The sequence below is a fragment of the Cryptomeria japonica genome, chromosome 11 (assembly GCF_030272615.1).
Source record: "Cryptomeria japonica chromosome 11, Sugi_1.0, whole genome shotgun sequence".
NCBI classification, from domain to species: domain Eukaryota; kingdom Viridiplantae; phylum Streptophyta; class Pinopsida; order Cupressales; family Cupressaceae; genus Cryptomeria; species Cryptomeria japonica.
The window spans coordinates 689,301,143-689,373,231 of NC_081415.1; the positions used below are offsets into that span (position 1 = coordinate 689,301,143).

Here is a 72,089-nt window from a genome sequence, read left to right on the forward strand (position 1 = left end):
GCCTTCACCTCCTTGATTCCCTTGATTAGCCACCAAATCCTTGGACTTTGAAGACTTGAGAAGCCCCATGTTCAACAACTTAGATTGTTCCAATATCAACATTTCTATGAAAGCATCAAATGAAGGCATAACATAGGAACTCCCCACTGTCAAACGATGAGTTTGGAAGCTAGACACAAATGCTGCATATTATGGTGCAAGCTTGCCCAACAAGTTGAATATCAACTGAGCATCCTTTTTGTCAATACCACAATCCTTAAGCTTTGCTCTTAGTTCATTTGCTTTGGTGACATAATCTTGGATTGTATCAAAACTCTTGGGATCCAAGTTGGTGAGCTCATTGTCAATCTTATAACCTCTGATTTCATCAACTTGACCACACAATTTCTGAAACATATCCCAAGCATCTTTGATTGTAGTACACTTTTCAATATGAAAGATGAGATCATCTAATACATACTTGCGCAAAGTTCCAAGAGCCATGCAATTCTTAGTGATCCATTCTAATTGAGCATTAGGATTAGCCTTAGGATTAGGTGGTGCTGCTATTGTTCCATCTATGTAATGCGTGAGACCTTTTTTCATTAATTTGCTCCATACTTTAATTTTCCATGATGCATAATTATGTGGAGTTAAAGGTGGAAATTTATGAGGACTCATTGCAACTAAAATGAAAGAGCACAAGGAAGGAGAGGCGCAATCACACAAGACACCCCCCCTATTATACAACATAAATGTCTAACAAACCAACAAGACAACTGTCTCCTCCCACCCACCCGGCAAGCGGTTGGAAACATATGGAAAATTATGCTCACATGCAATGCGCGATGACCCAGGAACCCCCCTCCCCCCCCCCCCAAAAAAAAAGTGATGATTCAGCACTTTATGCTTAGTGCATATACAATGGGCCATTGTAAAAAATGGCAAAGTGGGCTTCTGATTTCAATTTTACAATTGCCTCAATAAGGCCAAAAGAGACTCAAACTAATAATGCAAGAGATCTAAACTAAGATCCAAACAATTTACAAGTACCAAATAGGCCAAAGAAGACCAATATCTGAAAGTACAACTTCTACTCAAAATCTCTGAAATCTGATCATAGATTATGAAAGTAGACAAAAAAACATGCACTTTCAAAAAAATGGCACCTGAATAGGAATTCGTATGAGCTCAAACAAGGCCTTTGAAGTTGCAGAATTGAGGATTAGACAGGTAAAGCTAAGAGAATCCAAAAATTCCAAAAAACCTATGCACCAAAACCAGAAAATAACCACACCAATGTGAAGAGCACGAAAAATTAGCCCATATCATAAAAACATTGCACCCAAAAAGGAGCAAAATTGAGCAAGTTATGAGCCTTCAAAGTTGGACCAAAAAAGAAAATAGCTCAACAAAGAGGGGTCTGTGAATTTCCAAAAAATAAGTGACTGGGCGCTAACTGTGCAAAAAAAACAGGTGGCGCTGACTGGGCACTTCTGTTGGCGGTTGCCAAAAATCTGACAATCGGTGGCCGGAAAATTTTGACAGCGGCCGGGAAAGTTTTTGATGGCAGCCGGAAAAGTTTGATCGGAAGTCCACCGGAGGGCCAGTGGTGTTTGCTGGAGGGCCAGCGGGACGCACCAGCGGCAGGGTCGGGAGGTCCTGGCGGCGGTCTGGGTAGCAGCCAATGGGAGGCGCTGAGGCTAGGCGATGCGCAGGACTCGGTGGGCTGGGCGACATGAAGACTGCGCGGATGGCAAGAAGACTGCGGCAGGCGGTGAGCTGCGGTGGCGGGTGCAGGCAGAGGACAAACCCTGCACAGGCTGCGGCATTGGGAGGGAGGCATAGGTGGACATAGCCTGTACAAGCAATGGCACCGGGAGGGAGGCGTCGGAAGGTCGGTGGGCTACTGGTGGGCGATGCCTCCGGTGATAGGGGCTGCTGCCGAAGTGGTTGCGGGTGGTGGCACAAAAGGTATGGTGGTAACAGAGGGGGGTTTTGTGGACCCCCAAAAAAGTTTTGTTTTTTTTATTTATTTTTTTTGAAAAAAAAAATTCCCTTCGCCTTTTTCGTTTTTTTTTTATTTATTTTTTTTTTTTTTCAAAAAAACTTTTCAAAACTGGAAAAATTTTCATTTTTTTTTTTTTTTTAATAGATCCGAAAATTTTGTACCGTACCGCCCAAATTTGGCAAAAGATTCTTCCACCCCCAAAAGTCAATTTTTGCCAAAAATGGTCGAGTTTATACTCGATTTTTATTGAAACAGCCTCCTGGATGCAATGGTGAGGTCGAAAACACTCTAAGATGCCTCCAAAATATGCTTGTTCCTCAGATCCAAAAATAGAAGCCTTCCAAAATGTCTCCAAAAAACCAATCAATGAAGCCCCAATGGCTTTGATACCATGTAGGATTTTGCCAAGATCAAGGGCACAATGAAAAGCATAAAGAGAGAGACAATAGAATGACAAGAACAAACTGTATTCTCATCAATATGCAAAATGATCAACTGGATTAACCAATACAATGAATATAGGCTTGCTTATATAGGCAAGGCCATATGGATGTACGAGCACACAATCATGACATGTGGCTCAATGAGAAACAAGGGTAGGTAAGAAACTAGGGGTAGGTAGCAGAAATAATATAATATTCCACAAGAGGTGGATGACCCACCGAATGTGGAGTGTAACAACAAAACAAGACCACAAAAGGTGGAATTTATCCTACAAGCTTTATCCCTATGTGCACACTTCCCTAAGTGTCTCAAATCCAAACTACGAAGAGATGCATAATCCTAAGTTAACTTAAGTAAAGTATAATAATATTCATAATGAATATTTATTTACACCAACAATCTTTGTTATTGCTTTGTTTGTTATTTATTTTTGTACCCTGCCTCTCTATCCATCAATGGTATCAAAGTTGAAGGTTATTGAGTGAAGTATTTGAGAAATTTTTTCACGGAGTTAGAAGGGTTATTCACAATCAACAATGGCAACTCCAAGAAGAAGCTTGAAAAATCAAAAAAATTCATAATTCAATGGGAAGAATTATGATTATTGAGAAATCACAATGAAGGTATTGTTTTATTTACAAGATCTATAGGAGTTTGTAGAGAATGGCTACCCAGAACTAGCAGATACAACAAAATATAATGCATTAACTTAAACAAAGAAATATGTATTGAAGGATAATAGGAAGAAAGATTGAAAGATATCTTTTTTTTATTTTATAAGGGGTGCATGAGAGTATTTTTCCAAGAATTACAACAACAACAAAGTCCAAGCAAGTATGAGACATTCTTTAGATGACCTTTCAAGGACTGACAAAGGTGAAAACAAAAAAGTTAGAAATGCTAAGAAGAGATTTTAAAAAAATATACATGAAGGAGTGTGAATCAGTAGATTAATTTTTCAATCAAATTATTGGATTGGTAAACCAAATCAGATCACATGGTGAAACCCTTGAAGAGAGGAGAGTAGTTGAAAATATTTAGAGAAGTTTTCTTATAAGGTTTGAATCAATACTGGTGGCCATAGAAGAGACAAATAATCTCTCATAGTTTTTAGTGGATGAGCTTCATGCATTACTCATTTCTCATGAGCATAGGTTGAGCAGGTCAACAAACTCATCATTGAAGCATGCTTTCAAAATACAAGTTTCAATTGGTCATGGTAGAGTTACCATAAGATCAAATTTTAGAGGCAGAGGAATAAATTCATATAGAGATGGAAGAAGTAGCACGTTAAGCTTGAGTGGAAGAGGTAGTAGCCAAGACCTAAGTCGTAATCCAAGACAAAATCAACCACAAATCCAAAGGTATGACAAGTCTCAAATTCAATGTCATTATTGAAAGAAGTATGGGCATTACTTAAATAAATGTAGAATGAAACAATATGATTCTAAACAACAAAGTGTAAATTTCACCAAAGAAAATCAAAATCAAGACATCACGTTCATAACTTGTAATGTTGCACAAGAAAGTCAAAAAGATATTGTAGACACCCAAAATTGTCCAGTCTAATTAAATAAATATTTTATTTATTTAATTATCTAAGCTTAACTCTTTTATTAATTAAATAAATCCTTATTTATTTAATTAATTCATTTATCCTCTTCTAGCCTTATTTCTCATTTAAATAAATACATTTATTTATTTAAATTATCCTTTTCCTAAATTAAATAAATATCTTATTTATTTAATTGATTCCACTCCTATTAATTAAATAAATCTTTATTTATTTAATTAATTCATTAACCTTTTCTACCCATGACACATGTCATTCATCTCTTAATTCATACACTACCTACCCCTTTCATTATTTTATTATTTCTTTTACCTACCCTCTAATCATAGCCAACCTCCTTTTACACCTCTCAATCTTATCCCTCCATTTCTTATAGTGTCTTCTATATAAGGAGATGCTTCCTTTATTATCAAACCCTAATGACCTAATTACTTGATCAATTGACTACTTGGCATATGCGATCCTACTTGCAACCACATTTCGTTCTTTGTTGAGCTCTTGTGCATATAAAATCTGAGAGCAAATATATCAAGCAAGATCAATGGAGATAGGAAGAATGGAGATCCAAACCCTATTGGACATGTGATGGTATGATATTTGTGATTTCATTTGATTTGCATTGTCTTAGGTAATCTTCATATGTTATGGTGGATCTTTGTTCTTGTTAGGCTAGGGTTTTGTGGTTGAATTCATTTAGCCTTTCAATATTGTTATTATTGTTATCCATTTTCACCATATACATTTTGGCATGCCCCATGGGACATGGATTTTTCTTAGATCTGTGTTTTTTGCAGATTTTTCTAACCCTATATTGCTATTTTGTAAAACAATTTGGAGAATAACCTTGTGCAGCTAGGGTTTTGGACACAAAATCAAGATCTTGGAGAGATTTGATCATATCTCACAAACGGCTAGGAAATTTTGCACCAAATTTTTTTTGCAAGTTGAAAAAAGTATCAGGAGCTCTCAATCCAAAATTCAGAATTTTTGGAGCACATTTTCATTTTCTATGAATTTTTTATGATTTTTCATAAAAAATTAATTTTGAGAGAAAATGAGAGACTTTTTTGGATTTTCTTACATTTTTTGAAATCTCTCATAATTATACAAAATATTCTTTGTGATTTTCATTTTGATGCAAAATATTTCCCTAAAAATCGGATCTTTAAAAATTAGGATTTTTCCTTATTTTGATCAGATCTCACAAACGGCTTTGAATTTTGACATCAATTTTTTTGCACAGGTCAGGAAAAGTATTAGAAGAATTCAGTAAAAATTTCAGATTTTTTGGATCATTTTGTCAATTTATATGAATTGTTTATGAGTTTTCATAAAAAATTAATTTTGAGAGCAAATTAGCAAATTTTTTGGATTTTATTATATTTTTGGAAATATCTAATAATTGTGCATAGGATCTGTTCTTTGTGATTTTAAATTTGATGCAAAATCATTCCTCAAAAATCAAATCTTTGAAAATTAGGGTTTTGCATTATTTTACTCATATCTCACAAACTGCTTGGATTTGTTGCAAAAAAATTTTTATGTAGGTTTGGAAGACCATCAGAACTCTCCAGTAAAAATTTCAGATTTTTTTGGATCGATTTTGCATTTTATATGGATTTTTTATGATTTTTCATAAAAAATTAATTTTTGGAGCAAATTAGCAAATTTTTTGGATTTTCCTACATTTCTAGAAATCTCTTGAAATTTTACAGGTGGTTTTTTTTTATGATGAATCAGATCTTTGAATTGGTCAACAAAACGCATTGTTGAAGGCCCCTATTTCACAAAGTCTTTTGGATCTAAAATTTACCTAACTTGTGTGCTTGCAGGAAGGGGTGATCATTTGAAACAATCCAAACTACTAATAAATCTTTGTTGCAGGTCCTTGGCAAGGGTTTTTGGATTTTTATTGTGTTCCTTGTTTTCATAGACTAGCAAACACTTCAATTGGTGCACTAAAATTGAATCATTGTCTTTTGTGTCTTGAGCAATAGGCTCTTTTTGTTTAATCTTTAGAGGGTCTGTCTTCCCGTGTGGTCATTAGGACTACTAGTGAGAAGAGAACGACACAAGTGGTAGCGAGGAAAACCCACCTCTTCCGAACCACTATAAACAACTGTATTCATGGTGAAAACTATGGATAATGTGTGTTGATTAGTTCATACTGACACTATGTCTCCCCATAAACCTGTTTGATCAAATTTATTTGATCAGTTGTAGGGCATAACCCCTACCGGCTGGGAGCCTTCTGTATTTACAGAGCTGAAAGTGCCGCATGTATGGCCACATGAGCAGATGCCCTTACTAGCACCTTTTTGTTTTAGAAGCCAAAATCCTTCTAGTTGTTGAGGCAGGAGGTCGGACCTCTGGTAGCGGCCCACACACATATGGTTCTTAGTAGAGATACAAAGTTCACCACGGGGAATTTTTGTGGGGACTGATGCTTGGCTAACCTGAGAAGTTTGTGCCGAGGGTGGAGCCAGTGAGGTCAAGCATCTAAGTATCTGCTTTGAATAGCGTAGCCTCGAGGGTAAAACCTCATGTGGGATCAACAACTATTGTCTTGGCCAGCCATAAGAATTGTGCTTGACTTATTTTAAACATTCAAAACATTCAAGACCAAACAACAAAACATTGTGTCTTTTGTGTCTTCAAGTGTATGCAAAACATTTTTACATCAAACAACACACTTTTCTTGGAGTCATTTTGAGTCTAAACACTTGCAAACATTAAGTCCTCATCAACATTGTGTCCTCTTGTCATGAAAAACAGTCAAACATTCAGATTTGGTCACAACCAACAACTTCACAAATTGGAAAAATTTTACAGTCCAGCAAACAAGAGAAATTAGTTTCGGAATTCTTGAGCTTCCTAGGTTGTTTCTCCAGGTTTTCATCTAGCATTCAACTTTTCTTTGGGTCTCACAAAGTCCATCATTGCTTTACATCTTGCATTAAATTTACATTTGTCTAAACTTGAGTCAAAAGGTCACTTGCTTGTCCTCACTATACTTTGTCAACACACTACATACAACAACATTTTGCTAAGTGGTCCCTCATCAAGGTCCATCACCTTTGGGTCTCATTTGGTCTTACTTAGAGTCAAGGTCAACTGACCTCATCAAGAGAAACTATCCTCTTTTTGGAAGTCACACCTACTCTACTACATACATACTTGGTCTTACACTTTGGACATTGCAAGTACACCTCAGATTCATTTACATTCCATCCAACTCTTGGTCTTCCATACTTTTTCCATTTTTCATCTAGTCTCACACATCTCGATCAATACCTAGTTCATGGTTGAAACCCGTCTTCAAAAATCTAGGAGAGAAACTAAAGAGGCTCAAGAGTCCACAAACATGAGTTCTTATGAGTATGACAATGATATCTTTTTCAATTATGATCATACTACATTACCTGACATGGATGCCTATAGAAACATTCCAAATGTTGAGAACATGGACACTACAAACAACAATGATACACACAACGATGATATGGACAACTTTTTAGTACATTCAGTAGATGTGGAAGAATCCATTATGGATCCCCATTTCAATCGATTGGTTGAGGAAATAATGAGGAGGGATAGACAATACTTCTTACAAATGATGGCACAAAGTGGAGCCAAGATACCTCATGATTTTGACATGTCTCAAATAATGGAACATAGACCTTTGCAACAAACTCACCCCAACATGGATCAAAGGAGGCCTAATAGTGGAGGAAATAGAGGACCACATATGGTACCTGAATCACCATCATCTTTGTTTCAAAAACCAGAGGTCCCACATACACATGGTCAAGCATATGATACTCACCTTCGTAGACCATTATGGAAGTCTTATGTAGAGAAATATGCTCAATCACATACCAATGCTAAGGATCAACCACCAAAGCAATTGGATATTCAAAGGCATGCTCAAAATTTGGACACAAGGAAACCCCATGTCAAATTTGGGAGCAACACATTAGAACATGACATGCCTGTAGAGTATGGTATATAGGGACAAAATAGATATGGCATTCCTCAACATGAATCTATACCAAGTTGTCCATATACGCAGCATCACTATAGACCTCCTCCATATGAACATGTGTATGATCAATATCATCCATATATGCAACATGCTCCTCCTCCTATTGGTGCCTCAAGCATGGGGTATGGTCCAAGAAGTTGATCTCCACCTAAGAGCAATTTGGAGCAACAAATCAAGGACTTACAAAAGAAAATGGAGGACATAAATACACCGAAGCCAACATACACAATGAGAGACATATGTCCTTATCCATTTGACAAGAGCATTCCAATGCCTCCATTTCCTACACACTTTGTGATGCCCAAGTTTGATAAGTATAGAGGAAAAGGGGATCCTAAGGCACACATAAGATAGTTTTTCACAGCTTGCATTGAGGTAGCAGCAGAAGAGACATATTTGATGAGATTATTCCCACAAAGCCTAGGTGATCAAGCTATGGAATGGTTCTCCCAACTTCCACCTGGTATTAAGTCATGGGGTGACTTAGCAGAGGCATTTATTCAACATTTCTCCTACAACATAGAGACAGACATATCAATCACTACTTTGTGCAACACCAAGCAAAAAGAAGGAGAGTCTTTTGCATCATTTTTACAAAGATGGAGGAATCTAGCCAGCAGGTGCTCTTGTGAAATTCCACAAAAACAAATGGTAGAAATGTTCACCCAAAATGTTAACAAAGAGATTGTTTATGACTTAAGGAAATCTTGTTTGTCCACCTTCAAGGACATCATTGAAAAAGGCTTAGCGATAGAAAAGGTCCTAATTGAACAAGGAGTCATTAAGATATTCAAGGAAAACAAAGATGACTTTAAAGGAAAAGACAAGCCAATATTTTGGAATAAAAACAAGAACACAGTCAATGATGGTGTTGTTGATGCCAACATAGTGTGACCCAAATTCATTTTTTCCAGATCAAGCTCTACAAACAATCAGGTGAATACTCAAACAACTTCTAAATCATGAAGGAAGTACACTCCATTGGGAGAACCACTTGAGTCAGTTTTCAAAAAGCTAGTGGCAAACAAGGTAATCACTATTCCAGATTTTCCTCCATATGAACCAAAGGTTAAACCAAATTGGTGGAATGATGATGAATATTGTGAATTTCATAAGAGCAAGGGTCATAAGTCAGGAAATTGTCATCGATTGAAGAACATCATACAAGATCTCATTGATAGAGGTGACATTGAGATTGAGGGACACTCATCCAATCAAGAACATGAAATGTTTAAGGAACCATTCCCAAAGAATGACAAAGGAAAAGCTAAAGTCACAGATGATCAAACCAACTATACCAGAGCATCCTACAACTATGATTCAACTATCAATCACATCTCGATGGACAATTACATCTCTACCATTATCATCAAGGACAAAAACCCTATGAATTCTACACAAAGACCCAAGATTGTCTTAAAAGGAATTGGATCTTCTTCCGAACCTACCTCTAAATGTCATGTCACAACCCGTCGAGGTAAATTCACTTTGCAAGGTGCTCCAGCCAAAAACACTGCTTCCTCATCAACCAAACCTGAGTATGACCTTGTAAAACAGTTAGGGAAGACACCCGCGCTCATTTCAATCCTTGAGCTCTTACGCATATCCCCCGCACATAAAGCCATTCTTGACAAAATCTTGAGAGAAACTGTTGTTCCTACTGATTTGAACATGGACCAGTTTCAAGCCATGGTGGGATACCTTTCCATTCCACACTCCCTTACATTCACAGAAGCTGATGACGCCTCCATAAGTTAGCCACATAATGCACCATTACACATTGAAGCCTTCATACACAAACATAGAATCAAATGAGTCTTGATAGATGGAGGAGCAGGTCTAAACATTTGTACATTGAACACTATTAAACAATTGGGATATTCCGACAAAGCTGTGAATTCTACAAACAAAATTACTATCAAAGCATATGATGATGAAGAGCGTTCATCCAAGGGTACAGTCACCTTACCTCTCAGAGTTGGGCCAGTTACAAAGGATGTGGTTTGTCAAGTCCTAGACCTGGATCTCACATACAACATATTGCTAGGACGTCCTTGGATTCATGAGATGAGCGCAATACCATCTACATATCATCGATGTATCAAGTTTCCACACAATGGAGTTGAAGTGACCGTCAAAGCGGATCCAAATCCATTCATATATTGCAACAATCTGCAACCTTGGTTAGAAATAACAATCCCAGTCAATCAAGAAGCTATTCCTTCATCAGCATATGTGGATCCAGAATCCTTGAAAGCTTTTACATCAAAACAAGCAGAGATCAAAGAAAAGTTCAAGTTTAAAGACATGGGATGTGGTGAGTATATATTTCATGTTGATCAACTCTCATTGTCTCCTAAGACATTCAATCTATAGGAACAATCTATAAACAATTTGCAAGGAATTGGGTGTGAACCACCTAGTGTTGTGGCTACTAAGTCTAAATGCAAATCTCCTCTAGTGGTGCAAGCATCTCTTGATATCAATAGTCCTAAGAGTGGTTCCAAAGAAGAATCTATTGAGCATATTGCTAGCCCTCTTGAGAACTCACATAGCCTTACCATTTCATCCACTCATTCCATCTCCACTCCTCTCCCAAACTTGGATCAACAAGAATCACAAAAGCCCTTAGTCATTGGGGATCAAGAATCAAGCTTTGAAAAGAAAAATTTAAAAGTCAAAAATAAAGAAAAGTGCTTTAGTCCAAATCAAAATCAAAAGCTATTGGACTTTGCAAAAATCAAAGTCAAGGATAAAAATACTATGAAAGAAAAAGAACAAGAGTTGATCTCCCCTAATATCAAAATAACTGGGGGCAAAAGTTCTGAAATTTCAAGTCAAAAAGCATACTTGTTGATCCTAAGTCTCCATCATGTCATGATACTTTCACTTCTTTTCACAATCATAAGCCTTCATAACTCATCCACTTGTTCCACACATCCATCTCCTTCTGGTGATATGTCATGGACCTTTAATGGAGCTTCCTTGAAGGACTTTGTTATCAGGGATGCCCAAACTTCTTCAGGTGACACGCATATGGGCCTGTGTAGTCCACACACTAGTAATTCTATCTCAATTCCTTTATCAAGGAAGACAGTCACTCGAGCTACACATCATTTAGTCAAGAAACAATGTAGCTACAATCACAAAGTCAAACCTCACACATTTGAGGTAGGGGACTTAGTTCTCAGAGAAAACCCAAAAAATTAGCAAGACAGAGAGAAGAAGGGCAAGTTCGAACCAAATTGGCTTGGTCCTTACATCATCACAGCAGCATATGGATCTGGGGCATATCAGCTCTCAACTACAGAAGGTGAACCTTTGGAGGATCCTATCAACAACACGCACCTTTGCAGGTTTTACACATAGCTCTTTAGAGTATCCTGAAAAATTGTTACTTGGTGAAAACCTGGCAAACAGGCGCCTTGTGACACAAAAAACATTGAAAAATCGAAAAAAGTAAAGAGAAATAATTGCGTCCAATGGTGAAAACCACTTCGGTGGCACCCTGGACAAGTACTATGGTGAAAACTGGGTCACCAACGCCATGTGTAGAGACATTGCTCCTCCCTCCTTCAAGATTCACTTTCATCCTTTCACTTTGCACACACTCACGACCAATTCATCCATAATAAACTTACCCATTCCCATCATGGCTTGTTATTGATCTCCCTAAGATTGGTTAGCCATTCATAATAAACCTCCCTTTTCATCCCTTTCCATCCATAATAAATCAGATCCTATCTGTGGCTAAGGCAAATCCTACATCTAGTGATGGGTGTGGAATTGAGAACATCACATGTTTCAAGGAGTACAGTTTCTTCCAGCTTCCTTCAATCTATCCGTGCACAATCCACAATAAAGCAACATTTGCTTCACAAATCTGCAATAAAGTTTCATCTTCTCCGCAATAAGGTATCAATTTCATGGATTCAAACAGTTTCAGATGAGACACAGCAGCAACAATGGGCTTCAACAAATCAAATCTTTCAACAGACTCAGACAACATTATGGTTCAGTGCTATCTATCCATTTTGTGAAAGTAAACATTGTGACCACAATCAAATAAGACTTATACAAGTGAAAAGAGACACTAAATTTGAGGACTACAGTGGATGTTGGTGTCGAGTCTTGGTTTTCTTTTGATTTCATCTTTTTTGGTGACATGTCTTTTAGCTTTTCTGGGATGTCTCTGGCTAGAGATTCTATCTCCAAGATGTCTTTGACTAGAAAGGCGAGGATGGGGTATCGTCACCTATTTGTATTTTTTGTCTGTGGATTGTCTCTTAGTAATGCTATGACTTGTCTAAGGATATGAGGACACTGTGAGTCTAGTATGAACTGGGGCATTCCTTGTTTGTGACTGTCTTATCTCCATGCAAACGGGTACAAGGACTTTCTGGGTTGAACATATGCCTCGATTGTCATAACCTACTTGCCATAATAAAGCTCAATGATGATAACACACAAGAATCTCTTTCACTTTCATATCTTCTATCTTTCATCCCCATTTCTTGATTGACTTCCATCATCCTTCTCGAGTCCGTGTAGCCTGTTATCACATGACTGAGTATAATGACACACCAAAAATATTTGCATTTCATACATACATATAGATATCACAACTGCATCACATCCTACACACAACACCCGTTAGCATAATTTACATTTGCATTATCATATTCATTTTCATGTCATACATTCACATTTGCATCATGCATACATATATAAAACATAAAAGAACAAAAAAAAATATATTGCATGGCATCATATACATATTTGCATCCATATCATAAGCATCACATAGAAACATACATCATGAAACATCTCATCACATAGGTACACATGCATATAGCTGCCGCAAAGATGAATCATCTCATATATACATAATCATAAGTGTCATGATACAATGATGTCAAAATAATATGGCTACAATCACCCGCAGGTGTCTACATCATCATACAAAAATGGTACAATACTGATACATAGGGAGACCTCTACGGCTATGATGAACTCCCTCCCTCAGAGCCGGTTGGCCTCGACGAAGTCTGAGCCCTAGAAGGACCCGCCCCAAGATCATCTCTCCTGGCCCTTGTGTCCTCTGCAGCCACCCCTCGTGTCGCCCTATCCGGATAGAGGAACCCACTGATAACTCCTGCCAACACTGTTGGTAGTGCTAATCTTGTCCATGTCATGTTATCCCATGCCACATGTCCCAACCTCATCTCCAATGCCAAATCCTGGAACACTTGTCTAAGGGCATCCCTGTCTCCATCTCGATCGTACGAAATCAACTCCCCATCAATCGGTATCTGCATAATCCTGTATGCATCCTCCAGGGAGACTGTCATCTCACCCATCGGCAAATGAAAAGTACATGTCTCGGAGTGCCATCTCTCCTCTAGCGCAGTCAATAGTCCCATGTTCACCTGAAACTCAGGCACATATAGAACATGTCTCAGACCCATAGCCTCAATAGCAGCTCTGTCCTTGAAGGTCAGCTTAGGTCGCAATCTCTGAGTAGACGAGAATCTCTCTCATGACTCCAGCATCGGCAAATACTCCTGCAGTCAAGCAAATCAATCATGTCAGTCATCATGGCATTCCCTGTTCATCACAAAATGCTACTTTTTATCTACATGCAGATGGCTATCTATCCTTGTAGAAATCCCTGTTTATCACAAAGTACTACGTGTGTGGCACTCCCTGTTCATCACAAAGTGTTACTCACATTTGCACTCCCTGTTCATTACAAAGTGCTGCTCATATTTTAGTACTCCTTGTTCATCACAAAGTACTCTATCTTGGTACTCACTGTTCATGACAAAGTGCCTTGATCTATCCTAGTCTTCCCTAGAGGACCTGCTTGAGTGTATCCTCTCAACAACTTATCCAATCGACAACGTTTGTTCATCACAGAACTGCCGATTTGACCTAGAAGACACAAATTCACGTTTTTGGACACAAACGCGTTTTCCTGACATAAATGCGCATTTATTACATTACCTAGTATGCATTAATGACAACAATAAATGCATCAAAGTACAAGGAGGTTTTGTGGTACTCACCGGCTCTCTTGCCTCTGCTGGCCTCTGGAATCGGTGAACGCGGTCGAATCTGTGAACAAAAGCCATCGCTGCTGACTGCTACTGCTCTTTTCTCTCTCTGCACTCTAATCTCGTGGATGTGTAGATGACAATGAGGATGTATTTTCCCCCGTGGTCTATCTTATAGACTACCCTACCCCTAGCCCTCGTCTCCCGAGTCAGTCTTCATTATCCCGTGACTCTGTCACTTTATCCTATCTAGTCAGTCCATTCTAGCCTCTCTTTCTTATCAAGAAATTGTCTGCAATTTTCATCCAATCTCTTGAGGGGGCATATCATTCCCATCTTGGGGCAACTTTGTATCAGTTCATCTTATCTTCTTTGAAACAACGCGACAAGCCGCATTGTCTCAAAGAGAGGCAAAATGTAGACACCCAAAATTGTCCAGTCTAATTAAATAAATATTTTATTTATTTAATTATCTAAGATTAATTCTTCTATTAATTAAATAAATCCTTATTTATTTAATTAATTTATTTATCCTCTTCTAGCCTTATTTCTCATTTAAATAAATACATTTATTTATTTAAATTATCCTTTTCCTAAATTAAATAAATATCTTATTTATTTAATTGATCTCACTCCTTCTATTAATTAAATAAATCTTTATTTATTTAATTAATTCATTAACCTTTTCTACCCATGACACATGTCATTCATCTCTTAATTCATACACTACCTACCCCTTTCATTATTTTATTATTTCTTTTACCTACCCTCTAATCATAGCTGACCTCCTTTTACACCTCTCAATCTTATCCCTCCATTTCTTATAGTGTCTTCTATATAAGGAGATGCTTCCTTCATTATCAAACCCTAATGACCTAATTACTTGATCAATTGACTACTTGGCATATGCAATCCTACTTGCAACCACATTCCGTTCTTTGTTGAGCTCTTATGCATATAAAATCTGAGAGCAAATATATCAAGCAAGATCAATGGAGATAGGAAGAATGGAGATCCAAACCCTATTGGACATGTGATGGTATGATATTTGTGATTTCATTTGATTTGCATTGTCTTAGGTAATCTTCATATGTTATGGTGGATCTTTGTTCTTGTTAGGCTAGGGTTTTGTGGTTGAATTCATTTAGCCTTTCAATATTGTTATTATTGTTATCCATTTTCACCATATACAGATATATGTTTTTTAGACAGGTTGTAAAAATCATATGACTAGGAACTTAGAAATGTTTTCAAGTTTGGATGAACATTGGTAAATGATAACAAAGTTTTAGTTATGGGTAAAGGAAGCATTAACATTCTAACAAAAAAGGTGAGAAAAAGTATATTTCAGATGTGTACTTTGATTGAATTTAAACATAATCTAATGAGCATTGGACAACTTGTTCAAAAGGGGTATAGAATATTTTTTAAGAACAAAGAATGTGCAATTATTGACAAATTCCCAAACAATCAAGTCATAGAAAAAGTGAAAATGAGAAGCAATAGAATGCTTCCCCTAAGGATCTAAAACTAGATTTGAAGGTAGAGTTTTCTCAAGAACAACCCTCAATCAATCCACAAGTGCATAAATAAAAAGTTACAACAGTCACACAAACAATCTTCAAGTAGAAATAAAACATAAAAATTGGTTATGGCACCTAATATTTGGGCACCTAAACTTTGGAAGCTTAAATATATTGCATAAGAAAAGAATGTGAAGGGGTTTCCACTAATAGGAAAACTAGATATAATATGTGAAGGCTATATTGTATCTTAGGTAAACAATAGAGTGAATCATTTTCAATAGGAAAGTCAATAAGGAAAAACAAAACATTAGAGATTGTTCATTCAAATTTGTGTGGACCAATACAAACACCCTCAATTGGTGGAAGCTATTTCTTGACATTCATTAATGACTACACAAGGAAGATATGGGTCTTATTTCTAAAATGTAAGAATGAGGTGTTTGATTATTTTTATCAATTCAAGGCTATTGTTGAGAAACAAAGAGGGAATCACATCAAACCATTGAGAACAAATAGAGGTGGTGAATACATTTCAAACATGACTTTATAAAATTTTACAAATACCATGGAATTCAAAAACAATTCACTACAAGGTATACCTGTCAGCAAAATGGTGTAGTTGAAAGGTAAAATAGGACAATAATGAAAATGGCAATAAGCATGTCGAAAGCAAAACACTTGTCAAATGAGTATTGGGTTATAGTTGTAGCATGTGCAACATACATAATAAATAGATGTCCCACTAAAAATGTCATCAATATGATTTTGGAAGAACCATGGAGTGGAAGAAAACATAATATTTCTCATATGAGAGTATTTTGGATGTGTAGAATATGCACATGTGTTATATGAATTAAGAAAAAAGTTAGACAACAAAGAAAAAAATGCATATTTGTGGGATATAGTGATGAATCCAAGGCATGCAAGTTATACAATCCAATTAGAAAAAGGGTTATAATCTAAAGATATGTATAGTTCATATAAGATGAAGCATAGGATGGAAGTTTAGATAAAATAATTAATATTGCAACCAACTTACCACAACAAAAAAGGAAAATTTTATACCAATAGGTACTCCTTCAAAAGTGACTCCTCCTACACCCATTCAAGGTCAACAAAGTTGTCAAATGACATCATAAAGCATAAGGACAGCCCCACACACTCAAGAAAATAATCCATCAAATGTGTAACAAACAAAATCTTCAATTAGGCCTCTTGGTGCTGGACCATCAAGTTCAAGTAACATGTCAAATCCCACATAGCAAGACTGGGGAGATAAAAAATTAGAAGTTTAAGAGACATTTATGAGAAAAATGAAGGTGAAAATAATGCAGGTATGACTTATCTTTTTTCTTTATATTCACATGTAAAAGACCCAATTCGTTTTGAAGATGCTATTAAGGAATAGAAATGGGTAAATGCAATAGATGAAAAAATAGATGCTACTGAAAAGAATCAAATATGGGATTTAGTGAGTCTTCCATAAGGAAAAGAAGTGATAGGAGTGAAGTGGGTTTACAAGATGAGAATAAATGAAAATAGTGATGTGCAAAGACACAAGGCAAGGCTTGTAGAAAAAGTTTATTCACAACAACCTTGGGTAGACTACAATGAGACATTTGCACCAGTAGCTTGCTTAGGCACCATGAGGACAATATTAGTCATAGCAGCTCAAAAAAAAAGGGCAATATATCAAATGGATGTGAAATCAACTTTATTGAATGTCTTTTTAGAAGAAGAGGTATACATGGAGTAGTCACTTAGATATGAGATTTTGGGCCATAAAAACAAAGTTTACAAGCCAAAGAAGGCACTCTATGCACTGAAACAAGCCCCAAGATCATGGTATAGTATAATTGATAACCATATTCTATAGAATGGCTTCAATAGGTGTAGCAGTGAGCCTACATTGTATACCAAAATGAATGGGTAAGGTGAGATCAATTTTTTTTGTTTATATGTTGATGACTTGATATTCGTTGGTGATTTGTCAAATGACATGTTCAAATCAGCTATGAAATTGGAATTTGAGATGACTGATTTGGGTTTAATGAGATACTTGCTTGGCATTGAAGTAAATCAAAATGAGAAAGATATATTCATCTCACAATCTAAGTATGCAAATGATATTTTGAAAAGGTTTGATGTGATGAATTTCAAATCAGCCCCAACACCCATTATTGTAGGCTTAAAATTGAGCAAGGATGATAAAGGATCTAAAGTTTATTTAGCTTTGTATAAAAAAAATTTGGGATTCTCATGCACTTAACATCCACAAGGCTAGATATAATGTTTGCAATTAGTCTCATTTCAAGGTTCATGCATGCGATGGGGTTTTACACTGCCATAGGGACAAAAACTAAGTCAAGCCCTTGAATCATGCATGGAGAGGACAATAAAAAATTGTTTATAATTACTCAAGGATTTGGACCAACATATGTCAAGGATTATGCTAACCCTTATTCACTTGGGGTTCTGCACAACCCGGGAGGGTGATCCCTTAATGCTCCTGAAATCTTCACACCACACTTGTAGAAGACATTAAAACAAAGTATAAGATCTCACTCCTAAAAGGGGCTCAATGAAGAGGGAGAATGCTATAGATTGGATAGCTCTCAGTGATCCTCGACCTACTTTGGAGTGTGAGATGACTTTCAAAAAGCAGTAACATATACATAAGTGAAAAGATATTATGATATTAACAATTTTCAGCAAGTTGTTGATGAGTTATGAGTAGAAAACTGTTATTGGAAACAATTACAAGCCATGATCAGTGTCTTATCCATTGGGCAAATGAAATTGTAAAACATAAAACAAAAATATAATAGAACATTAATCTAATGGTTGAAGATCTTAAGACAAAACTACCTTACAATGTATCTCATCTATTTGTCCCAACCCAAAATACTTATCAGAATCCATGTATAAGCTCCACCAGTCTGCAGATCCTATCTAAGAAATTTAACTGACCCCTTAGATTAGAGAATAACATAGAAAATACATACATCACAACAATACAATGAACAAGAAAAATCCTTGATCTCACTCATTCAAAACATAACATAGTTACACACTGGAGAAAATGAATTTGAACTATGCTTGCGTTCATTTAATAAGCTATTTTCTGTTACAAATTATCTTACATATAACTCCTTCAATAACCTACAATAAAATAAGACACAAGACCCATTTTATTTGCTCTACAAATTCCTATTATAGCCTACTCATTTCACCTAGAATTACTATACATGACCAAGGATTTGGACCCAAACTTTGTGACCAAAATTCTTGACCTCTGTCTCATGGCCTTGAATTCCCTTTTATAGAAACAAGGGAGCAAACAAGCTTTAGACCAGAGGAGAAACCTATCACAAGCTCATAGGACCTCTTATAAATTTGTTACAAAAATATTCCTCAGTCTCCCAAAAGACTATCCATGTTGGCGTTCATGATGAAGTAGAACCACCATTCCTAACTGCATTTTGGTAGAAATTAAATTTCTTGATTCGTGCCACTATCACTACAGATGCTTCCAGATGGACTGTGAGATGCATCATCTTTGTTCTATGGATAATTTCCCTTTGGGAAGGGAAATTAAGTCTTGACAAGAAGTAAAGTTGCCCCTAAACTAGAGAAGGAGCTCTAACCTTCATGCCCAGGATCATAGAAAATGGAAAGAGGAGCTCACAAAGGAACATAAAGTGAAGGGGAGGCATTACAGCTTCCATGCCATTGCAAAAATGATTAACTATTGCCCTAATCCCAACCTTGTTCTACTCCTTTTCATCTATAAGGCTCCTCCTTTAACCCCCTACCAATGAGTGACAGAGGAGAGACAGAGGATGAGTCTTGCAGAGCTTGTTCTGTTGAAACATGGTTTTCAAGACTCCATTGACTATCCTCCCCATTTTCAAGACTCCATTGACTATATGCATACTCACTCACAAAACTATTCCATCTGGTATCACAGAGCTCAATGTAACTCCTAGCATGATTCTTCTCAAAAATATTTTTCACCATTTCAAAACCTTCTGAGAAGATAATGAATTTTTTGTTATTTCTACCAATTGAAGACACAACCTAGCTGTATTTATAATGAAAATGCCTTTCTTGGCAGTATTCATGCATGAGAAAAATCATCATTCCAATGCTTTTCTACTCATTCTGCCAGTAAATGGATTCAAAAAATCATATCCATCAAATCAAAAACACCATCAGACTCAAACTGCCAATTCATTGCCCTCTAACCAAATTCACATTACGTGAATGATTTTGTTCCTGATTACTTGATTTCTTAACTGCAAAATTTTTGTTTCAGAATCCCCCTTTTTTAGATATTGAGTCCTTATCTTTTGAAAATTTCTCTGCAAGAGTTTCTTGATTTTTTGCGTTACTATGAGATTCTCTGACAATATGCATCCTATGATCTTATTGACAGTTCCTTGATCACTTCGCTTCCAACTCATAAATCATCCTTATCCTCTCATCCCTCTGAAAACTTGTTGATATTGCCACCTCTAGTACTACTAGCTTTATCCACTATCACGACTCAACCCAACAAAACACCTCCTAAATTGGCCTTTTGAGAATCACTCGACATCCACATGCCTCAACTTGTCTCTGTTTATTCCATATTAACAGGACTATTTCCTTCTACCTTTATTTTCCCACATCAATAACAATAAAACAGTCCAAATCACCCTTACTTTGAAATGTGCTTTGTTTCTACTATAGATTGTGTCTAGCATGGCACATCGCATGATCATTATCGGTTATCATGGATATTGACCCTCCATCATGGTGAATGGGCCTGCCAAAAGCCTAACAAAGAGTTGCCAAATCATCTTTGAATCTCAACTTTGTCAATTGCCCCACTGTTGGACCTATTCAACCTGCCAAGGACATGTGGCATCATCTCGCGATGTTGCGGTCCTTAAACTCCCTACATATCTCATCTTGAGACTGCGAGGATCATCCGATCTTCTTGTTCATTAGTTGCAGATTACAAAGTTCACCCAATACCTGTCGCTATCCTTTGAACACCTTTCCACTTGGGTCATAACATCACTGTCCATTTAAAACACGTGCAAATTCATGGGGCCTTTAGTTGCTCGGTACTTAAACATGGAGATATAAGTTGAAACATTAAGTCCAGACTTAGGGAAAATAAATACCCACATGAATATTAAAGGGGGCCCAGCCATAATAGAAAAGACATAGTCTTTAGGAAAAATTAAAAGGCGGGTAGAAGAAATAACGCCTAGGAAAAGGAACACGGTCCCTTCGACAATAGAAAAGACCCTCATGTTTAAGTGAAAAAGGTAATGAAGAAAATAACAAACGTTAGGTTTTAAAATAAAATGCTTACCTGGGAACATCTAAACCTAAAAACCTTAAACCATGAGGGTAAAACAAAGAGGAACATTAATTCAAAATGACAAAAACATTGTCAAGGACACCAAATTCTGCATAGTCATTTTGAGGACTATCAGTGGCTCCGGTTGGGGATTCTCATCACTGTGGGATGATATGAGGATCCAAAATCTCAGGTTAAGCAGACCAGATACAGAGCATGTTGGCATTTGCATGAAGATTGCATTCATGAAATGTTATGTAATCATTGACGTCAATTAACCGGTAATGATGTTGTTATAATGTTGTTTTATAACCGGTAGGAAGAGCTAGTGAAGGGAACTGCAACCGGTAGGTGAGTTTGTGGAGGAAACTAGTATTGCTATGAAATGGAGAGGTGAACCAGTAAACCCTACTTGTTGATATGATAAACCCTAACTGATGAAGTTTGGTGAATCGGTTGTATTGGTTTATGATATGATGATGAGCGGTAATGATTATGACACGTATGCATGTTGTATGAGAATAGTTTCAAATGATTTTTGGTGCGTAGAGATAACAATTTTTATCTTGGGAATGAGAAATTTTATTGTATGTAATGTAAACTACGTGATGATTTACAGTGTTCGATGAAGCGGTGATCAAGGAGTGGTCAAGAACACCTTGAATGATGTGTAGTGATTGTTATGTAATATAACAGTCATACTTAAACTGATTTGTTTGTAATATCTATGAGAGAATTAGGTTTGTGATGTGTTACCGACCTATTGTTTTGTTTATAAGGTCAATGAGTTGTTTTGTTGAAGAGTTGGCAATTTGTAGTTGAGAGTGAGAGTGTGGTTGTCGAACCAGATGATGTATTTGTAGTATGTGTAAAGGAAGATAGGAGCATGAAAAGGATCTGAACAAGCAAGTGTAGTGTTAGTCAAACAGATCAACAAACCCCTATTGTTTTCTAACAATTACAACAGTCAAATCCCCTAACTGGGTAAGCTCTAACAAGCTTAGTGTTATTCAAATCCTCTAACCAGGTGATCCATTAGCTTGGATTTCAAATCCTCTACCAAGGTTACTCCTTACAGGGTATTGCTTCTAATAGGGCATTATAATCAATCCCTTAACCGGGTGGTCCCTAACAGGTTCTATTCTTAACAGGAGTTATTGTAAAGCTTTAACAGGCTTGGCTCCTAACAAGGTGAACTTCAGAGGAGTTCATAATACTTATGGGTATTCATCCCCACTGTGGTTTTTCCCATTTGGGTTTCCACGTCAAAAATATTGTGTCAAGTGGTGAATGTTTTTGTGGTTATGTTTACTATGGTTGAACTACTTAACTGCTAAATCCACTTTGATATATTATGTTAACTGGCAGCAATCTAAAATATGTTTTACTTATGTCAGTAAAGTATTTGAATGATTAAGTTAAATGTTTTGAGAGTTTCAAAGATGTTTAACTGTTAGTCTGTTATGACAGTCAATCGGTTTACTTATTGGATTTGAAGTTCAGTTTTTAAACTTGTCAATTTAGAGTTTTCTTTGAGAGGTTGATTTTGAGATTGGTGAAAGTTTATGTCAGTTTATATCTATTGATTCACCCCCCTCTCAGTAGCTGGTCGGATCCTTATTCTTTCATCATACCATCAGAGAAGACCAAAAAGAGAACTACATGGACAAGGAAACCCAAAGCATAAAAATAAATCTACTCTAATATGTACAAGGCCTAATCTATTATTCATGGAAAAGGAAAACTTCAAGAAGAAGCTAGATTCCGAGAATTGTCCATGAACATGTAGCTCAATGACTACATCTGTCATTCCTTGGAGAAGATATGAAATGAAAATCCTCTCCCCACTTGTCTTGAATTAGATATGGGCCTGACGAGATGACATCAAACTTACCATGCCTTCCTTTGTCTTCCTATCTGACATTCCATATTGAGATCAACACCTTTTTCTAAAAACTTATTACAGTTGCTTCTTGTACAAGTTTTATGACCTGCACTTGTAATTTAGCATTTTGGTATTAGCTTCTCTTCTAGCTCCATTTCATTTCATCAAAGCTTCAACCTTCAACTATTTTTATTTTTCATATTATCAGCACAAATATGGACACACTTGTACATATCCATTGGGTCGTAGAGTCGACCTCCTTTCCCTGCACCCTATATTGTAGTTTAAGAAAATCAAACTTTGACTGATGGTCCAAGGCCATCAAAACTAAAACACCAATATTTACCCTTATCAAAGGTCTGATTCTCATCTACACATGTGATTAATGACTTGAAAATATTCCCATATACATGTTGACCACATTCAAAAACATTTGCAAATTGTAAACTAACCCTGCATTTGACATCATCCAGGTCCCTTCTGATTAGGAAACACTCAACTAACATGTGATTAAGAATTCTAACTTGTATTCTTGCACACTACTGTCAGCAGGGACAAATAAGAGTCCTTGATCACCTTGGATGGCCCTTTCATTGACATATAAACCATGCTCATAAGTGTCTGAAATGCCTTCAACATTACTATCATAACCAGTCATGGAAGAAAACTTATCTTTATCATAGAGCATCAAATCAACATTCACATTTTGGTCAATCTTCACCATTTCTGGGTTCCCAACCATCTCCTCATACAAAGGATTAAAAATCATATGAAAACCTTTCTCATAAATATTAAGGCAAAGCAGAGGTTGATCTATATCTACATCCTCATCAAACAGTGCATTAAAAGCTTCATTGAAACTAGTGCCTAGCTCAAGTTCATATTCATCCTCATTACACATAAGGTAATCATAATCTGAGCTATAACAACTTTCAGCACCATAATACTCAGTGTTATAACTCTCATAAGCTTCAACAAAATCATCATGATTACTCTGGCCCCTTTGAGCTTCATCTTCTCCAACCACATCTGCTAGTTCACATGTGTTCTAATGATTAGAGAGTTTAGGAACAATGTGATCTCTTGCATAAAGTGTTACTTGTAATGGGTCAGGTAGTATATCATTACCTATAATACTTGTTTCAAGCACATCTACCCAGACTATCTCTTCACACTCATCACTATGAATAAATTATCATGGCATAAGTATAGGATGTAGCTTATCTTCTTCATTGGAACATATCATGGAATTCTCTAGTTTATAAGCATCATCAACAAAAAATGGTGTAACAATATTCAAGATCCCATCATCACACACAATTGATTCCTGAGAATATGAATATGTATCACTAAAACATTGTATATCATTATTATCCTCATCAAATGTACAACCTTCCAAATTATTCTTCATACAGGCCATCAAATCCATCCAAACCATAAGAATGAAAATGGACCCTCTGTGCGACATCCTTACTGAAGGGACCAATAATCCTGTCACTTGGTGTAGCAATGGAAATTACCTCCATCTCTGTACCATTTGTATCATATAATTTCTCATTAACCTCGTCTTCACTAGTATGAGGAATAACCATTGTTTGAGACAAGTTCTCTTTGCTCATGTTTTGATCTAAATCATAGGTTATAACACATTTTCTGTAATCAACAAAAGTGTAAGTACTTTGCTATTGATCATCAACTCTTGGCTCACACCTTTCTTCAATATATGGTACCTTAGGATAATAGACTCTTGCAGTGCAATAACCCTTAGGGATTCCATATTTCAAATTATTTTCAATATCCATTGCTATCCTATTATCCTGGTACAAGGTTTTGGGATCCTTATCCCTTAGTAAGTAGCTCGTTTCTTCATCAAATGCAACTAAGTAAACAACCAAATATACTGCATCATTTGGCATGTAGTTTCTGGGAATGTCATCCAATGTTCTTGCAAATTTGATATTGAAAATAGGGAGCAATTCATCTACATCTCTTTCAATACCCATGAATCCTTTTATGGCTGAACTTGGATTAACTCTTTCACCAAATTGTTCCATGAAAGATGCATTCAACTCATCTCATGAAGAGATAAAACCTGTTGGCAAATATGAAAACCAGTCTCTAGCATCTTCTTTTAAAGATTGAACAAAAAGATTCATGCAAACATCTTCCTGATTTATCTCAAAACCTCATATCAAATCAGAAAACCTTTGTAGGTGTTGACGTGCTAATTCTGATCATTTCCCTTTAAAATTTGGTAAATGTTCCCTGACATTAGTAGGGACAAGATTTGGAAAACCTTGAATACCATTAAAATTTAATGGTCTATATCTTTCAACAGAAAACATTCTGCTATGGCTTGACAATGACTACATATGTTGCACGTTTACACTGAATATTTCTTAGGCATATACAAGCAACAATGCATTTTTGCAACATTCTTATATTACTACAATGTATGACTCAGAAACATACTTCACTTAACCTATTAAAGGATTTGCAAATTACATTTCAAAAGAATGTAAAAAGATTACTACCATTATTTTCCTTAGTGCTTATCTCACTTAATAGGGAAGTATTTTCTACAAATGAATTTCATGAAAATACATTTGACTCATGAAAATACAAAATACCTGGAAGTAGTGTAATGGCTAGAAATCAGCTCTGCTGGCTCACTGTAGTGATAGATCTGAAACTATCTGTGCATCCTCTCTAGGTTCTCAGGTCAGATCTGATCCTAAACCAGTACTACAACTCCTCCTTTTTCGTCATGTAAATTATTTCCTCAACTTGTTGGGGTACTTCATCATAAGAGTTCAAATTTGTTTCATCTCTACTACAAGTTTTGTGATTCTCTTTTAGTTCCTTTTCAAATAATGCACACCGGTGCAGAGATCTCAAAGTCGCCACCCACAATTTGTGAGATGTTATGAAATAATTTTGTAATATGGACAAACCTTGATAGAACTTACATTGAAAGATGAATTACAACAAATTCTCGGACAACATTTATGAGAATTGACTCAACCGACAAAGGATCTGGAACATTATAAGCTCATGACTCCTGTACAAATGTACCCCAACAGAGTCGCCAATTTTTTTGGTTCCCCAGAATGCACATGGTGGGGTTTTACACTGCCATAGGGACAAAAACCAAGTCGGACCCTCGAATCATGCATGGAGAGGCCAACCCCAGACTGTTTAGAATTACTTGGGGAATTGGACCAACATATGACAAGGATTATGCTAACCCTTATTCACTTTGGGCTCTACAAAATTTGGGAGGGTGATCCCTTAATGCTCCTTCAATCTTCGCACCACACTTGCAGACGACACTAAAACAAAGCAAAAGATCTCACTTCTAAAAGGAGCTCAACAAAGAGGGAGAATGCTATAGAGTGGCTAGCTCTCAATGATCCTCGACCTTCTTTGGAGCGTGAGACAATTTTTGACAAACTTAGTAACATATACAGAAGTGAAAAGATATTATGATATTAGCAATTTTCAGCAAGTTGTTGATGAGTTATGAGTAAAAACCTGTTACTGGAAACAACTACAAGCCACACCCAATGTCTTATCCATTGGACAAATGAAATTGTAAAACATAAGTTGAAAATATAATAGAACATTAATCTAATAGCTGAAAAATATTAAGACAACACTTCCTTACAATGTATCTCATCTATCTATCCCAACCCAAAATACTTATCAAAATCCATGTATAAGCCCCATCAGTTTGCAAATCCTATCTAAGCAATTTTATCGTCCCTTTAGATCAGAGCATAAGATAGAAAATACATACATCACAACAACGAAACGAACAAGAAAAACCATTGATCTCACTCATTCAAAACATAATAGAGTTACACACTGGAGAAAATGAATTTGAACTATGCTTCCATTCATTTAATAAGCTATTTTTTGTTACAAATTATCTTACATATAACTCCTTCAAGAACCTGCAATAAAATAAGACACAAGACCCATTTTCTTTGCTCTGCAAATTCCTATTATAGCCTACTCATTTCACCTAGACTTACTATACATGACCAAGGATTTGGACCCAAACTTTGTGACCAAAATTCTCGACCTCTATCTCATGGCCCCGAATTCTCTTTTATAGAAACAAGGGAGCAAACAAGCTTTAGGATAGAGGAGAGACCTATCACAAGCTTCTAGATGGACCATGAGATGCATCATCTTTGTTCTACAGAGCATTTCCCTTTGGGAAGGGAAATTTAGTCCTGACAAGAATTAAAGTTACCCCTAAACTAGAGGAGGAGCTCCAACCTTCATGCCCATGATCATAGAAAATGGAAAGAGGAGCTCACACAAGAACATAAAGTTAAGGGAAGGCATTGCAGCTTCCATGTCATTGCAGAAATGACTGGTTGTCACCCCAATCTCAACCTTGTTCTGCTCCTTTTCCTTTGTAAGGCTCCTCCTTTAACCCTCTACCAACAAGTGAAAGAGGAGAGATGGAGGATGAGTCTTGTGGGGCTTGTTCTGATGAAACAAGGATTTCAAGCCTCCATTGACTATCCTCCCCATTTTCAAGACTCCATTGACTATAAGCATACTCACTCACAAAAGAATTCCATCCGGTACAACAAAGCTCAATGTAAGTCCTAGCACGATATTGTTCAAAAATCATTTTCACCATTTCAAAACCTTCTGAGAAGATAATGATTTTTTTGTTCTTTCTACCAATTGAAGACACCACCCAGCTGTATTTCTAATGAAAATACATTTCTTGGCGGTATTCATGCATGGGAAAAATCATCATTCAAATGCTTTTCTACTAATCATGCCAGCAAATGGATTCAAAAAATTATATCCATCAAATCAAAAACACCACTAGACTCAAACTGCCAATTCACTATCCTCTAACCAAATTCACATTATGTGAATGATTTTCTTCATGATTACTTGATTTATTGACTGCAAAATTTCTGTTTTAGAATCCCCCTTTTTTGGATATTGAGTCCTTATCTTTTGAAAATTTCTTGGCAATAGTTTATTGATTTTCAGCCTTACTATGAGATTCTCTGACAGTACACGTCCTATGATCTTATTGAAAGTTCCTTGATCACTTTGCTTCCAGTTCATAAATCATCCTTATCCTCTCATCCCTTTGAAAACCTCAACTCCTCTTCGTGGTGGCAATGAAAACTTGTTGATATTGCCACCTCTGGTACTGTCGGCTTTGTCCACTATCACGACTCGACCCAATAAAACACCTCCTAAATCAGTCAGCATCCACGTGCCTCGACTTGTCTATGTTTATTCCATGTTGACAAGCTTATTTCCTTCTACTTTTATTTTCCCACGTGAATAATAATGAAACAGTCCAAATCACCCTTACTTTGAAATGTGCTTTATTTCTACCACAGATGTTGTCTAGCATGGCACATCACACGATCACTATCGGCCATCATGGATATTGATCCTCCATCGTGGTGAATGGGCCCGCCAAAAGTCTAACAAAGAGTTTCCCAAATCATCTCTGAATCTCAGCTCTGTCAGCTACCCCACTGTTGGACATGTTCAACCTACCTAGGACACGTGGCATCATCTCGCGATGTCGCGGTCCTTAACCTCCTTGCATCTTTCATCATGGGACTGCGAGGGTCGTCTGATATACTTGTTCATTACGTGCAACTTACAAAGTTTGCCCAATACTTGCTTCTATCCTTCGAGCACCTTTCCTCTTGGGTCATAACATCACCATTCATTTAAAACATGTGCAAATTCATGGGGCCTTTAGTTGTTCGATACTTAAACATGGAGATATAAGTCAAAACATTAAGGCCGGACTTAGGGAAAATAAATACCTATAGAAATATTAAAGGGGGCTTGACCATAATGGAAAATAAATAGTCTTTAGAAAAAATTAAAAGGCCAGTAGAAGAAATAACGCCTAGGAAAAGGAACACGGTCCCTTTGATGATAGAAAAGACCCTCATGTTTAAGTGAAAAAGGTAATGAAGAAACATAACAGGTTTTAGCTTTTAAAATAAAAGGCTTACCTAGGAACATCTAAACCTAAAAACCTTAAACCCCGAGGGTAAAACAGAGAGCAACATTAATTCAAAATGACAAAAACATTGTCAAGGACACCAAATTTTGCATAGTCACTTTCAAGACTATCAAGTTGATTGATAATGGAGAAATCATTTTGGAACATTACATGTCAGAAGACCAGTTTGCAACATCTTCACCAAACCATTGGGAAAAGAAAGTTTTATGCATCAACAAAACAACTTAAGTATCATAGATGGAAATTATGATTAAGGGGGAGTATGGAATTAATCTCAACTACTATTATTAATTACCTCTATAGAATTATATCTCTTCTCACTGTCCACTATCTTATCTATCATTTCAGGTATGTGGATTTTCAATATCTACAGGTCATCTCTTACTTCAAACAGGACAAATTTTGAATAAAATGAGACTGCAAACTAACTTGTTTTAATACTCGTAAGATGTAGTTTTAAATGAAAAATTTAATGCAATTTAATTCCTTATTTTCTTTCTTAGCTGGGCATATACATAGAAAAGAAGAGACTGTGGTTTGAAAGAATGTATAATAGGGTAAAAGTTTCTAGAATTTTTGCTGCAATAGTAGAGACAATTTTATGTAAGAATGTGGGATGATCCTACAACACAGTTCTTAGAGGCAAGCCACGTGAGAGTCTTAGGTTCGAGTCTGCTCATGGCCCATGTGTCCCTTGCTAGATGGAATTTTCTAGTTCTATTAATTATTAGATGCATTTGTGATCTTAATTTTTTTTATCTCATTGTATTGGTTTACTATAATAGGGTTTCAAGTCCCAAAAAGAATATTTAAAGTGTGTACTTATATAGTGACACTTTACATGAACCATCTCTATATGGGCTTTATATACATACTTTTCACTTTAAATATTCATATTTTATTATCAGCTTTAAGATTCATATTTTATGACAATTTTAAGATTCACGTGCACCTGAAAGTGAGTACATAATTTAATAGTAAAATTAGAAATACCCATGTCATGTCTTATTTACTTTTGTTCCCATTTTGAGGAAATATCCTCATGCGTGTACCTAGTAAAAATTGGTGCAATCTTATGTAGGTTTGATCTCATTCTCCTAGAATTTTCCTATCCATTAACACACATTCACAGTTACTTAGCTACCATCATATCATTATATACACCCACTATAATAAATTCACTTAAACCATGTATTTAGTATGCCTACCCTCATCTTGTTTTTATTCAACTAGATTTTATTTTTAGTCCACCCAGGGCCATTTTTTTGGCTATCAAGTTGATCTCTCAATTATAAACTTGACACCTACCTAAGTTCAAAACTTTAAATTTATAATTTGGCCAACAAGACCCCCTTTTTTCCCACCTCGAGTCAACTAAGTACACATTACATGGAGTTTGATGCTATGTGCTAGTACTTAAAGACATTAGTTCTAACATTTAGAACCCATAAGTCCTCTCTCATTTAATACTTTTGAAGAAGTAATTAGCAGTGAAATAGTGTGATTTGGTGCACTAAAAGGAAGAAATAAATTGCACAAATCTTTTTACAGGATTTGTTTGCTATCTTTTATAGCCATAGGGTAAACTCCACAATAATGATCTTGATCCATAACTTTCAAATTTAAAATTAAATTTCAGCTAAATTTCCCCTTATACTATCCTACTTTAAGCTAACTTCTAAAATTCATAATTTCTATCCATAGTGAAACACTTGGATTTTGTACACAAAAAAGAGTTAAACATCTACATGTATTACTCTAGGAGAATTTCCTCATATCTTCCAATATTTATACACATTTTATAGGGTTTAAATTAGGAGAACATGATTCACTATGAAATAGTGAAGATCCTTTCTGTTTGTTATTAAATATCACTAGTTTTCATATCAATAAAAACAATAGACTAGACAAAGGTCAATTAAGCGAGTAGAGAAGTAAAGGTGTACATTTAGTAGGGTCATGTCTAAACCTAGAGATGAATTTGTGATTGCAAGCTTTCCCTAGGTCACCAAACTTGATTCAAAATAGAGTACATGATTAGAGAAAAGTTGAGAGCATCTATTTGATAGAGAGATAACACTTTAAGGGGAGAAACAAACAAATATTCTAGAATCGTCATCAAGGGCATGCATTCATTAAATAACAGGAAAAGTCCCCTTGTTTTCTATTTACATTTTGTATTTAATTGTTAGAGATTAAAAACATTAACCCTTAGCTTACCCCAAACATTAATCTAAGTTAATTTTCTTATGTTTATGCATTTTATTAAATTGAGCTCAATTAATCCTTAGAATCAATTCATTGACTTCACTTCTCAATTCAATTAATCTTGTACTCCACTGCATAAATAGAAAAATCACTATAATGAATAGGGGTGAGTTGCCAACTACATTGACAAATGGATGAGTCACTAATGTATTTAGACAAACATTATTGTTGGCCTACTCCTTTCCTCTATATGTAAATTGGCTTTGATTATAATGTTAAATATAGTAGAGCCCTGCTTGGGAGGTACCATAACTCTTCAAGTATCTGTCTTTCAACATATTCAACGATTGTGTCCCATTCTACTATACAATAATTAAACTAAACCAGATCTTTACTCATTCAATAGATTCCACAATGTTGGAGTAAATTAATATTTACTCACAATCTTAAGTTTACTTAGGCATATCATTTTCCTAGGTAGTAGGTAAAGTTTATTATTTATCTACATTATTATTTGTGCATGCATAGTTGGTGGATGGTTGAATTCTAATTAACTCCTACCTATCCTTGTATTTCATTGAGCAACATGTCATCATTGTGCGCTCTCATCTCTTTTGGTCTTGTCATTATAAACATAGTTCATGTACATTTCATTTCATCTCAATATCAGATATATTGATTAAATATCATTTCTCTCCATTGTAAATATTTATAGCTGTCTGTGATCTTAAAAAATGATACTTTCCAAACACAAACTCCCTCATTTAAACCAAGAAACATCTTTATTTTCTATTAAAATCTTACAAAACTATTAAATTCTATAACTACACGATCATATTATATTTAATCCATACAAAAAAACATTTAAATCCGGTATTACGACCTTACCAGCTACATCGCACTCATTTGCCTTGATTTCAGCGAACTCCTTAAGCAAGTCGTGTATGCGAATTTCAGGTTCAATTTCTTCAATAAAGCCGTTCTTACATAGATCCTCAACCTGAAGCCATAATTACAGTTAAGCGTTGAAATTTTTATCAACTTTTTAAAAGAATTGATCACAAACTGAAAAGAGTTGAAGCAAATATTAAACTCACTGCTTTTTCAATAAATTTGATGTCTTCGTTGCATTTTATTGCAAGCCACTCGGTTACTTTGTGGGGAGACAAATTGGGCAGCATATATACAGTGAGAAGCATGAATATGGAGCGGTATTTCGGATCCATCTCATCAAAAACTTTGCCCAGCACAGCGAACATGCCATCCAAACCATCTAGCTCATAAACCCATTTCGACAAATTCGAGCCACACTTACTGAAGAGATTCTGGCCCAAAAATTTCAACGCTATCGGATGAAATCCTGAAGATAAAATATAGTCGTCCTTTTTGAATGAACACCTGTTTGCACACTTCAAAGCAAAATCTCTGTCCTCTGCCCGCATTGCAGTCTCTCCTAGAGCTGTCCTTTCCAACAAGATGGCAATGGCCTCCTCCTCTGTAAGGCTTGGGACTCAGAGTTAATATCGAAATTCTCTAGTTGAAAATACATGGTCCGTGCGCTTAGAAGGATGCAGCTGTTTTTCCCAAAGTCTGCCTGAAGATGATATCTCATTTCATCTATGCTCTCTTTGGTTCCGATATTGTCCAGAACCACCAACACCTTTTGGCTCCTGACTCTTTTATAAAACTCTTTCCGTGCCTGAAATTATATTAGAAAGTGTAGATTAGTTACACATTTTGTGTGATAATCTTTCCAAGGAGGAATGAAATTTCCATCGAGATGGGAGGAAGATATTCCAAATAAAATGAAAATAGACGAACGAAATTCTCTGGTTGCAGAATTTTTGATTGTGCAAAACTATGATTATTTGGAGTGCAAATGATGCAAGCTGAAACAAAACATCCTTTAGATCCATTGTCTGCAGCTGAAATTGCTGTGGCAGTTACAACTGTCAGGGCAGCTGGGGAAACTCCTGAGGTGCGGAATGGTATGCGATTTATTGAAGTGGTTCTTAAAGAGCCAGATAAGCACATTGTTGCATTAGCAGATGCCTACTTTTTTCCACCTTTTCAACCTTCACTACTTCCAAAAACCAAAGGTGGTCCAGTGATTCCTCGTCAACTTCCTCCTAGGCAAGCTAGGATTGTTGTTTATAATAGGCGCTCAAATGAGACCAGTGTTTGGACTGTTGAATTATCGGAGGTTCATGCAGCAGCTCGTGGTGGTCACCATCGAGGGAAAGTCATTTCATCAAAAGTTGTTGAAGATGTACAGCCACCTATGGATGCAATGGAGTATACTGATTGCGAGTCTGTTGTCAAGGATTATGGCCCTTTCAAGATTTGCCCATCGGAAAACTGTCTCGATGATGCTTGCCAAGTGCCACACCCTGAACAAAACTCAGTCTGTGGGCAACAGATCTCCGACCTCTACTACCATCATCATATGCAACAGAGTGAATAACCAGTCCCTCCCTTGGGGTAAAACCTACCCGAAAATTCCACTTCTGCCACTCTATATGGAAGTCATTGACACGGAAACTTGGTCCTTCTGATTGCTCATGGAAAGGCTGGAGATCACTTCGATCCACTTCTCCACGAGTTTCTCCTGCAGTATAGTTTCTGAGGGGATCTGGAGGTGGCAAAGGAATTAATTTTCGATCTTCAAACTCAATCACCATCATTTTTTTGCATATCAACCAAAACATGTATGCCCTCCACTGGTCGAGCATATCCATTCTCCATTGGGCAATCACTTTCAGTTCTGCAGAATATAAGTGGTCTAGCTAGCTTTCGACTTGGAGCATCTTCTTCACCATGGTATCCAACTAGAAGGACCAAGTTTCCGTGTCAATGGCTTCCATGTAGAGTGGCAGAAGTGGAATTTTATCCCAAGGGAGGGACTGGTTATTCACTCTGTTGCATATGATGATGGTAGTAGAGGTCGGAAATCTGTTGCACACAGACTGAGTTTTGTTGAGATGGTTGTTAATGATGGGGATCCGAATGAGCCACATTATAGGAAAAATGCGTTTGATGCTGGAGAGGATGGTCTGGGTAAAATGCTCATTCTTTAAAGAAGAGGTGTGGGTACTGCGAAACCAAGATGTGTGTTAAGTTTTTTTAGTATCAAGATTATCTGTTCTGAAAATTATTGTGTTGGTCTTCTTTAGCTCTGTTTTTTCTGTGTGTTTGTAAATTTTAATTTTACAGTTGCAACTTATCCACAAAATTTCAGATGACATACTTTTTTATAGAAGTTTCCTAAATTAAGGTTGCAGAAAGCCTTGCAAGCTTTGTTTTTGAAGATAATTGATGTTGTGAACATGCATGCAACTCTTGTTTTAATTTTAGGATTTCAGTTTGTTTCCATGCACAACAAGAAAACTATTTGTAGTTTTCTTTTGGACAATTAGTTCAGTTTTATTTTTAGTGGAATAAAGCATGTGCATTTACATGTGTTGTTTTATTTTTAGGAGACTATTTATAGTTTTATTTAATTTATTATTTTTAGAGACTCAATTAATTATTTATTTGAATAATGCATAATAAATGCATGAAATGTAATCAAGAGTAAACCCATCTGAACAAATTAGCAAGCTCCTGCAACCAATAAAGACAATAAATAGGTAAGCGTATCCATATATACCTATGAGTGACAGGACAAGAAACAAAAGAAGGCAGTGAGATGTTTTCACCTGGCAGAGTCGCAATTCTCCTTGCATACAAGGGACATGATACCTTGGGGAGGGTGTTGGAAGTTTGCGCCAGATTTCTTTCACTATTTTTTCTCTAAATGCCACTTCATCACCCCCTTCACTGAGCTTCAACCCATTCTTTCGCAGTATTGCATTCAGAGCTTGGTACCATTCAGCCCTCATTTCTTCCGATTTCTCAAACACTTTCCAGTTTCTGATGTCTGCCATAATTTGCCTAAGAGCCTCGTGTGAAATCATAAAGAATACCGGCAAAATTTTGAGATTGGGATTTGTACGGGTTTTGTCTCTAACTTTCACAAAAGTAGAGAGTTCCAGCATTGACCACTCCGTTTCAAAGAATTCCTTAGAAAGAAGGAGAACTACTAGTTTACATCCTCTCCAACTGCAAATCTTTCAGGATCCTGATCAAAGAAACAGGACAGGCCTTGGTTTGTCAGGTCTCCGTATAGCTGCCTCATAAAATCTTTCTGTTTACCGCTGTGACAGAGAAATACATCTTTACCCAGAAACTTCTGAACGTGCTCACTGTTCTAATCATTGGATTTGTTTGGCAGAGAAAGACGACAGCATCCCAATAAAATGGATCTCACCTGCGGATTTGTTTGATGGCTTGAGAGAACCCATCTGTGCGTGCATTTGTAGTCTCATCGGTCAAATGCCCGGCTTGACAATATTGAGTTGTCTCCCTCTGATCCATTGGGAGGTTAATTTCTGACATTTCTTCACAAATTCAATTGGACACAGATCATCACATGCATAAATAAATAAAACGCTAGCGAAAGGTTAAAAGTTTCAAAAGACTACAAGATTATTTATACGCCGCGTTCTTACAATACATCTCTACATCATTATATCTAAGGCATACTAACACTTGCACCTTAATGAGGTGTAGTGGTTAATGTTCGTAAGTACATATAGTTTGGGTATTGTGTATAATGTAAGTAAATTGAATTTGTAATATAAATATAATTGAATATGAACAAATGAAATTTAATTTGAGTCAATAAGTTGTGTGAAATGTTGTAATATTTAAGAGATCAATTACATGTAATACATTTGAACTGTTGCTTGTTGAGATATCTTATGTATACTTGCACAATCGAGTTTTTTTAACAAATTTCATGTGTTTTTAAATTGAGGAACATGTAGACTTATTTATCATCTGTCTTGTCCTCCAAAATCTTTTTTCTTTTTTTTTGTTCCAACATGTCAAATAAATGCTTCACTGTAATCAAAATAAGCCTAGCTAGAAAAGTGGGATTTCTTGAATGTTTCTAAAGCTTTTTCAACAAATCATTTTTGTGCATATCTTGCAATCATTAAAAGCCACAAGACCACATTTTTTTCCATGAATACTATCGAGTCTTTTCTATGCTTTGATGAATGTCCATACCTTATTTTCAAAGATTCCATATTGACAAAGGCAAGGAGGATGTTGGCAGAGGTTGTAGAAATCAACTTTACACCTACTGATTGCATTTTCTTGAAAGTTTCTAAATCTTTTTCAACAATTTTTGTTCTTTTTTTCATTTCATGCGATCATTACAAACAATGAAACTATATTTTTTTCAAGAATACTGCTATGTTTTGTCTGCACTTTGATGGATGTCAGTACCATGTTCCAAAGCTCCAATTTTATCACAAGCAGGGAGAATGTTGGCAAAGGTTGTTGAATCTAGCTAGGCTTTTTCTACAAATTCTTTTTCTACATTCCCTACAATCATCTCAAACTGTGAAACCACATTTTTTTTCTAAGAATATTGCCATGTTTTGTGTACGCTTTGATGGATGTCCATACCCTATTTTCAAAGCATCAATATTTGACACAAATTGAGCAATAATTGTTTGTAAGGAATTAAGGATGCTATTGGACAAGTTAGATAATTGGATATTCAAAAAATTTATCCTATTCATTTTTGGGTGGTAGTTAGAAATGCAACCTACAAATGAGGAGGCGATATTTTTGTTTTAGGGCACATTCCTTTTGCTAATTCATTTATACTATAAGCATTCTGAAAATACTAACTTAAGATTGATTGGATTGCATTTAAGGTTATTGTTAAATTGTAACATCTATGTTATGTCTAAATATTAGAGTAGGGGAACTTTACGGATCCATGACCCACTGCCAATGCCCTTTTACGAAATCGGATCATTATTAATGGAAATAAGGTTAAAGCTATGAGATTTCCACAATCCATCTTATATTCTTATGATTTTTTTCTGGATTCGATTGTGTGTATTTTTTTCCATCAACGTTTCGAATCACACTCCATGATTCATCATCAGGATGAAAAGAATTCCAAAGACATGAAAGATGTTGATTTACAAATTTGAGACAAAATATAAAGACATGTGTTTGTGTTGCTAGGCTTTCCATTTTTTCTTTGGGGTGGTTATTCCTAGGGGTTTTTTGTCTTCCTAACTTTTGATGGTCTTTTTTCTTTTTCTTTTTTCCTCGATCCCCGTGCTCTCCCCTACCCCTCATGTCTTTATATTTTGTCTCAAATCTGCAACTCAATATCTTTCATGTCTTTGGAATTCTTTTCATCCTGATGATGAATCATGGAGTGTGATTCGAAACATTGAATCATGGAGTGTGATTCGAAACATTGAATCATGGAGTGTGATTCGAAACATTGATGGAAAAAAATACACACAATCGAATCCAGAAAAAATTCATAGGAAATAAGGTTGTCAAGTCCAACTAGACTACAAACAATTTCAAAAGTAAGGTGTTCACTGATAAACCATTCTTCACATAATCGGATAAGCCATTCACTACATAATTTTGTTGGCTCTTCCTCTTACATTATATATATATATATATATATAGCTCATTCATATATTTAATGCAAGATACTTTTGAAAATGATAATTTTCTTTATTTAGTCATTTGAAAATTACCTATTTTCACAATAATATTTATATTATACATTTTATGATTATTTATAGTTATTTTGTTACAGTCAATTATAATTAATAATATATAAATATAATCAAAATTATATAATCTTAGTCTAATAATTAAAAATTTAGTTTAACATTAATTTTATTTTTAATGTTAAGAGGCATTCTACAATCATAACAAGGGGTGGAGTGTAATGGTATGATCGTGGTAATGTTAACGTTTTTATCTTTTTAAGGGGATATGAGATACACAGATGGCGAAGTTGCCGAGAAAAATCGAGGGTAAGAAGGAGGAAGATAATGGAAGAAATGGAAAAGGAGAAGGTCATGATTACATAATAGAGGAACATGAAAACTTTCAATCAATTGATCTCTCTAAGGAAGTTGAAATTGATAGGGAATTGATTTTCAAAAAATCAATGATTATTTACAGATTTGTGGTAGAATGGAAAGATAGGGCTTCCATTACACAATGGATTATTGTAGAATGGAAGGTTGAATGTATCATTAAATTCTCGTTTAAGAACTTCTTTATAGTTATTTTTGCATCAGAAGAAGAGAAGGATATAATTTTGCAAAGAGGAATCTGGAAAATGAAGGGGTATCCTCTATATATACAGATTTGGTCGCCAATTTTTAATCCTTTGGATTGTCATCCCTATGATGTTCCTGTATGGATCCATTTGTGTAACTTACCCATCAAATACTAGAAGAAGGAAATCTTGGAGAAAATTGGAAGGTCATTGGCACCTTGCTAGAAATAGATGATGAGGTGATGAATAGTGATCTCTATATATGTGCCCATTTGAAAATCATAGCTATTAGAAAGGTACCTAAGAAAATAAGCCTTTGTGCAATGAGGAAGCAATGGATGCAAGATGTGGAGATTGAGGGAAAAAATTGTTTTGTCTAAATTGTAGGCATAGGGACCATAAAGAGAAAAAATGCAAAAAGGGGATTCGCAAGAACTTCAGATGCACTCCTAAAAAGAGCAAAAATACTGGAGATGTTGTGTTGATTAAACTCGTTAATTTTATTATGGAAAATGTCAAGGGTAAGGAGAAGATGGATAAGCACGAGGTTTTTGGTGAATGTTCTATTAGAAAGGTGACCATTGATCCAATCCAAACTAAATGCAAGGGGGTGGATAATAGAGAATCCAACCTCAAGGAAGGGGAGAAGAAGAAGTAATTTTTGCAAGGGGAGTGTGATAATAGGGTGATGTTGAAGGATTCTTCTGCACTTCCCAGCATGGAAATAGAGGTCATAACAGGTAGTAGTTTGGAGAGTGGGAATATAAGAGGGGTGGAGGATTTGGTAGGAGAATCTTCAGAGGGTCATTGGCTTTCTGATAGTGATTTGTTTGGAGAATATAATTTCAATAATATGGGTGTGAGATGCTTGAGTCAATCAACAGCCAAATAGTTAGGAATAACCAAAAGAAGAAGAGGGAGAAAAACTAACAAATAGAAGAGCAACATAACTTTTAGTGGCAAATTTTTATCAATTGGCAAATAACCAGGATCAGGGATTTTGAAATTGGTGAATATGATGATCGAGGGTCTATCTCACCTTCACTCGACTTTTATGTAGTTTGGGCCATAGGCAAGGTGTTTCGCCATCATCTTTTGGGGCCAACCATACTTTATGGTTTTTTTTGCCAACAACTTAGAAAGGTTCCAATGTATATGCATCCATTTATTCACCAATTCCAGCTACACAGTTTGATACAACAATCATTTGGGAGGACCCATTTCACCAGACATGTTATAGGTTATCGTTTATAAGGACCTAACTTCACCAATCGTGTTGTAAGTTAATGGTAATTATAGGTTAATGATCACCTCAGAAATTGAAATGTATCATTTTAATAGCTAGGGAGATTCACCCATTTTCACTCAACGATTGCAATGGGCCACTTAAATTCACCAAAATTTAAGATTAAATTTAAAATGCCCTGTGGAATTCGCTAAATATGGATTGGTATAAATATAATCAAAATTTGTTACTTTATTGACACAATTTGTTATGTTTTGATCTTTGTATAGTCGATTCAGATCATAGACATGTTTCTACTACAAACATGTTGTATAATGGACTTCGACAAAACCAATTTGTAAGTGAGAGCGAAAATTTCTATTTCAATATATAAGATTAGTCATCTGCAGAGTTTGTAAATTTTAGTTCATTTTTAAAAATTATTAGTAGGGTTTCATTCATTAGCTGAGTAATCAGGATACAAGGGTCTATCTTCTTAGTTCTTAGATTCTATTTTTTCAATTTGTATTTCTTGAGAGATGTTGAGCAGCCAATGTCCTGAAAGTGTTGAAAGGAGGTCATTGAAATGTAGAATCAGAAGCATAAGGTCATACTTTGATAATGTTAATATTGGCAGTGTAGATGGCGGAAATAGGAAACTAAATCATGGATTTAGCTTCTTCCAACATCCAACAATGAATTTTTCCTACAAATCACACACATTCAAACCAAATCTAAACTAAAACACACACATGCATAATGTAAAATCTCTACTCCATTGCACTTCTATCAACCAAGATCTTGTGTTAAAAAATGATGCTCTCAGAAGCACACACATAAGAAGCTATGGTGAATGAAGATTTTAAATGATGGACACAAATGAAAAGTAGAGCACGAGAAAACAAAAAATGCAAGAATGTAAAAATTAAACTAAATGCTAGATTTCTAGATTGCCTCAAATGAGAGAAGGGGATGGGTTTTAATAGACATCCTCGGGGTGGATCCAAGTTGTAGGATGAATGTGGGATAAAATATTGGTTTGGAGGTGTAAGTGTTTATCTCATATTCATTAGGTGAGTGTAATAGGTGGGGGTGAAACAAGATAAATAGCATAAGGATTGGGTATGCAAGAAACTTTACGAATAATAGGAATAAAATGGGATAATGATATGATTTGATATTTATTTAATAGATTAATGAATAATGAAAAATAGAATAAATATGAATATTAATATAATGAATAATATGGAGAATAGGATAATAAGAATATTTTTTAATTTAGATCCATTTAATGATTGGAAAGATTAAGATTAAGAGGACATTTAATGAAATTTTTTATGTGTCTACAGGAAGTCCATAAGACAAAGGTACAACATCTATACTTGCAGATGCACCAAAAAATATTGATAAAGGAGAAAACTCCAAGAAACATCAAAATGAGATAATTGAGACAAATACCAATGCCACATCTGATGTTCCAATGGAATTGGATTCTGAAAATAGTTAGAATAAGTCAATTAAGGTTGATATCAATGTCACAAGAAATGTTGATGTGAATGACCTAGATGATGTTGTTGAGAAATGTGCAGATGACGTTGCAGGAAGTACACAAAAGGGAAAAATAAAAGGAAAATCAAAATCGGGCCATGGGTGAGAAATGACTAGGAATTTTCAGTTGGATTGGTGTCAAGGTACCCATTTATTGAATAAGTACCAAATCCAAACAAAGATGAGCCTTCAACAAAATGCAAGTGTACGATCTGTAGTTGGAAACTAAAAAGGGACAAGAAGTTGCAGCTAAACCTAAATACCATAGAGAAGCATATCGGTAAAGTGTATGAAAAATAAATTATAGATGAAAAAGAATGTTCAATGATGATATAGAAAACAAAGGAAGAATATAAACATGTTAAGTATGAAGAAGAGTATAAAGAGCATATGCAAATAGAGGCAAAGAATACTAAACGTCAAGGTTTGATTGAGGCTCAATTAAAACATATGATGTCAAAAACATTTGATTTGAAAACTGTTCAGTTGAGTGTTTCTTTTAATCTTTTGAAAAATGGTTGTCCTTGTTAGATAGCTCAAATAACCAGAGGACAACTGAGAGGTGGGGGTGAATCAGTTATCTCCAGATTATAGAACTTTAAGCATACCATGGTGGGAAGCCTACCCACAATCAGATAATACTTCTGCAATAAGTATGTCATTACAATCTAAGGGGCCTGCATATGTAGGAAGGCCAACAACCTAGAGTGCATTGCTCATCACAAAAAGGAGCCTCACTGACTACAAAAACATCCAACTACAATCCAAAAAGAAGAGTGAACTACAAAGATAGCATCTCTTATGCCTGAGTACAGTTCCAATTAAGCTCAATATTAGAGGCCTTAAACCTCTCTTACAAACCCAATTCGATCACCTATGATCAACCAAACCTTTTGCATATGATTACAACATTATTCGCACACAGATAAACCTATAACCCACATACCATGATCTACAAAGAGATCTTACATCATATTTATACCAACCCGGGGCCTAAACAATTAGGTCGGCCACCAAAAAGATAACACAATAAATTCACAACATAAACCCGCAATCCAATGATCAACCAAGTCTGCTTAGGCTGAAAACAATGTAAACCAATCATTAAATCACACTGGTAATGCATCAGGAACATCCTCCAACATGTTAGATAAACCAGTCCATAACCTAGATAACACCGGACCCAAAATAGGTCATCATAAACCAAATCCAATACCACTAATGAACTAGAACACAAGCAAGATAAGCAACAACATCCTGAAAACCATCTAGAAGCCACACCAACACCACTTATCATGTGTATCAAAATATCTTCAACAAAGCTCTGTCGGTAAAACCCTTACCGATGACCAAATGGCTTCCTAGAACAAATGATAGCTCCTGAGTCATCAAATCCCAAACCAACTAATCATGATACACATCTGAGTAGCATGAATGACAGATGCAAACCAATTCTACAAACCAAAGCATACCAAATCAATATCATAAACCAACCACTCTACCGGAACCAACTGGAAACCGATAAACAACCAAAACAACCGGTGTTGCCATCGATGACAAAACATCAATGCAACACATAATCAATTCCTCCAAACTGCCAACAATCTCCCCCTTTGGCATTGACAGAAACACTTAATGTGAAAAACATCCAAGTGCCAAGAAAAGACAAACAAGTCTCCCCCAATGGAAGACAACCAACAATCTCCCATAAAATGATATTGCAATGAAGTTATGAACCAGACTCCCCCTTTGACTGATATTTTGTTAAGCTCTATTTTTCACATATATCTCTCCCCCTTTGACATCAATGCCAAAAATCTTACATAAACATCAAAGAAAATTCATAAATCCTTTGACCCTTACAACTAACTACTCCTCGTGAGTAGTAGAACTACCACATCAATCTGGAATGTTTAATAACTCTGATAATGCATACTGGACTGATGTCAATCAACATCACCCAGGTCTCTATTGGAGGGGCAGAAACCCCCAATCTATCTGTGAAGTAGTCAAATGATTCTTTAGGCAAATGTTTAGTGAAAATGTCTATAATATGCTCTTTAGTGTTCACATAAACCAGTCTGACTTCATTTGCTTCCACCTTCTCCTTTAAAAAGTTATACTTGATAGATATGTTGTTTGTCTTAGAATGAAATACTGAATTCTTTGATATATCAATAGCAATAGAGTTATCACGGTGAATAAAATACTAGCTCATTACAATCCACCTTTATATCCTTCAACATAATAAACATTATCAGTGTTACCCTTACCATCTAATAATATTATTTCTCTTCCCTTTATCATGCATGTTTTGTCATCTCCAAATCTAACCAGACCACCATCAAATTCTTTCATAGATAAGAACTTCCTTTTATCTCCAGTCATATGATGTGAACATGCACTGTCAATTACCCATTCATCCTTGTCTTCAATTTTAGCAACAAGGGCCTTCTCTTTAGGTACTGGATCATCTTCCTTGATAGCCAAAAATACCTATTCCTTTCCATTGTTGGATCCACTAGCTGAATCTTGTGTCGGTTCATCATCAGAATCAGTCATACCTTCCTCATCTGCATAGTAGCATGATTTGTCTTTTTTCTCCCTGTACTTATGCTTATTCTGATAATCATGGTTAGGCCTAAAAGATCTTCTAGATCTTTCTTAAAATCTTGAATTCCTTTCAAGATATCTAGATGCAAAATGACCTATCTTACTACATGCAAAGCATTTAAAAGGTGATTTTCCTTCATACTTACTTCATGTCGATCCTTTAGGTATTCTCCTAGCAAATAAGGTTTCAAGTTGCTCAAACTCTTCATCTTCTTTCTTCATATCCTCTAGTTCCTTTGCATATAAATCTTTCCAATCACTCTTGCTGGTAGATGATGTAGATGCATGAAAAGTAGGTTCAGATTTTACAGCTCCAGAAGGTCCAAATTCCTCAAGATCAAAAGCAGATAATTTCCCAACCAAGGTATCCCTATTAATAGAGGTGTTCGCCATAGTTCTCAACTCACTAATTGCACTAGCCTTCATCTTATAAACTAGTGGAAAAGCTCTCAGTACTTTAGAAACTATTTCATCTTCGCTCAGAGATCCACCACAACATTGAATTTCCCAAAATAATATAATTAACTCTCTCAGATAAAAGAAACAATCCTTTCATCTTCTTCCATCTTCAGGTTTTCATACCTCACCCGGTAACCATCAATTTTAGCAATTTTAATAGTAAGGTCACCTTCATTTAGAGTCTCTAATTTGTCCCATATAGCGTTTGCAGTTGATTTGTTAGTTAGTCCCACTATTTGTTGATCAGAAAGTGCACACAAAAGGGCTTCTCTAGCTCTACAATCATTCTCAAGGTCTTTATCTAGACCTGCCAGATGATCTCCCAAATTTCCTTTCCAAGACATCGCAGATGAGTCTCCATCTGAATCTTCCAAACCCTGTCATTTATTCCACCAAGCCTAGGAATTTCTCTCTGGAAAATAGTTGCAGTTGTATTTGATGAACTTGAACTGCTAGATGCCATATGATCTTCCTCAAGCAGTTAAGCTTCTGCAAAGAGGACCAAGCTCTGATACCAATTATTAGACAACTCAAATAACCAGAGGACAACTGAGAGGGGGGGGAGTGAATCAATTGTCACTGGATTATAGAACTTTATGCATACCACAGTGGGAAGCCTACCCACAGTCAGATAATACTTCTGCAGTAAGTATGTGATTACAATATGAGGGGCCTGCACATGCAAGAAGGCCAACAGCCTAGAGCACACTGCTCATCACAAAAAGGAATCTCACTAACTACAAAAACATTGGACTATAATCTGGAAAGAAGAGTGAACTGCAAAGATAGTATCTCTTATGCCTGAGTACAATTCCGGTTAAGCTCAATACCAGAGGCCTTAAACCTCTCTTACAAACCCAATTTGATCACCTGTGATCGACCAAACCTTCTGCATATGATTACAATATTATTCGCACACAGATAAACATATAACCAACATACCATGATCTATAAAGAGATCTTACATCATATTTATACCAACTCGAGGCCTAAACAATTAGGTCGGCCACCAAAACGATAATACAATAAGTTCACAACATAAACCCACAATCCAATGATCAACCAAGTCGGCTTAGGCCGAAAACAATGTAAACCAATCATTAAATCCTGCTGGTAACGCATCGGGATCATTCTCCAACATGTTACAAAAACTGGTCCATAACCTAGATAACACCGAACCCAAGATAGGTCACCATAAACCAAATCCAACACCACCAATGAACTAGAAAACAAACAAGATAGCCAACAACATCCTAAAAGCCATCTAGAAGCCGCACCAACACCACTTATCATGTATATCCAAACATCTTCAACAAAGCTTTATCGGTAAAACCCTTACCGGTGACCAAAAGGCTTACTAGAACAAATGATAGCTCCTGAGTCATCAAATACCGAACCTACTGATCGTGATACACATCTGAATAGCATGAATGACATATCCAAACCAATTCCACAAACTAAATTATACCGAATCATACCAAATCAATATCATTAACCAACCACTCTACCGGAACCAACTAGAAACCGGTAAACAACCAAACCAACCGGTGTTGCCATCAATGACAAAACATCAATGTAACACATAATCAATTCCTCCAAATTGCCAATAGTCCTATGTTAGACATGTAAGAACAAGGAATTAGAGAACCTATTGAGCCAATAATAAGGCCAAAGTATGAATCTCTCATATATGTTACATGTGGAGGAAATGAACTTATAAGTGATAGAGGCTCAAAAAGATTAGCTTAAGGGAAGCAATGTGTGCAATGTACCCATTGTAATAGGAAAGGTCATACAAAGGAAAAGAGTTGGGATATTCATCCTTGTAGCATATGTGGTTTGAAGAACCATTCTGAAAAAAGTTGTTGGAACAAACCATGGAAGAATGAATTTATGATAGGACACATGCAAATGGATTGTGGATGGATTTATAGATCATGTTGGCAAATAGTTACAGGTATGATAAAACACTTGTTCAAGTATAAATGCTCATATGTTGATACAAATCATCTAAGGTCTAAATATTCAAGACGAAAATGTTTTGATTAAGAGGAAGTTACTGTCTAGCAAGACGTCTAGAAATAATTAGAATTTTGGATTGAAGTTTTGAAGAGTTGAAAAAACACTAATTGGAGAAACTACCACAACAGTTAGAGGAAGCCAAAAGAAAGGCATCATGACTGAGAAAAGATCCGAAGATCATAGAGTTGGTTTGAATTTATCAAGTAGAGAAAGATTTGAGTCTGAAGACTTGAAAGATACAAAAGAAGACACTAGTTAGTCGAATAAAAAATAATTGAACATTGTGAATGTTGAAGTATGTGGTCAAAATTAAGTGGGAGTTTGTTGGCGTTATTTCCTCCCCACAATATCCACCTTCAGAGAAGCTTTTCATTGTCAAACTAAACATTTAATATAGAAGTTTTCTACAACCAATTTTTCTCAACAATTAAAATAGAAACTTCCTCTAGTCAATTTTCTATGCATGTGTTTTTTATTGTGATGTATTCCAGATGGCTCTAAGACCTCAATAAGTAGAGGCACATGTAATCGGTTCAATATATCAAAAAAATTTGTGTTTTTTATATGTTTTCTCTGCTTTCATGAAAGCAAAAAAAAAAAGGCGAGAGCAACACCAACGTGAACCCCAGGGCACAACCCAGTGAACAAAATAACCAACTGGGTGCGTGAAGCCTTAGCAACCAGGGAGGAAGAGCCAAGAACAAAGAGGAAGAGTCCTCATTCCAAAACAGCTCTCCACCCAAAGCAAACCATGAGAAGCAGGGCAAAAATAGACATATACCAGTCGTCACCAAGTGGCTAAAGCAACGAAACTACAAGAGGAAACAAAGGCCCAAACTCCCCATCATCAGCATCAGCATCACCATCTCCCTCTACATCCTCCCCTACATCTCCCTCATAGACAAAACCCTAGCTCCTGAACCACAACCGCTCCTGCTCCCACTCCTACTCTCGTTCTCCATTTTCTAAAACTATACTATTGTACCAATTTCTTACATTAGAGCAGAAAAAAAATTATTTTAAAAATTATTTAAAATATAAAAATTAAACTTAAACTATAATTTTTAAAAAAAAACTTTAATTCTATATACCAATTAACCAAAATAATTAAAAAATTAGATTGAATCAATGCAACGTTGGGGAGAACTAATATACAATCTATAAAGGATATAAAGCCGGTATTAACATCTAACATGAGGCGGCAATATCCAGATATGTATCTAAATAACATTGCACTATTCTTGTCCAACTTTATATGTTGTCTACCAACTCGTGTTTAGGGAGAGGAACAACTCTATCACCTTCCCTTCGGAGAATGAGAGACTGGAGTTGTGGTAGATTGATAGGGAGCTGTGATAGAGTAATAGAGCTTTCAGAAACTGGAACTGTGATAGAATAATAGAGCTTCAGTCCACCGAAATACCTTTTCACTAGCATTTCCTTCTTCTTAAGCCACTCCAACTCTTTCAACGCTTCTGGAAATATTGTTTCACTCAAGTTCCTGAATATCTCATCTTTAAAGAACCTCAGGCAAGATTCAAGATCACCATAGATTTCACAACTATCGGGATCAATTCCCTCATAAGTGACCTCTTCCTCAGAATGCCAATTCAGTTTTATTTCCTCTAATTGTGAGGACTCCGCAATGTCTGGAAGTCCTTCAATATTGTCGTTGTAGACTAGATGAAAAAACTGTTATTGGTGGCATTCACTGATATCAGGAGGATCTTGAACCCTCTGGCAATCATATAAGCTTATAAATTTCTTCAACCTCCTCAGTAATGAGAAGTTGGGAAACCTTTCTAAATTTTTTTGTGTGAAAAAGTGAACATCCTCCAACATGACACATGAAGATAGATCTGGCGGTTCCTTTATACCACACGTGCCAAGTTTGTGCATAGTCAAATTTGAGAAAAGTCTGAAATTCGGAAGCCTCTTTAATTCCCACATACTCCATAATTGAAGATTTTCCAGTCCGTAACATGACTAAACTTTTAGGCGCCAAACCAGCTTTTGATGAAATGAACAACTCTAGCATCTTTAGAGTACTTGGCACATCTATATCTGGATATTTTGTCACTGCCTAACATTCCCATAATACAACTGTTGATAATTTCTTACATCCATTTAGTAGTAGTGACTAGTGAGGCAACCATCTGGCAGCAACTATTGAGGACAATACTTTGAAGCTTTACGCATTCTCTACAGTCGAGGGGGTCTCTCACTTTATCAGACACACTAAACTCCACTTTCTCTAAATACGGTAAACCACTTACCTAGGGAACTCTGACAGAGAAGGACAGCGAACAATAATCTCTCTGAGACATAAGCAAAGGGTTAGATCTCCCAGCTAATTTAGCACATCACTTCCCGCAATGTCGATCTCAAGATATTGTAAGGCAATGAGGCTTCTTAGCTCGGGAAGTTTTAGCATTGTGTTTACCTCGCTTATTTGAAGCCACGGCAGGTACGACAATTTTTCTATCCCCTCAATTGCTGCCAGTGTTTTGCACTTATGTAGTGTGACACTTCTGAGACTGTTGATCCATCCCAAGTCAATCCTGCTCATATTCTTCACGCCTACAAGCTGAAGCACAAATAAATTTTGAAGGTGACAAGGAGCAATCTGGGATGGACTTTGATGCATGCATTTCTCCAACTTTGCCAATTCGAAACCCGCATTGTCTTGTGAAATTAATCCACATGTACTAGATTGGTCGCCCTTCCACCAAAGTCATCTCCCCATCCTTTTAGCTTTGCTTTGAGAGAATTCAATATAAAGATCATGTATGTGGATATCAGCTTCAAAGTTTTCAATGAAAGACGCCTTCTTCAGATCATTAACCTGATCCCACAAAAAATAAATTTATCATCCAAAGGTTTTTTCAATATAAAACTCAAACCACAAAGTAAAAGTGTACAAGTAAATATGAATAATCTTGGAGATATAATACAAGCTTGGATGATGTTAATCCAATCCATAGGAAAACCAAATTTACAAAGAACATCACATAGAAATTTTGGTGAAACTTTATCATATGCCTTACTCACTTCTAAACTATCTCTTCTTCTGAAATAATTTCCTCCTCTATAGCTTGAGATCCCTCTACAAAGTCCTCATAATTCTTCCCACCAACATTTTCTAATGTTTGATAGAATAGATTCTCTTAAAGCATTTGTCTCCTTTAGAAGCACTACCAATCCCACTTCATCCTTATTGTTCCCACCATTTTGTCTATGACTCTTCAAACTTTCTTTCAAATGACAATGCTTTCTCATTTCCTTTTTCTTTTTTACGTCTTTCGATTGGGATCTCATGCCTATCTCCTTTCCACTATCTTGTTCACACTCCACCTATTTTCTTTTCTTTGAGGGGCTTAGGTTGCCTCCTTTACTACAATTATCCATTATACCCTTACCACAATCTATCTTAATCCTTGGAATAGACTGACATTCAGGATTTAACACAATTCCATCATTTTGGTATAGCCTCCTTCCATCATACTGAATATCCTCCCTCCATCATATTGAATATCCTCTACATCATAGTCCCCTGAACTTTGAGTTATTTCAATATTTTAACATCCTCCAATTAATGCCATAGAGCTACTCACTTGAATTTTTCCCCTTATAAATATTTCCTTGATTGTCCATCCATCAAAGGGACCACTCTTTTCTTCCACCTTGCAAAATCTGAAATGATTTCTAATTCTCTATAGAATCCTATCTCCAAATCAACCTCCACATATATATTTTCAACATCCCTTGTTTTGCCATCTAAAGAATCATCCTGTACCCCAAAAAAGGAGCCTAGAGCATCACCAATCCGAATAAGAGCATCTCCACTCCAATATTCAGTAGGAATGCATACCAAACTAAGCCAAATGGGAGCCTTATTAATCTTATATATGATAGGGTCAAAGTGTGATAACCAGTTTAGTCTGTGAAAGCTTGAACCCTTAAAAAATATTGGGCTCCCATATAAAATTTCATATTTTAAATTTAAATTCAAGCATTCCATCAAAATAAAACTATTCTAAAGAAGGCGAATAATTATCTTACCTAGATATAAATTTTCCAACCACTCTATAATCTCTCTCTCATTCGATCCTTCCCAGCACCACTTGACCACCAATGCTTTTTCCTTCAGTTGACTAATTATTGGACTTGTTATTACAAACGGCATCACAAAAATATTGCTTCCCATTTGTCCTACTGTCCTTGAGGTCCTAACCTTGTCAACTTTCTATTCCTTTTCCTATTATTTTTATCACCAAATCGGATTTGATTGCTAGTCCAAGAGTATTTCTTCAACTCATTTCTTCTTTTCTTCCATCCAATATTGTTTGAATGTCTCTTGAAAGCATACCCTTGCAACTCATTTATTCTTTTGTTCCTAAAAAGGGACTCATTTGAGTGTATCTCGAAGCGAGCTACATTGATCTTTTCCCTTTTTGTCCCACCAAAATTGCATTGGTTCCAGAAGCAAGAATTTCCAAATTTAAAGAACTACCTTTCCCATCAAAAATCTCCAAAGCCTTCCCTTTATCTTTTCTAACACCATATGAAGATGTCCACCATCGATTTCTTATTGAGTCCATCCAAGGCCTTCCTCAGTTGTCATTGAAGTCTCCCTTTTGCTCTTTGTAATATTTTGGCCAAAACAATTATGGAAATTCCTTTGATGGGTTCTTCGTGAATTTGCCCACCGATTTTTAAGATCTGATCCATGATTTATGTCTTGTTTGATTGCTCTGTAACTTCTTCCCATTGCTTTAGCCTCCATGAAAAAAATTGTAAAAGAGGGATGTTACAATACTACAATGGTATGAACTTTTTAGAGTGGCCTATTGAACAGCGCATTTTAAGAACAAAATTCATTTTGATATTATACTGGTCAAATAGTTTTTTAATAATAAATTATCATACTTTTATATGGAATGGTGTGGCATTCCATAAAATCTTGTCGTATTACTTAAGAAAACAACAACATGGAAAGTGGCATAAGGATCATGGGGTCATATGAGATTGTATTTTCTTACATGTAATTGTATAAGAATTTTTTCATGTATTGATGTTTTCAATACTAAGAAAGGAAACTCTAAGAAAGGAGACTCGCTATTGTAAAACTCTGATTTTGTTTTCAATTTCACATTTTTTTTATTTTTTTTTTATATATTGACAACATATACATCATCTTGAAAAAGATATATCTCAACATATTTTACATAAATAGTTAAAATATAAATATACCAGGTTTACCTAATTACATGAAAGAAAATATGATATGGAAAACAAGAATATACAATTTATAAAATATATAAAGCCGTTATTAACATCTTACCTGAGGCGGCACTTGCGCGAACAATATCCTGATATCTATCAAAATAATCTCTCACCGTTGCTGTCCACCTCTTATCATCATGGATCAACTCGGGTTTAAAGAGGGGGAAAAATCTATCACCTTTCTTTCCGAGAGTCAGAGACTGGAGCTGTGGTAGATTAATAGGGAGCTCTGATAGAATAATAGCTGAATTTCCTTTTCACTAGCATTTCCTTGTCCTTAGGCAACTCCCATTATTTCAATACCTCTGGAAATACTGTTTCACTCAAGTTCCTGAATATCTCATCTTTAAAGAACCTCAGACAAGATTCAAGATCACCATATACTTCACAACTGTCGGGATCAATTCCCTCATAAGTGACCTCTTCCTCGGAATGCCAGCTCAGTTTGATTTCCTCTAATTGTGATGACTCCACCATGTCTGGAAGTCCTTCAATACTATCGTTGTAGACTAGATGAAAAAACTGTAATTGATTGCAGCCATTGATATCAGGAGGATCTTTAACCCTCCGGCAATCATATAAGCTTAATTTCTTCAACTTCCTCAGCAATGAGAAGTTGGGCAACCTTTCTAACTTTGGAAGTGTGAAAAAGTGAACATCCTCCAGCATGACACAGAGAGTAAGATCCGGCGGCTCCTTTATACCACACTTGCCAAGTTTGAGCACAGTCAAATTTGAGAAGAGTCTGAAACTCGGAAGCTCCTTTAATTCCCACATATTCCATAGTTGAAGATTTTCCAGTCCGTCACAGAACTCTAAACTTCTGGGCACCGAATCAGCATTTGATGAAATGAACAACTCTAGTGTCTTTAGAGCACTTGGCACATCTATATCTGGACATTCCGTCACTGCCTGACATTCCCATAATACAACTGTTGATAATTTCTTACATCCATTTAGTAGTGGTGAGGCAGCCATCTGGCAGCAACTATTGAGGACAATACTTTGAAGCTTTACGCATTCTCTACAGTCGAGGGGGTCTCTCACTTTATCAGACACTAAACTCCACTTTCTCTAAATACGGTAAACCACTTACCCTGGGGAACTCTGACAGAGAAGGACAACGAACAATAATCTCTCTGAGAAATAAACAAGGGGTTAGATCTCCCAGCTGATTTAGCACGTTAGTGCCTGCGATGTCGATCTCAAGATATTGTAACGCAATGAGACTGCTTAGCTCGCGAAGTTTTAATATTGAGTTTACTTCCCTTATTTGAAGCCAGGCTAGTTATGGCAATTTTTCCATCCCCTCGAGTGTTGCCAGTGTTTTGCACTCGTGTAGTGTGATACTTCAGAGACTGTTCATCCACCCCAAGTCAAGCCTGCTCATATTGTTCACGCCTACAAGCTGAAGCACAAATAGATTTTGAGGGTGAAAACGAGCGATCTGGGACGGACTTCGATGCATGGATTGTTCCAACTTAGCCAATTCGAAACCTGCATTGTCTTGTGAAATTAATCCACGTGCACTAGATTGGTCGCCCTTCCACCAAAGCCATCTCCCCATCATTTTAGCTTTGCATTGAGCGAATTCAATATAAAGGTCATGTATGCGGATTTCAGCTTCAAATTTTTCAATGAAAGACGCCTTCTTCAGATCATTAACCTGATCCCACAAATAATAAATTTATAGTCCAAAGATTTTTTCAATATAAAAAATTGAAACCACAAAGTAAACAAGTGTACAAGTAAATATTCAACTCACTGCTTTCTCAATATATTCGATCTCTTCGTTGCAACATAGTGCAAGCCACTGAGAAACTTTACGAGGAGACGTGTTGTGCAGCATATACACAGTGAGAAGCATGAATATAGTGCGATACTTTGGCTCCATCTCATCAAAAGCTTTATCCAGAACAGCAAACACATCATCCAAACCATAGCCGGATCGGTCTACCAAGCCATCTATGTCAGCAACCCATTTCAACAAATTCCACCCCTGTTTATTGAGAAGGTGGCCGCCAAAAGCTTTTAAGGCCAACGGATGAAATGTTCGACCTCTCCGACCAATGTCACCACTGTTGTCTTTGAACGAACACCTCTAAAGCGAATGCTCTATCCTCTGAGCCCCACGTTGACTCGTCTCGAGATGTACTACCCAACAAGATGGCTATGGTGTCGTCCTCTTCAAGGCTTGGGACGTGCATACATGACTCTGAATCAATTTTGAAATGCTTTACTAGAACATATACGCTCCGTGCGCTCAAAAGGATGCAGCTCAATTATAAAACATTCTAACATAAATAGGAAAATGTAACTAATTCATAAAAAGCTCAACATAGTATTGGATTAGACAGGATAGAAGCCATATCAAATCTCCTTCTCAATGCCTTTGTCAAGTATTAAGTCGTAGTCAAGGTAGCCTATTTTAACCATGCTCCAGTCCTTTGACTTCACCCGCGCACTTAATTTTTTATTTGAACAATGATTTGTTTCTGAGGGACCCAAAATCCTTTTAAAAAATTTGCTTAATCAGTGGTCCCGTGGTCCCATCTTCATTGACTATCTCCAATGTCTTATCCACCTCTTATGCTTATCCTATGTAAGGGCCAAGTCATGCATATCTAATCCTTTTTTTTGTTGTTGTATACACCAGCGTGACAGTTTTCTCTTCCGTTTCCTATTTTATCCATATCTTTTGCACTACCTTGACCACCTCTTTAAAACTATGAATACTCACCTTCATGAGAAATTTTGTGGATATATTGAGATGTATAGAAACAACACAGGGAAAAAAAAAACTTATATATACTAGAGCTATCCAGTGAAAGGCATTTTACTTGAGAGGTCTTGATGTTGAGTTCCTAGAGCTATCTAGCGAAAAACATTTTACGTAAGAGGTCTCTATGTTTAGTTATTAGAGCCATATATTCATAGGTAACATATGAATCACTAATTATGATAACATATTTTATTGGGTTCTTGTATCTAACTCTTTGTATTCTTTTGTATAATGAGGATTACTTGTATGTTCATGATATAGTGCTTTTGTATTATTTTGTGTTGTTTCATTTTTTTTTCAAATTATTTTGTTTGTAGTTAGTTTCCTTTTTTTTTTAAGTCTATGCAGGATGTATGTTGTGCTAATAGCTTTATGGTTTATTAAATTTTCTCGTAGGTTCCATGCTCTCATAATATTACTTGCTAGCTAGGCAATATATGTACTCTAATATATTGAATTAAATGGAATAGGGGCATATCCTTTACATATTGTATATTGTTCTAGCCTTCTATAAACTCCACATAGCTCTTTATGTTGACACATCATTGTTCTTTTAGTTTGTGGTATTGACCTCATGTCTTATTTGCTTGATGTTACCCTCATAAGGAACCTAATGACATGTGCAATACTTAACAACCTCTTGTAGGTTGTTAGTTGTACTCTTAAATATCTATGTCATATTAGAAAGACCTTTATCATGTGTATGAGGATTTTATTTTCTCTCAACTCATGTACTTTGGTCTTATGTGTACTCCTTGACTCAATAGACGAGCTATTTGATAAAGAATGATCTAATAACACTCCATTGTCATTATATCTTTCTATTGTGTATTACCAAGCATCAAGCTTGTAACCATGTCAACCTACTTCTAAACTACCTTAGAAGCCATTTCTTTGTTAGGGTTTCAAGCAAATCCGAAGCAAATATGAACTAAGAATTATATGCAGATTTAAATACAAAAAGATAAAGAAATAAAACAGGACACAGATAACACAGAGATTTAACGTGGTTCACCCAGAATGGGTTACGTCCACCATACATAGCCGTCCAATCTTTCTTATTATCCAGCAAAAATAGTACATCAACCTTACAATGCCTTAAGCATCCCAGCCGCTTATAACATGCATTTTTAGGGCAACAAACAAAGTCGGCCTTTTTAGGGTTTTATTACAATGTCGGTTTTCATCAACAAAAAATGGCAAAAAAAAATTTATCAGGGGCTGCTGCCCCCGAACCCCTGCCTGGGCCCCGACCCGGCCCCGGACCCCGGCGAGGATACGTGCTGAGTGTACAGTACTTTGCCAGTCAGTCACCACATTTCAACAATCTCCCACTTGGAGACTAATCAGGCTCCACATCCAACAATCTCCCACTTGGAGACTGATACTACACAACACCACTATACATGCAACATCCGTTGGATAAAACACTAGGACTTGACAAGTATAAATTCCATAGTTATCAATCAAGAAGACCAACAGAAACTGATAAAGAAATCAGCTTGTCCTGTGGAACTGCCTTTGTGAACATATCGGCAGGATTCTCACTTGTGTGAATCTTCTCAAGCCGTAACTGACCCTCCTCTAAAATAGTTCGGATGAAGTGGTACCTGAGCTGAATGTGCTTTGTCCTTAAATGAAAAGCAGAGCTCTTCGCAAGATGAATGGCACTCTGGCTATCAGTATACAATGGGCTATCCTCTTGTGTCTGACCCAATTCCTTCAGAAAACATTGCAACCAAATCATCTCCTTGCTAGCTTCTGTAGCAGCAACATACTCAGCTTCAGTGGTTGAAAGTGCAACAACCTTTTGCAACCTAGAAATCCAACTGACTGTAGTTCCCCCTATAGTAAAAACATACCCTGTAGTACTCCTCCGTGAATCAATATCACCCGCCAGATCAGAGTCAACAAATCCACTCAGAGCAGCATTAGATCCTTTGAAACATAATGCCTTCGTAGTAGTTCCTTTCAAATACCGAAGAATCCATTTCACAACATTCCAATGTTCCATACCTGGATTACTCATAAACCTGCTCACAACTCCCAATGCATGTGCAATATCTGGCCCTGTGCATACCATTGCATACATTAGACTGCCAACAGCTAATGAATACGGGATGTTAGACATTTTATTAACCTCTTCATGTGCCTTTGGGCACATCTCCTTAGTCAATTTGAAATGACTAGCCAAAGGTGTACTAACTGTTTTTGCATCCTGGATGTTAAATCTTTTCAACACCTTCTTTATATACTCACTTTGGGACAAATTCAAGGTTCTATTTTTCCTGTCCCGTGTAATCCTCGTACCGAGAATTTGCTTAGCTGCACCCAAATCCTTCATAGCAAATGACCTGGCTAATTTCTGTTTAAGATCATTTATATGTTGCATGTTAGACCCAGCAACAAGCATGTCATCAACATAAAGCAATAGGATAATATAACTGCCATTATCAAATCTCTTAAAATATATACAATGATCAGAATGACATCTATGATAACTATGTTCAGCCATGAAACTATCGAATTATAAATACCATTGTCGGGGTGCTTGCTTTAGGCCATATAGACTTTTCTTCAACCTGCACACCAAGTTCTCCTTACCTTTGACCTCATATCCCTATGGTTGCAACATGTAAATTTCCTCCTCCAAATCTCCATGGAGAAAAGTTGTTTTGACATCTAATTGTTCAAGATGTAAATCATCTGTAGCCACAAGACTAAGTACAGTTCTAATTGAAGTCATTTTTACAACTGGAGAAAATATTTCATCATAATCTATACCCTTTTTCTGTGCAAAACCTTTTACCACAAGTCTGGCCTTATATCTTTTCTGACCTCCTTCCTCCTCCTTCAGTCGATAAACCCATTTGTTAGGCAAGGCTCTTTTTTCTGCAGGTAAAGGGACTAAGTCCCAAGTCTTATTTTTCATCAAGGAGTCCATCTCCTCTTTCATGCCTAGCTCCCACTGTTGTTTGGCATCTACCTGCATTGCTTCTTCATATTCTTCCGGTTCACCAGAATCCGTTAATAAAATAGAATACAAAGAAGGAGAAAATCTTTCAAGGGGTCTACTTGTCCTCATAGAACGTCTAACACTTGTAGAAGTTTGTGGGACAATCTGTTGTTGTTGAGCATCAAGTACCTGTGGCATTTCATTTTCAGGAATCTCATCCAACACCACATATTCTTATTTTTCCTGTTCATGCTTCTTTTCTTGCATCTGTTCTTTATACATAACCTTCTCATTGAATATAACATCTCTACTTCTAATTATTTTCTTATTTTCAAAATCCCATAACCGATAGCCATATTCATCTATCCCATATCCAATGAAGGTACATTTCTGAGATTTAGCATCAAGCTTGGTTCTGTTTTCTTTATCAACATGGACAAAAGCTTTGCAACCAAAAGTTTTTAGAAAAGAATAATTTACCTTTTTACCAGTCCATGCCTCCTCTGGAATACCACCATCCAAAGGGGTTGAAGGTCCTCTATTTATCAAATAGACAGCAGTATGTACATCATCTACCCAAAAATGTAAGGGCAATCCAGCATGCAATCTCATGCTCCTCGCAAGTTCCATGATAGTCCTATTCATTCTCTCTGACACACCATTTTCCTGTGGAGTTCCTAGAACTGTCTTCTACTTTCAAATCCCATTTAAGGAGCAGTAATCTTCAAATGCTTTGCTACAATACTCACCTCTATTATCTGATCTGAGACACTTCAACCTTTTTCCTGTCTCATTCTCAACCAAAGCTTTCCATTTCTTAAAAGTTTCAAAAACATCTGATTTTTGCTTTAGGAAATATACCCATGTTTTTATGGTTGAGTTATCAATAAAAATAACATAATAACAAGAGCCACCAAGAGATGATACCTGAGCCGGTCCCCATACATCTAAATGTACAACCTCTAACTTCTCACTCTTCTTCTCTTTCCCAACCTTGAGAAATCTGACTCTTTTCTGTTTACCATAAACACAGTTTTCACATAACTCTAAATCAATCTTCTTTAGTCGTGGCAATGGATTTTTGGAGTGAAGGATTTTCATCCCTTTCTCACTCATGTGCCCAAGCCTATGGTGCCACATTATCGAATCTATTCTTGCAACATTTATTATTGTTGTTCCTGCAGTAACTTTATCTGTAGCAGCTAAGGTAGAGTAAGTGTTACCAGTACACAGATATAATGTGCCTACCTTTGCACCTTTAGCTACTACTAATGATCCTTTAGTGACCTTCCACATACGATTTGAGAAGGTAACTATACAGCCTTCACTACCTAATTGCCCTACAAAAATTAAATTTCTTCTTAAATTAGGAACATGTCTTACCTCCTGCAAAAACCAGTCATTACCATTCTGCAACTTGATCTTTATCTTTCCTTTTCCAACAATTGACAGGGCTCATCATCACCCAAATATACCTGTCCAAAATCACCTTGAACATAATCTAGAAAATATTTTCTATGGGGTGTAGCATGAAATGAAGCCCCAAAATCTATTACCCATGAATCATTAACATTATCCAAACATAAGATTAAAGCATCTTGTAAAGTATTACTTGCAATATTAGCTTCCTTACTGTCATTTTCATTTTTGTCTCCTTCTTTGTTTTTCCAAGACCAACAGTCTTTCTTTAGATGACCAGGCTTTCCGCAGTACCAACAATCTTTCTTTCCTTTAGATTGAGAGCGTCCTTTCTTTGACTTCCCTCGTGACTTCTCATTCCCAGGGCCTTTTCCTCTTTCCTTTGATCTTCCTCTATTCTCCACATTCAAAACACTACCCAATGATGTTGGAGTCTCACCTGTGCTTTTCCTTCGCATTTCCTCGCTTAGGATAACACCAACAATATCATCAAATAACAAAGTATTTTTACCAAAGACAGAGTTACTTATAGCCATAACCAAGCTATTCCAGCTTTCTAGCAAAGAACATAAAATCAAGAGAGCCCTAACCTCTTCTGCAAACGTAATTTTTACCAAAGACAATTGACTGGTAATTGTATTAAATTCATTTAAGTGCTCTGCTACAGATCCTCCCTCACTCATTTTCAAATTAAACAAACGCTTCATAAGAAATACCTTATTCGAAGCCGAGGGTTTCTCATACAGCTTAGCCAATGTTGCCATCAAATCTACAGTCATTTTTGCTTCTGTTATATTGAATGCTACAGACGATGCAAGGCACAATCGAATGGATCCCAGTGCCTTTCTATCTAAAATGTCCCACTCTTCATCTGATATTATGGTCAGTTTCTTTGCCTTTCCTTCCAATGGCCGCCACAAATCCTTTTGATACAGGTAATCCTCCATCTGCATTTTCCATAACTGATAATTCTAGCAGTTAAACTTTTCGACCTTGAATTTGGAATCCTCCATTGCTCACACTCAAATCTGAAAGTCCTGCCAATTTACAGAAAACCTCGCTCTAATACCAATTGTTAGGGTTTCAAGCAGATCCAAAGCAAATATGAACTAACAATTATATGCAGATTTAAATACAAAAAGATAAAGAAATAAAACAGGACACAGATAACACAAAGATTTAATGTGGTTCACCCAGAATGGGTTACGTCCACCATACACAGCCGTCCAATCTTTCTTATTATCCAGCAAAAATAGTACATCAACCTTACAATGCCTTAAGCATCCCAGCCGCTTATAACATGCGTTTTTAGGGCAACAAACAAAGTCGGCCTTTTTAGGGTTTTATTAAAATGTCGGTTTTCATCAACAAAAATGGCAAAAAAAAAAATTCTCAGGGGTTGCCGCCCCTGAACCCCTGCCTGAGGCCCGGCCTGGCCCCGGACCCCGACGAGGATACGTGCTGAGTGTACAGTACTTTGCCGATCAGTCACCACATTTCAACATTCTTTGAACCCATGCACCTTATTTATATTTTTTCATTCACTTGTGATAGATAGTGGTTGGGAACCTAGCTACACCTTTTGTATTTATGTGATAACTAGTTTCTTGATTTGTGCTTCTATATAGTCAATCCAATTGGCCTTTATTTCATGGGAAATAACCCACAATAGTATAAAGAATTATCTTAGTAGGTTCTGTTGAAGCCATGTCAACACAAATCTTGGATATCTATTATGTAATGATCTTGTAGCCTATGTGACTTTTATGTGTCAAAAAGAAATGTTAAGCTCCAAGCCCCACAAGTTCTTGGACTATCTTCAAGAATAAGTAGTATTTGTTGAATTGTCATAGTAAAGTACCGAGTTTGTTTTGTGTGTGGGATAATTGATTGGTTGATCAAGATGTAGTGAGATATTTTTATCTATTTAGCAAAAATTTGAAGTTAAGTGTACTTTATGATCGTGAAACTTTGTATTTTATTTTTATTGTATCACGATAAAATGAAAAAATGGTAGTTTATTGCATCTTGGGCTACAACATTTTTCCCCTTGACCTTGATCCCATAATAATCAAAATACATTATTTATGAAGATGTTTTAACACTCAAAATGTTGTGTCTTCATTCTTAGTTGTTGAAAGTAGATATATGGGTGCCCACATGGGCTTGCCTGATTCAAACGTTTCACGATTTGTTAAGTAGACCAATCATTTATGTTTAGTTGGCCTATTCTTACTTAGTGAGTGGTCGAGAATGGGTACATAGGTGGCCACAAGGGCTTGCATCATTAATAGCATTTCACAATGTGCAAGGTATCCCATTAATTCATGTTTGGTGGGTCCAATCATACTTGATGTAATTTCCTTTGTAGTTTTTACTTTTCATTTGTCCATTAAAAAAACTAAAAGAAGAGGCTTACATGTTTAACAAGATCATTTTACCCTTTTCTATCAATCTTAAAACATCAACTTAGGTTGTTTGATTTGCATGGTATTTAGTTGGTTAATGGGACAGTTCAAGAAGTATGTGAGAGCACTTGATAGCATGAGAATAAGGATAAAGTTGGCCTAAGTGTCCAAATATGTCAAATTATTTTGTAGGAGAGGAGAGATTATTGAGAATAATATCCAATATTGAGAAAAGAGTGAAAATGAATTGCATGTTTTTGAGATAGCTAAATCTAGAGAATAATGTTAGAAGAATGATATAATGAATCAATATCACCATTTTTTGATGATTCATGAAACCTAATAAATATTTTTCTCAATAGTTGAATAGTTGTTGGAAATTCTAATAAGAGGCTTTAAGGATTTCAACTACAGAGAGAATGATACCAATTAAAGTCCAATGATGAGGACATGAAAATGGTATAGAACATCACAAGTCGACTAAATTTGAAGAGTGTAGTCCAACAATAGTATGCTACTTTTGTAGACATGGTATCAAACATACACAAATTGTCCATCATACATATATTGTACAATAAAAGATAATTAATCCCTTCAACATATATCTATCATTGAAAAATTCTAGTCAAGTTCTTGAGTTTAGTATTAATCCTAACAAATTTGAGTCCTAAAAACATTAGGTTAGCATCAAGATTTAGTCATCTTACTCCTAAGTTGTGGTTCTACTTAAAGGGGGTTCTTACTTCCTATAACATCCTAAAATTGTACCCCTTTGCAATTTTGGCTGCATTTGGGTCCTCACCTTAGTGTTGGCACCCCTTGGCCTGTTTCGACTTGATTATGCTCATGCCCCTTGAGTATTGCATCCTTTTTTATATTTTTCATTGACAAGGCACCTTGGCCTAGCCTTAAAATAGGACAGGACCAGGGCGTGGCGCCTTGTTTCTCACTAGGACCATAGTAGCACACCATGGTTCCCCTCATTTTTGGGCCCCTTTAAACCCAATTCAACATTTCAAACTTGATCGAGATTCCCCTCTCCATGTCAGCTCATATTACAAAATTAATTATTTTTTCCAATGGGCAAGTATATAAGGAGGCTTTCCCCTCTCATTTGATGATGCACACATGAAAAGTACACACATGTATTCAACCAATCAAGCATTCAAGAGCAATTGAGTAGTAATTAGTCTTCCTTCAAGACTTGGAGCAGCAATAAACTCAAGATTCAAGCATTGAAGAAGACATCCATTCTCTATTTTGTTGAAGACTTCATGAAACCTTAATCCCATGTGGAGACAAACAAAACTTCACAAGGAGGTATATCACTTGGTTTCCTATCATTATATATCATCTCCCTCAAAAGGAGAATCTTTCATTACAATCATTTCAATTATATTTATCTCAATTTCATGGTTAATTCCAAAACCAGGGTTTGACTTAAGGCAAGCCCATATTCCCAACATATTTCCCTTCTTTTTGTGTGTAGGAAGCAGGTACAAAGCTGTGATCTTTAGAATAATCTTTATTTATAGAGATGAATCATTCCCCCTTTGATGTGTGAAAAGTGCGGAGGACCATGGTGACCATCACATTGGTCCCAACATTTTAGGAGCTTTTTCAGGGATCAAATCCGACTCTGCTTACATTTCTCAGTTCTAGGTGCCCAACTCAATCCCACATCTATAGCTTACTGTTTTCATTTTTTTACCTTCATTTCCAGCACTTTACCTAATTTCAGTAATTCAACTTACAAAAGAGGATCCAATTAATTCAATCAATTTGGTGGGTAAGTGCACAAAGATGGTGGTCAAAAAGGGGGGTATAAGTGGACACTTTTATTCTGAAATCAGGTGAACCTGAACTTGGAGGCAAAATTTGAAAGTCATCCACTCAAGAAATGAAGATAATCAAAGAACAAATATTGTAGTACTCTGAATCTAGTTTCCAAACTACTAAACTTTTTCAAAATTGGATAAGATTAAGGGGGTCAAATCCTTCGCACACGAAAAACAGACCCTGATTTTTTCAGAAAAACATAACATAGTGTCTGACGTGCGCATCAAAAAAGTCATAGTTAGATTTAGTATTTTGGTAAATCCTTTGGCAGAAAGATAGTTAAGAGCAAGCACTAGAAGATGTGTATTTTTTTGTAATTTTTTGTTGAGTATTTTTTTTTTTTATGATTTTTCCAATCCAACACTTCCTAAAAATTAGGTACCTGTTCATGAGCAAAGCATAAGTTGCACTAAAAAAACCAAAAATACAATTTTTTTTTTTAATTGTAAAGAATCAAGTGCACTATAATAATATATAAATCTTTTAAAATTTGGATAAGTATATCAAAAGTTATTAAAAAAATGGTGCACATATGTCTGTGAGAACTATGGAGACATCGGTAAAAGAAATTCAATAATAATATGTTATTGTTGTTCAAATTTTAAAAAAATTATATGGTTAGAAAGCTCAAAAGATGGGTGAAAATATGGTAGAAATTTTATAAATACCCACTTGATGAAGTGTAAACCTGATGATGACAAAGTCGAGAAACCAAGTTGATAAAATAAAACACGTCAAAAAGGAGGGAAATGGAGGGAAACCAAACTTCCAAACCGTAGCTTTGTCAACCAAGCCTATTTCCAAGCCTAAACAGTCAAAAGCGCGTACGGGGTACCTATGGTATAAAAAGCATGTACGGGGTACTTATGGTGTAAGAAGCGCGTACGGTCTATGTTAACTATAAAAAGCACGTACGCGCTTTTAATGTTTAAATTTTGGGAGTGTGTATAGTATGATATTGTATATATAATATGTGTATATATATAATATATAATTTATATATAATATAAAAATATATAATATATAATATTTATATATATGTATATAATAATATATAATATTTATATATATATATATATGTATATAATAATATATAATATATAATATTTATATATATGTATATAATAATATATAATATTTATATATATATATATGTATATAATAATATATAATATATTAAGTATATATATACACATATGTGTGTATCTATGTGTATTGTCTCCCTCTCTCCCCCTCTCAAGCACGTACAAGGTGCCTCTCTCTCTCTCTCTCTCTCTCTCTCTCTCTCTCTCTCTCTCTCTCTCTCTCTCTCTCTCCCCTTCTCCCTTCCTCCATACCCCATCTCTCTCTCTCTCTCTCTCTCTCTCTCTCTCTCTCTCTCTCTCTCTCTCTCTCTCTCTCTCTCTCTCTCTCTCTCTCTCTCTTCCTCTAAGGTGATAAGAAGATTGACAAGGTGGTTGGTTTTCTTTTTCTTTTTAAAGAAGATAGGATATAAAGTAGAACGATTGAAGAAAATGAGCGTATTGGTTTCTTTGGATTGTGTGGATGTATTGGTTGGATAATATTTATGGGTCGTATGGTGTACTAAGGGGTCATATGGTGTATTATGACCCCTTAGGTGTTGTTATGGGTCATATGGTGTTCTATGATCCCATAGGACACCATATGACCCCTTAGGACTCCATATGGTGTTGTTATGGGTCATATGGTGTCCTAAAGGGTCATATGGTATTCTATGACCCCTTTGGATACCATATGATCCCTTACATGTCATTATAGGTCCTATGGTGTGCTAAGGTAACATATAGTGTCCTATGACCCCTTGGGATACCATATGACTTCTTAGATGTTGTTAGGGGTCGTATTGTGTTCTAAGGGTCATATGGTGTCCTATGACCCATTAGGACACCATATGGTATCATTATGTGTCTTATGTTGTCATATGACCCCTAGGACACCTTATGACCACTTAGGACACCATATGGTGTCATTAGGGGTCATATGGTGTCCTAAGTGGTCATATGGTCTCCTACGACCCCTTAGGACACTATTTGACCCCTTAGGACTCCATATGGTGTCATTATGGGTCGTATGGTGTCCTAAGAGGTCATATAGTGTTTTATGACCCCTTAGGATACCACTTGGTGTCATTATGGGTTGTATGGTGTGCTAAGGGGTCATATGGTGTCTTATGACCCCTGAGGACTCCATATGACCTCTTATGTGTCGTTATGGGTCATATGGTGTCCTAACAGGTCATATGGTGTTATGTGATCCCTTAGGACACCATATGATCCCTTAGGACTCCATATGGTGTTGTTATGGGTTGTATGGTGTCCTAAAGGGTCATATGGTATTTTATGGCCTCTTAGGACACCATATGATCCCTTAGGTGTCATTAGAGGTCACATTGTTTCCTAAGAGGTCATATGGTGTCCTATGACCCCTTAGAACACCATATGACCCCTTAAGACACCATACGACCCATAACGACACCATATGGTGTCCTGAGGGGTCATAGGATGCCATATGACCCCTCAAGATACCATACGACCCATAACAAACCATATGGTGCCCTAAAGGGTCATATGGTGTTCTATGACCCCTTAGGATACTATTTGGCATCATTATAGGTCCTATGGTGTTCTAATGGATCATATAGTGTCATATGACCCCTTAGGATACAATATGACCCCTTAGATGTTGTTAGGGGTCGTATTGTGTTCTAAGGGTCATATGGTGTCCTATGACCCATTAGGACACCATATGGTATCGTTATATGTCTTATGTTGTTGTATGACCCCTAGGACACCTTATGACCACTTAGGACACCATATGGTGTCATTAGGGGTCATATGGTGTCCTAAGGGGTCATATGGTCTCCTACGGCCCCTTAGGACACTATTTGACCCCTTAGGACACTATTTGACCCCTTAGGACTCCGTATGGTGTCATTATGGGTCGTATGGTGTCCTAAGAGGTCATATAGTGTTTTATGACCCCTTAGGACACCATTTGGTGTCATTATGGGTTGTATGGTGTGCTAAGGGGTCATATGGTGTCTTATAACCTAGGCTTAGGACTCCATATGACCTCTTACATGTCGTTATGGGTCATATGGTGTTCTAACGGGTCATATGGTGTTTTATGATCCCTTAGGACACCATATGATCCCTTAAGACTCCATATGGTGTCATTATGGGTCGTATGGTGTCCTAAAGGGTCAAATGGTATTCTATGATCTCCTAGGACACCATATGACCCCTTAAGACACCATATGACCCATAACGACATCATATGATGTCCTAAGGGGTCATAGGATGCCATATGACCCCTCAGGATACCATACAACCCATAACACCACCATATGGTGCCCAAAAGGGTCATATGGTGTTCTATGACCCCTTAGGACACTATTTGGCATCATTATAGGTCCTATGGTATTCTAAGGGATCATATAGTGTCCTATGACCCTTAGATGTTGTTAGGGGTCGTATTGTGTTCTAAGGGTCATATGGTGTCCAATGACCCATTGGACACCATATGGTATCGTTATGTGTCTTATGGTGTCGTATGACCCCTAGGACACCTTATGACCACTTAAGACACCATATGGTGTCATTAGGGATCATATGGTGTCCTAAGGGGTCATATGGTCTCCTACAACCCCTTAGGACACTATTTGACCCCTTAAAACTCCATATGGTGTCGTTATCAGTCGTATGGTGTCCTAAGAGGTCATATAGTATTTTATGGGTCGTATGGTGTGCTAAGGGGTCATATGGTGTCTTATGACCCCTTAGGACTCCATATGACCTCTTATGTGTCGTTATGGGTCATATGGTGTCCTATGACCCCTTAGGACACATGCATGGATCCCTAGGATACCATATGACCCCTGAGAATACCTTTTGACCCTAGAGAGGGAGAGAGGGGGAGGAGAGGGAGGCAATGGGAGAGAGATACACCTAAGAGATGAGGAGACTAAGATAGAGACTGAGAGGGAGAGACAAGAGATAAAGGAGAGTGAGAGAGAGACAGATAGACAGACAGATAGATAGACAGATAGACAGAGAAGGGGACTCAGAGAGAGAGAGAGAGGAGGTATAGAGAGATCTAAGAGGTGGATAGAGGGATTGTGAGAGAAAGAGAGACCTAAGAGGTGAAGGGAGGAAAGGTGAGAGAGAGAGAGAAAGAGAGGGTGAGAGATAGAGAGAGTCTGAGTGAGAGGGAGGAAGGGGTAGAAGGATATTACAAGAGACTAGAGAGAGAGAGGTGCGAAGAGAGGGAGAGAGGGAGAGAGTGAGAAAGAGAGGTAATGAGAAAGGGAGAGAGGGAGGGAGAGGGGAGAGGGAGAGAATGAGAGAGACACACCTGAGAGAAGGAGAGAGTGAGATAGAGAGAACGAGGATGAGAGGGAGAGACTTCAGAGAGAGAGAGAGAGACTTTATAGAAGAGGAGAGAGAGAGAGAGAGATAAAGGTTGATAGCCAGAGATGTGATAGAGAGAAGGAGAGAGACTTGAGAGAAAGAGAAATGGAGCGAGAGGGGGAAAGATAAAGAGAGTTAGAGGGAAAGAAATACTTGACAAAGGAAGAGAAAGGGAGGGGGAGGGAGAGGGAGAGAATGAGAGAGAGACACACTTAAGAGATGGGGAGTGAGTGAGAGATAGAGATATTTGAGAGAGGGGGAGAAAGAGAGGGATATATGAAAGAGAGAAAGAGGGTGAGGGAGATGAGAAAGAGACGGAGAGATACCCGAGAGAGGGAAGAAAGTAGAGAGGGAGATGCCTAAGAGACAAAAAGGTAGGGGTTAAGGAAGAGAGAGGGGGAATGTAGGGAAGAGATGAGAGACATAATGCTGATATGAGCATGTTGATTACTGAAATTTGACTAAGTCTGAAATTTATAAGAATAATCAAAAAACTAGAATCTGCATTATAACTCTTAGAGATCTGGAACCACTCTCAAACATCCTGACAATATATACATAAAATATATTATACTTAAATGTTATATTTTATGTATATATCGTACTGAAAAACCTAATGGAATGTAAGTGAATTGCATTTTATTGACAGATAGAACCACTTACACGGTTTTAGTTTTTAAACCGCATACGCGGTTAGTATTCTTTAAACCGCGTATGCGGTTAGTATGTTTTAAACCACACACGTGGTTTAGCTTTGGTTAAGCTCGGCAAAACGAGCCTAAAAGCGTACGGGGTTCTTTAAATTTGAAATACCCCGTGCACGTTTTGGTGTTCTTCATGTTTTTTTTTTGGTGTGTCCACTTTTCTGACCACCATCTTTGTGCACTTACCTTGGTATTATGTCCTTATCCTTGTTGGTTTGTGACTAAATCTATTGGATTCACTTCCTCTTTTGAATGTAATTGTCTCCAAGTGAAAATGAGTGGTTTCTTCCTTCTATGGTGGAAACCCTAGATTTTTACACATTACATTTTGGTGAAACCGACTTCTTACACCTTTTATTTATGATTTATGTTTTCAAACCTAAGTGTTTATGCAATTTATAATTCAAGTTTTCATTTACAAGTTTGATTTTCATGCAAATTTCAACAATTTAGAGGTTAAATTCACTAAAACCCTAATTTTTATATTCAAAACTGAGCGTTTTATTTGCTTAATTTGGATTAATTATTTTAGATTTGTTTTCTTTTCATATTTCACAATTCAAAATTTTAATTACAAGTTTAAATTTCAAATTTGATTTTAACATTAAGTGGTTCATTTCAAAAACCCTCATTTTTAAATTTAAAATTAAGCTTGTGGGTTGTTCAATTTTATAATTATTTATTTTAGATTTGATTTTTTATGATAATTCAAATTTAAAATTACAATCTTAGAACCAATTTCAATTTCAATTTTAAAATTAAGAGGTTAATTTTAAAAACCCTAATTTTTAAATTTAAAATTAAGCTTATGGGTTGTTTTAATTTTGAAATAATTATTTTAGATCTAAGTGTTTATGATAATTCAAATTCAAAATTTTAATCTTACATCTCATTTCAATTTAAATTCTAAAATTAAGAGGTTATTTCACAAAACCGTAATTATTAAATTATAATTAACTAGTGGTTGCATGATCTTTCACAATTGGTTTCTATCTTTTCAAAATCTAAAATTAATTTTCTTAATTAATTGAACAATTATTTTGCCACAATTTTCATTAGTTTTCAATTTCCAAAATTCAAATTTTAAATTCCAAATTTCTCCCCTTTGTGCATGCGTTTTACTACTATAAGTCTAGCCTATAATATCCTTGTGAGAAGAAGTTGTAGAACTAAGGCTTCCCAAGGTTTAATTACTAAGGATATGGAGCCTAATTTTGATACTTTATTCCATGAGAATGTTGGAGGTTCTTCTAATCCTATACATGATCCCATTTATCCTCATTCTTTCCCTAATTCTCATGATGTGGGTGAATCACTAACTAGGGTTTTCATTGACCAATTGGAGAAGATTGACAATCAATTTGAAAATCTTCAACAATGGACAAGACAACAATACCCACAAAGTGAACCTTTACCATAGATCAAGGGATTAAAAAGAATGGTTCAAAGTGATAAGGTTGTTGTTGATTTGTTGCATGGTATCACCCATATTGTTGACACTAATATCATGTCTATGAAGAGTTGTGTTGAAGTCCTTGGTTATACACAACCTCCTAGTCAAGTTAATCATTCAATACCGATGACTACTCCTATGGCTAGTGTTCCTACTTTTACATCTAATATCATGGCTACTTCCACACAAAGTGTCATGCCTACACATGTTAGTCAAGGGGGCAATTTTTCTAATCAAAATTCTTTCACACCTCCTATGAGTCTTCCATTTATTACCCAATTCTCTCCCATTCCTACCTACAATAATGTTTCACCTCCTTATTCTCAACTCCCACCTTCATTCAATAATATTACCCCTCCTTATTCTCAGGCTCTACCTTCATAAATCAATCTTACACCTCCTTCTCAATCCAACATGTCCAATTTCAATCCATCCACCAAAGCTACCATCAATAGCCTCATGCAAACAACATATTTCTTACAAGAACAAATAGCTTCCATGAACCAACCTAAGTATAATGTGCCCATATTTAATGTAGCGAGCCTATTATCTCATGACAATGTTCATTTTGTCCCTCCTAAACATGTGGAAGTCCCTCAATTGGAGATTTATAATGAAAAAAGTGATCCCTTTACTCATGTGTAAACATTTCAAACTTTGTGTAGTGACTTTGCTTATGATCAAAGACTTTTGGCTAAACTGTTTACTAGAACACTTAGGGATAAAGCTTTGAAATGGTATTGTTCTTTGCCTCCTTATTCTATTACTTCATTTCAACAATTGGCTAATTCTTTCAAAGAACAATTTCAAAATAATATTGGTCCTAAGATTACTTTGACTAATTTAATTCATTGCAAGTAAGGTGTTAAAAAAAAAGTGACTGATTTTATTGGTAGATCTAAGCATCTGTATTCTCAAATTTATTTTCCTATGCCCGATCAAGATATTCAAATAATTTTCATTTCTAATTTACAAAAATATATTAGAGATAAACTTCTCTTTTCTAAGTTTACTTTCTTTACATAGTTGTGCATAGTACTTTACAATTATCACCTTACCGTGAGTCAATTGGAACAATTTTCTTCAATGGCTCTGACTAATAAAATTGAAAATTCTCATCAACCTTTTGCAAAGTTCAAACTGAATAAGGGATTCATCAAATTCAATGACAACAACAACAATCAAGTAGCAGTCACAACATTAGGTGTGTCTCCTTTGTCCAAGTACTTTAGAAAAGAATTCACTCCTCTTAATGAATCTTTGCATAGTATTATGTCACAATTGTCACAAAGGAATTTGTTGAAGCTTCCCCCTATTAGGCCACTTCATACATCAAAGCCTTTTCCACCTTCTTATGATTCCAAATATTTTTGTCAAGACCATATTCAACTCGATCATGACATTGAAAAGTGTTATTCCTTAAGAAGCAATATCCAAGACTTGATTGATAAGAATACCATATCTATGGCCGGTGTGAATGAGAAAGGAAATAAATTTGTTTCTCCTCCTAATGAAAATCTTCAAATCTTCACTAATCCTTTACATTCCCATTCCACTAATGTGATTGAGATTGATCACCTTGCTTTCTCTCCTAAATATGTTGGCCTTGAATTTAATAATGTGGTGAACCTTATTGATAAAATTGAATCTCCCAAAGACATGCATTACATTTGATCCAAGTGAAACTATTGAAGAACCAAATAGTCCATTATATATCACTACAAGGATCAAGTATATGCTCTCATGAGGAGTTCTTATTTATCCTATTTGTATGGTTAATGTTATAACTAAAGAATTTCTTTTTACTTTACAATTGCATCAAGTAACATATGATAAATCTAATGTGATAGTTAAAGTCTTTGTTGGTTTCTCTTTTATTTCTATTGGTTATATTATACTCCCTATCGAAGCTATGACTAAGATCTTAGATGTTGTCTTTGCTATCATTCCTACATCTGATCAATTTCATGTGAAGTTGGGACATCCTTGGCTCTCTTCAATGAAAGAGATTGCTTCTACTATTCATAAGTGTTTGAAATTTCCTCGTAATGATAAAATCATTATTAATCATAGCCAAAATCAACCTACAATGAGACGTGGAGATTTTTACCTTGATTATATTTGGTTTGAACAATTCCAACCTCCCCAACCTAGAATTTATGCTCTTTTGAAAAAACATCAAAATTGGAAAAAAAAAATGATTTTATCCTTGAGCAAACCTAAAAATCCAACACTTAACCTTCCTCCCCCTCTTAAGGATAATCCTCCTCTTTAGGATAGTCCTCTTCTTCTTATGGATAATCTTCCTCTTAAGGATAATCCTCCTCTTTCTAAGGATAATACTCCTCTTAAGGGTAATCTCCTCTTCTTCCTAAGGATAAAATTATTCCCATTCCTAAGGATAAACATATTATTCCTTCTAAAGATGGACCTATTCCTCCTCCTCATGATGGACCTAGTCTCCTTCCTACACCTTCTATTCCTCCTTCATCTTACAAAGGAAAGTTTGCAACATCTCCTATCTTTTAGCCTAAAACACCTTCTCCTATGCATCCTTGAAATAAGTAACAAAGCCTATGCCTATTGATCCTCAACCTTCAAATAAAACCAAACAAAACCATTGTGTGAGAGAATGGCGATGAAGATGTTGTGCTAAGGCTCGT

The 72,089-nt window shown here is 36.2% G+C and overlaps 1 protein-coding gene across 1 annotated transcript; it reads left to right on the forward strand.

The window, feature by feature from the left end:
• Window positions 1-32,999: 32,999 nt before the first annotated feature.
• LOC131860399 (diamine oxidase [copper-containing] 1, peroxisomal-like) lies at window positions 33,000-34,197 on the forward strand. The gene is made up of 2 exons (XM_059214807.1): window positions 33,000-33,524; window positions 33,907-34,197. Exons 1-2 carry the CDS (start codon window positions 33,000-33,002, stop codon window positions 34,195-34,197), a joined length of 816 nt encoding a protein of 271 aa, XP_059070790.1.
• The last annotated feature ends 37,892 nt before the right edge of the window (window positions 34,198-72,089 follow it).

What these genes read in the sequence shown, in the direction of transcription:
- LOC131860399 (XM_059214807.1), top strand. Translation starts at nt 33,000, where the DNA reads ATGATGCAAGCTGAAACAAAACATCCTTTAGATCCATTGTCTGCAGCT. An exon ending in CACACCCTGAACAAAACTCA is followed by an intron (nt 33,525 to 33,906) that starts GTCTGTGGGCAA and finishes TAAGTGGTCTAG; the next exon opens with CTAGCTTTCGACTTGGAGCA.